This window comes from Eublepharis macularius, chromosome 5 (genome assembly GCF_028583425.1).
Source record: "Eublepharis macularius isolate TG4126 chromosome 5, MPM_Emac_v1.0, whole genome shotgun sequence".
Taxonomy (NCBI): Eukaryota; Metazoa; Chordata; class Lepidosauria; order Squamata; family Eublepharidae; genus Eublepharis; species Eublepharis macularius.
The window spans coordinates 37,547,291-37,619,379 of record NC_072794.1 but is presented as its reverse complement, the minus strand read 5'-3'; the positions used below and the strand labels follow the sequence as shown (position 1 = coordinate 37,619,379).

At 45.0% G+C, this 72,089-nt stretch overlaps 1 protein-coding gene across 1 annotated transcript; it reads right to left on the bottom strand.

The window, feature by feature from the left end:
* Positions 1-23,301: 23,301 nt before the first annotated feature.
* Positions 23,302-57,317, bottom strand: RGS18 (regulator of G protein signaling 18). The gene is made up of 5 exons (XM_054981904.1): positions 57,040-57,317; positions 55,682-55,786; positions 50,483-50,544; positions 47,650-47,816; positions 23,302-26,539 (listed from the first exon to the last, which is right to left on the bottom strand). The coding sequence occupies exons 1-5, from the start codon at positions 57,255-57,257 to the stop codon at positions 26,282-26,284; spliced, it is 810 nt and encodes a 269-aa protein (XP_054837879.1). The 5' UTR covers positions 57,258-57,317; the 3' UTR covers positions 23,302-26,281.
* Positions 57,318-72,089: the final 14,772 nt, after the last annotated feature.

The following is a 72,089-nucleotide window of genomic DNA, read 5'->3' as shown; positions in this document are numbered from 1 at the left end:
TGAACCACGAACTGCATGGTTCGTTTTTTCCCCGGTTTGTGCCCATCTCTATTGAGCACCTAGGACAAAATCAGTTGAAATTCAGATCAGTTCCAGTTTATGGTGGCCGTACAAAAGAGCCTCAGAAGCATCTGGAAGCTGATGTTAAGCTTGTTCAAAGGCACCACTTGGAATATCTTCTGCTTGTGTTTGTTACACATATTTGCTACATAACTGCCCCTCCTCCAATTCTAGTCCTGTGACAAGAGTGAGCATGGTCTCTCTCCTCTGCTGTGCACATAACACAAAGCTGAGCTCAGCTTTTCCCTTTTTTTGAGGGGGAGGAATTGTGTGGGTCATTTTCCACATGGAATATCTGCCTCCCATATTAAATTATATCCTTGGTGAAGAGGGGTTCACTCAGTTCTCCAAAAATGTACATGAAAAATGTTGGATTTGAACCAGTCTCTTTTTGCTGCAACTATACCCTCAGGAATAGTATGTATGTCTTGAAAATGTACCCCTTTGGATTTCAAGTAAGGAATCAAATATTTAGCTCTTTCATGTTAAGATATCCTTTCCTGCAGAATCTAAGGAGAAGGCCAAGTTTTCTGCATGGTGCACTTGCTTCCACAGACAATTGTGGAAACAATTAGTCATTTGATACCCGATATGAAGTTGAAGAGGCACCAGAGCTTACATACAGACCTTCATTGGTTGCTGAATAGTTACTGGGTTCAATTCAAGGTTCAAGTTATCACTTACAAAGCTATTAATGACTTTAAATCCATATACCTTCAGGATCCCCTCTCCTGCTATGCTCTGCCATGACAGCTCTCCTCATTTGCTCATACTTTCTGTGTCAGCTTTCATCTTGTGGATCAGCTAGCCTGAGTATGTAAGGAAGAACCCTGTGCTTCTATCATTCCACATAATGTGCAAAACAGAAAGGATCAGGAGGGCGTTTTTATAAAGTGATTGCAACTGTAGAATAATAGAACACAAGATGTACTTTACAGGGATCGGTTTATAGTTTATTGCAATGTTGTTGTTTTTTGTATGTATCATTATCCTTTTACCTTTTGCTGTCTCCTGGCTTTGTAATCCACTCCCTGTATTATGCATTGTTTTCCAGTTCTGTAACTCCAGTCCTATTGTATTGTTTACTGGAGGTCTTCAATGCTTGTTTTTTATATTTGATCATCTGCCTTGAGCGTCAGTGGGAAAGGTGTGCTATAAATGAAGTAATGTGTTTAAAGTAAATAAACTGGTGGTATGGGAGGATACCTGGGAGCATGACAACACGTGAACTTTGCAGTGGGGGGGAGGTAGTTTAAATTGTTCCAGTTTGAATTCCAGATTGAGCCACGGATTGCCCCGTACCATTTTTTTTAAAAAACCAGGTAAAGGTCTGATTAGATGATAGGTTAAACATGAGGTAGGTTAGGGGAAATCCCAGCCAGCATTTAATGTGTGACCCAGGACTCACCACAAAAATAGTGTGTGTGGGGTGGGGGGAGAGGTCAAATCATCTCCTGAACATGTTGCAGCAGCAAGAAGGACTTCATCATTCTTACCCTTCCACCTAGCACATTTTTGCAAGCACAAAAGAGTCATGTGCAGTTGCACATGGAACGGGCAGTGAGATAAACAACATCCCCCATGGGCATTTTTTTCTATCAAAAGTGTGCCAGGTGGAAGGGAGGGAAAGATGGAGCTCCTCTTGCCACCAACCTACGTTCAGGAGATGTTTTGCCCATACCTCCACACACTATTTTTAAGGCAATTCCTGGGTCACACATTAAATACAAGTTGGGTTGGGGATTTCCCAGCTTGCACTTAACATATCATCTGTTCAGACCCTTAGGGAAGCTAGGAAAGGGTTTGAGTACATCTGCCCTAAAGCAATACATTTTTATTAGTGAGCTCTGCAAACTGCATGGGTCATTTGGGTAATTTACTAATTCCAACACAGTGTGTATACATTATGCAGTTCAAATGTTAATGGCGGATATTCATTAAAATTTCTTTCTCTCTTCTGTTGTTGCAGAATTTTTGTTCCACCAATACATTTTTTTTATTGTAAATGAGATTTTCTTTCCCTTGCCTTGTTTAATTCCAAAGACGAACAAGTGAGGCTGGCTGACTGCATTCTGTGAACCTGTGGCCTTTGCCCATAGGAAATTTTATGCCACAGGGGTTTTCAATGGCCCTTCTGGCACTATAGTTGCATCATCTTGAAAAGTACATAAAGATGACATCCCACAAATTATTAACCTTTGGTCTTGTAATTAACAGTTATTGTGTTGACAGTTGCAGACATGGAAAATGTAATTTGTACAGAATGTCTAGTAATTGCTTTGCATCTTAGGAATATATTTATAGATATTTTCTTCTCTACATTTCCAGCCCACCCTTCCTTTCATAAGCTTATAGTGATGTCTTTGCCTCATTGTGACCTGGTCCAAACAGTTACTGGATATTGGAAGAGGAGGCCTTGTATCCTCTGGAAGAGTTTTGCATGTGCTAGGGTCCTTGTGCAAATGAAAAGGTGAAAAAACCTTCACGCTAGCCTTTTGTGCTAAGTTAAACATAACTAATCTCCAACTGTTTTTCTGTTTGTGCAATATATTGTGTAAACAGTTTTGGGGCACTCTGATATATTCTGGAGGAAATCACTAGGTGTTGCACAAGATGTTGTGCAAGCAGAAATGCACTTATGCATCACTGGATCCAACCCAAGGGTTCGACCGCCCTCCCCAATGTCACATGTGATAATGGTGCTCCAAGGGGAGACCAATGCACATAGAGGGCCAATTTGTGCAATTCTATCCCCTACTTCTAAAGTCACATTGTGAAGATTTCACATTGGAAGATTTCTCTTCTATTTTGTTTTGTGACAAAAAGTTGCAGTATATGCTTTATGCAGTGTATGTAGTATATGCATTCTAGGGACAAGAGAGAAAGTTCTGGAAGGTTAGGGACCTCTGTATGTGTATGAGGGGGTTATTCTGGAGACAGAACCAGAAAAAGAACAGTTCTACATTTATATTTTAGATGTATACACTGGGGGTTGGAATTCGTAAATTATTTAAATGGCTCAGAGTTTGCAGAGCTCATTAATAAATATTCATTGTTTGAGGGCAGTTCTCAAATATTTTTCTTGGAAGCCTCCCTAAATCATCAAAAAATTATGTTGTCCAAGGCCGGGTTTAATTTGGAATGCATTCAGGAAAAATATGATTTATTTTCAAAACAATTTAAAATATTTTTCCAAAACTCACTTCATCTGTATAGTTTGATGTACCGTCAGCTTCACTTTGGGTATAATATGACTTCCATATCCAAAAACTCCCTGCCAGTGAAAAGTTGGTTGCAACTAAAGGTTTTGTTGTTATCACAACCAAGGCACTATTGACTGCATTCGGACATCATTATAAAGCACAGTTTACAAACCATGGTTTGATTAGACTGTGGTTTAGTATAATGTTAGACTGCAGGCTGCAGGTGAACTGTGGCTCACTGGTGAATGTTAAACTGGAATTCATGGTTTGTACTTGTGGTTGCCAACTGCCTGGAGGAAAAAAAAGTCCTTTTAATAGAGTCTTAATCTTATATAATAATAGCCAAGCAGCCCTAATCTGTGGATACTTAACTCTGGAAACTGGAGCCATGAACGAATAAGAGCCAAGCTACAAGTGACACCTTACACAGGTTGGACACTTGTCAGCTTCCCTCAAGTTTTGATGGGAAATGTAGGCATCCTGGTCTTGCAGCTGTAATTGAGAGCCAAGCTGTAAAACCAGGACGCCTACATTTCCTATCAAAACTTGAGGGAAGCTGACAAGTGTCCAACCTGTGTAAGGTGTCACTTGTAGCTTGGCCCTTAGACAGGCATGCTTGAAAAATGCTTCAGTTTTGCAGAAAATTCTGAAATCTAAATTTGGGAGAGGGGGTTAAATTTGGGAGAGGAAGTTAAAATCTTAAAATGATTAAAGGACTGCCTGCAGCTTTAACCAGATGCTTCCAGTGGCTGTTGCTGGGCAACCATAACAGTATTACAGGCTTGGTTTTTGTCAGTAAAAGGCAGAGGGAGGGGGCAGGGTCCTTTCCAGGGCTGTTTTGGCCTTTGAGGGAGGACTCATTGAGGCCAGCCCTGGAAACAACTGCCAGAAGACTTGATACCACATGAATTGCATAACTCAGCCAGGCCTGGCTGCTTTCTACTGTTCAACAGCAGCCTCTTCCCACCCACCGCCAGCCAGTGCAGTGTGGTGGTTAGAGTTTCAGAATAGGATATGAGAGGCCCAGGTTCAAATAACCACTCAGCTATGGAATCTCTCTGGGTGACTTTGATCCAATCAGGCACTCGCACACTTCAGAATTAGGTCTATACACTAAAATAAATCCAGGGCTTTGAGCAGGGGAGGGGGGAGTGTTTTGTTTAACATGTGGCCTAATTCATGTTGGATGTTTAGCCCTGCCTGGAAAGGAGGATTCACACAGGAATGCATATTGTTGCTGCAGAAAAAGAAAAGAAGTTACTCACTTGATTTGAGGTGGAAATTATTGTCCTTCATCCCTTTTCCTGGCTCTGTGAAATTGAAGAATTATGGAAAGTAAGATCTTCAGTAACTCAATTTATTTGGATATTTCTATGCTACCTCTTCAGAGTCCTATTTGAGGTGGCTTACAATAAAACACCATAACAATATATATACCTTTAATTTGGTTTGGGCTGGTTGTATATAGTTGATTACCTATTTGTGAGGGAATGTCTTTTGCATGTGGCCAAGCAGCCTCTTGCTTTGTGCTACTTTACAACACAGAAAATGAATTCTTGAGCTGGGGATTTGGAGAATTGGTCATATTGAGGCCTGCAGTGATCATACCCTTCTTTGTCTCATAGGGAGACGTAGCAAGATATGTCTCCAGCACTGGATATGCCTACTGTTATTGTAAACATAGTTACCAATGGAGAGGTTTCATTAGGATCAGTGTTTCCCTGGAGAAATGTTTCTAGAATGTGTCCTAAATGCAATTGTCTCCTTCTGCAGTGTTGCAAGGGAACAAAACCAGAATTACTTGGCTCTGCCTCTTTATCACTGTTTTCTGCTAGCACGTGAAGACCTTTTCGTTTCACTTGGTGTTCCCTTGCTGACCCTCCTTTCTGTTTATATTTTAATTGATTTGTATGTGTTTTTAAATTGTTTGCCCCTTTGAGGGCGCTAACTGGTTGGAAAGGCAAGATGAAAGTGTTTCAAATAAATAAATAAATTAATAAATACAGTTGATTCTGTCTCCACCTACTTCTGATTGCCGTCTCCTCTGCCCCACTAACCTTACTGGTTACCATCTGCCACTGGAACATGGACATGGTCTCATTGCCTAGGTATGGCAGCTTGGGTGGTAAAGGCAGTTCTTTGGGAGAGAAGGTGACTTGGATCTTGATGTTCATTGTCTCCAAAATACATGGTACCTGGGGCTATGTGATACTAGTAGAGGAGTAGAAATTACCATCTTGAGAACTGCTCTGGGGCTATGTTAATTGAAACAGGAGATGGAACAATCTGCTGATCGGCTCAGGAAGATACCTTGACTGCTTTATCTGATGGTTTGGTATTGAGTGTGTGTGTGTGGGGGGGTGCGCGATTTGTAAAGTATACTGAAATTCTTGCCAAATTGCTCGTAAGTTTTTGTCATTCTCGTCACTTGTAACAATGCTCCAAGCATTACACAGTCTTCTGATTACCAAATTGTGAGAAAGCCTTTTGCTTCACTTTGTTTTCCCCAAGGTCAAATAACAGTGCAATCCTGTTGAAGCAACAGTGCAAGCCTATTGAAGGCTTATATGGGAGTAACTCTGCATAGGATTGTACTGTAAAATTCTTTGGCTATGAAGCTGGAATGACAATCCAGGCAGTTCATCTACCTTGGTCATCCACAAATGTCATGTCAGATAGCCATAAAGGACACAGAGGTACCACTCATCTATTAGCCACTGTAAAAAAAAACCCAATGTAAATGTTTCAAGATTTTAAAAACTTATGTACATGGTGAAGTGCAGGTAGGGTGATGGCAGCAGTGTGTGAAAAACTTCAGGAAAATAGTTTGAGGTTTAGCACAATCAAACATATTTGAACCACCAGCAAATAGTTTGTCAAACATTCAGTATGCTGAGTGTACCTGAAGAAGAGACCGTGATTGAACCACTGGGGCTCAGAGCAACCCAGGGTTTAATTGGATCTTTCCCTCCCCCCATTCTCTCCCTAACATGCACATGAAAAGGAGCCTCAGGTGCACGCTTTTCATAGATCAAGATGGGTAGCTGTGTTTGTCTATCTGTAGCAGTAGAAAAGAGCAAGAGTCCAGTATAAGACTATAAGACTAACAAAATTTGTGGTAGGGTGTGAGCTTTTGTGAGTCAGAGCTCATGTCTTCAAATGTGAAGAAGTGAGCTCTGACTCACGAAAGCTCACACCCTACCACTTTCCATAGACACATCCAGCAATTTCAACTGACATCTCTGGGAAGATTTTGGGGGCTGGGCAGGCCAACTAGCATCATACTGGTACGGGACAGCATTTCCAGTGAAACCTGAAAGTGACGTCATGATGATATCGGGGTGGAGGGATGCTTACCAAAACTCTATGGGTTTTGGTAAACTGTAGAACACTCCCTGATATCAGTTTTCACTAAAAGTAACATCGCACACTGATGCAACACTGGTGTGCCCATTCTACTTCTCCTAATTTTCCTGCCTGCTGGCAATTGGGTAGATTTCTGGGAAATCTCCTGCCATAGTGGGTGACCTGGCAAGCCTAGCTTCTCCTCATGGATGCATGTGCAGGCCTCTCATGTGCAGGGCAGGGCAGCTGAAAATCCCTAATGCACATGTAAAGGCCTTCCAGTGAAGAACATGGCTGGATCACTAACTGGGTATCCAGCACTACAAGAAGGGGGATAGAAGAAGGGCAATATTGAGCTTGATTTTATGTAAGCACCTTTCTTTTCTGAGAGCACAGCCGGTGCCCTAAATTGTACGTAAGTTGCTTAAGGTGCATCTTAAATGTCTCAAGAACTCAGATGTGCAGAACTGTCTGTTCATGCAGATTTTTGTCTCTTGTGCTCATAGCAGCTGCTCCTAAAAGGGGGTGGGGGGAACTATCAGGAAGATAGTTTAGAATGGACCCTGTTCAATCCCTGAATGGTTCCATGGCTTTTCACTGCCATGGGCCAAGACTGAATAAATCTAGATTATAAGGTCTCCACACAGTACTGGGATGAGATTTGCATAAGAATGTGCCTCAGAGGCTTGAGAAATGCTTTGCATTGTGTTGTGACCTGTCAGTGGTTCAGCAGAATGTAACTCTAGAGAGTCAGTAGCGAGAGATAGCTGTACAAACAGTCTCTGCATTGCAAATGCGCCACCATCAGCAACAGAACAGATTTCTTTTTGTAGGAGCAGCCAAAAGGCAGAACACAGGCACAACTTAATGAAGCTGCAAATTTATTGGTGGGTTCCAATGGAAACAAGGAGCCAGGACAGGAAAGAAGAATCTTAACACCACTGGAAGCATATTCCCCAGACTTCACATCTAAGCACAATGAAGACTCGATCAGGACTTTACATCATGTTGTCTTTCTTTATTTTTGATTTTTTTATAACGCCCAGCCAGAAGAGATCTGGAGAACTTGAAAGCTTGCACACTATTGTATGACATTTGGTTGGTCCTAATAAAAAGTATTATGTGGATTGTGTCTCCAGTCTTCAGACTATCTAGAAATGGTAGACTTACTGGCTCAGTTGAGTTCAGCCTCCACACTGGTATGGAAGATTTGTGGACTGAATAGCATGGCACATGCCAGTTAAATGTGGAATCACAATGGATGTGATATGCAGCAGATTGAGGTGGTTGAATCTTGAGGTGGTAGAATTGGTTGAACCACTTTACACTGTAGAGTGGAGAGTCACATTTTAATGCTCCCTCTTGTCAAAACTCCATAAAAATAAAAGAGCTCATCAGCGACAAAGACTCTAGCCTAGCCTTTCAAATACTACTCTTCACTTACTGAGAATTATTGATGTAGGGGGACATCGAACAAAGCAATCCCTCACCTGCGGTCTGAAATGGTCAAGTCCAGGCCACCATTTCACCAGCCCATTGTTGGAAGAGGAGGATTCAGTGCTGTCCCTTTCCTTAGGTTTCAGAGGGGAGCAAACCAAAGAGTTGTTGTTGTTGTTGTTATTATTTCAATTTATAAACCGCCTATCCTCAGGGGCTCTGAGGTCAGAGATAGAGAGGTCAGGGCACTCTGTTTACTGCTCTGACTGTCCCTTTGATATGTAGATTGCTATTCTCAGGATTTCCTCCTCCTGATTTCCTCCCTCTCATCTCTTCTCTTCCAGGCATTGTTCCCGGCAACATTTCTCTCCTTCTCATCCCTCCATCTTGGAAACATGGATGCAGAACTTGTCCTAGCATCCCTGTCCATCCTTAGACTAGATAGGTAGTTAGGATCTGTCTCTCCTTCTTTCCTATCAGAGTATTGAGTTCCTACAATAAATAACTCTTATTTCCTTTCTAAGTATAAACAAGTATATGCTTTGTTATTTTCTCTCCTGCATACACACTAGCCAGCAGAACCAGCTCACAACCACCAATAATCACACTTCCTCTGCTAAACGATATACTCTGCTAATGGCCCAAACATGGAATCCTTTAATTGGGTTTCTGGGGCCTACATATGCACCATCTCCTTAGTGGTATATATTTAGACCTGACTTAAGACCCAGTCCAGATATATGGTGGCCCTCTATGACACGCCTCAGCAATGAAGCAACACTCATAGGAAGGCAGTGTTTATGAAAGTAGTGGTGGCACTAGAAGCAGAAAAAAAGATGCCCTTATTACACAAACAAATTATCAGGGCTATCATTACACATGAATGGGACAGAAGTATTGAATGCCTAGATATCCAGTTTCTAAATGGAGTAAGATCCAAGCAGGGAAATGTTTTTATGTTTGCTTTCTCAGCCTTCCCATGATTTTTCTGTTATAAGTTCCCTGTGAATTGGATCTGTTCTGGGGATTATGTTTTTGGGTTTTTTGGCTATACTACACTCATGTATCTATTCCAACCTTGTCAAGTGGGAATATGTTCTTTCCTGCTTCAGTTCAGTGATCATTATGAAAAACCCTCTCTTCTATTCAGAAGTGACATCAAAAACAATGTGGCTGATTTCCATCTCACATGCAAAAATACCATAAGAAATTAGTTCCTTTAGATATAGTGACTCTACATAATTATATAAGAAAAGCAACATCTTCCTGTTTTACAATAACATCCCATTTGGTGATAAACCATTAAACATGCCTGCACGCTACTTCTTAATATATTTTAATCTTATGCAAGATTTTTAATACTATGTCTCTGCTTAGGTTAATCTAGGTATCCCCAATCAAGTGAAACAATAAATATAATTATGGATTCAAAATTAAAATGAGTTGGAATTAATTATATTCATGTATTCCTACCTACCACTCTATGGCAAGTAATTAACAACATGCATTACCCTTCATACTAAGCTTAAGAAAGAAAAGATGAGTACAGGTTCAACATGAATATTAAATACAGGACACTGACTTGGACTTTTTAATATTCATGGATAGCAGGTCAGAAACTTAAAACTCTGGAAACCATACCCAAGTGTCTTAGTTTCTAGTACCACCAAGACATTTTGCCAGAAGAGGTACTCAATGGTTAGCTGTGCTTTGTTTCAGAAAGGTTTCATTTCTGTGCTCAGTTTATGCTTGTTTTCAAATTTTCTGTTACCATATATCTGCTCATGGAATGTCCTAACTGTTGAGCGCTATTGCATTTTTCTCAGTGTATGTCCTAGCTGTTGATTATATTTATTTCACTTATAATGTGTAACCCACCTTTGGTTTCAGCAAGAAAGGAGGACTGTAAATAAATAAGTAGTAAAGAGTCCAGTAGCACCGTTAAGACTAACCAACTTTACTGTAGCATAAGCTTTCGAGAACCACAGTTCTCTTCGTCAGATGCATGGAGGGTAAGAAGAAACTGGCCAGATATATAATTATATAAGAAAAGTGAGGGGAGGGGGGAGTAGATGTAAATCAGTTTGCTTCTGATAATGAGATCAGTTTGTCTGTAGGCAAGGAGGGGTCTTCCTCACAAGCCCTGGGTGGAAAATCTCTCCTTGCCTACAGACAGCCCCCCAACCTTAAACAACTTCTCACTAACAATCATGAATCAGCTAACAGAGTCACCAACACAGGTGCCAGACCCTGCAACAGACCCAGATACCAACTCTGCCCTCATATCTACTCAGGAAATGTGATTACAGGACCCAATTTCATCAACTACACTATCTCTGGCTCTTACAGCTGCTCATCCTCCAACGTGATACATGCCCTCATGTGCCAACAATGTCCATCTGCTCTGTACATTTGACAAACCAGCCAACCTCTGTGCAAAAGAATAAATGGACACAAATCTGACATTAAAAATGGCAACATCCAGAAACCAGTGGGAGAACACTTCAATCTATCAGGACATTCCAACAAAGATTTAAATGTCACCATAGTTCAACAGAAACCTTTCAAAAACAAAATCCAATGGAAAGCTACTGAATTGGAATTCATATGTAAATTTGACTCAGTCAGACTTGGATTGTCAATCAATCAATCAATTACCTTTATTGGCATTAGAAATAATAATAGTCTACAATCAGAGATAGGGACAATTAGAGACAGGAATAGGCAGAAGCATAAGCGTAAACAAGCAATTAGTAACAGTTAATAAAATTAATAAACATTAAGGATAACAGTACTTATAATTTAAAATCCTATTCTGCATACAGAGAAGTTTATTACACACTTGTCTCTATGAAAAAAAGCAGTTCTACAAACATAAATGGGACCATTTGCTAAATTTAGTTAAAACCAAAGACTGTAAGCTCTTCTGGCAAACGGTTTCCAGCTATATGAAGAATAATTCAGCTCCTGCCATAACCACACCTACCCCTCAAAAATGGGTCGACCACTATTTCAGACTTGGATTGAATAGAGACTATGAATGGTTATCTCATTATCAGAAGTAACTGATTTCATCATCAGAAGCAAACTGATCTCATTATCAGAAGTAAACTGATTTACATCTACTCCCCCCTCCCTTTACCACCTTATATATCTGACCAGTTTCTTCATACCCTCCATGCATCTGACAAAGAGAACTGTGGTTCTCAAAAGCTTATGCTACAGTAAAGGTGGTTAGTTTTAAAGGTGCTACTGGACACTTTACTATTTTGCTACTACAGACTAACACGGCCAACTCCTCTGGATCTAAGTAAATAAATAAATGTTTAAAAATTTGGTGCCACCAGTGTAGTGGACCTAAAAGAGGTACTGTAGATTTCTAATGATTGTCAGTGATTAGAAGGTGGGCAGGAGACAATGGCATCTGGGTTGCTTTCATTCCATGTTCACTGATTAAAGTACAAGTTCTTATTACATCTAGTGTCAATTTGGTCTTTTAGGGAACTAAGGATGGGCCTGTTGCCATGGAACTGGAGGTGAGCTTGCTTAGTGAAGATTGTATATAAATGATTGATCTCAAAAGAATGATTGATCTCAACAAAGCAAGAGAGTGGCTAATGGTCAAAAAGCTGTATATACGTGCTTGCAGTTGTATACATTTAAACATGCCAACTTTGGGCCCCAACGATGTATTGTCGAAGGCTTTCACGGCCGGAGAACGATGGTTGTTGTGGGTTTTCCGGGCTGTATTGCCGTGGTCTTGGCATTGTAGTTCCTGACGTTTCGCCAGCAGCTGTGGCTGGCATCTTCAGAGGTGTAGCACCAAAAGACAGAGATCTCTCAGTGTCACAGATCACTGTGACACTGAGAGATCTCTGTCTTTTGGTGCTACACCTCTGAAGATGCCAGCCACAGCTGCTGGCGAAACGTCAGGAACTACAATGCCAAGACCACGGCAATACAGCCCGGAAAACCCACAACAACCATTGGGCCCCAACCTTTTTTGCTGAAATAAGTATTCTATGTGTTGAAGAGCCAGTTTGTGTATTGGACTAGGATCAGAAAGAACCAGGTTTGAATCTGCTGTGGAAGCTTGCTGGATGACTTTGAGCCAGTCATGAATTTTTAGCCTACCCTCCCTCACAGGGTTGACATGGGGAAAAGAATGATGTAAACCGCATTAGGTTCCCATTGTAGAGACAGGTGGGTTATAAATGAAGTACAATTTTTAAAAATCCAAACTGAATGGTTCTCCTTCTGCTTGTGAACTTTACTACCAAGGAGATTTGGCTTCTTTTATACTGGGCCATTACTTCTGGCAATAAGCACTGCCTCAAAGGGGCCATATATGACAAGGGTCCAATGGAATTTCACTTGAAATCTTCTATACATCTTCTGACTGAGCCTGTTTCTGAGCAGCAGTCAGACTGGATCATTGGCTTGCTTGCCTGCCTGACTTCTCTTTGCCGTACTTCACTTTTCGTAGCTGACGTACTTGAATATATCCACCCCTCTCCTTTTCCATCCCTGTCTCGGCTGTGCGTCCAGACTGCCAGTCCTAGTGAAATTGTTCTAGAAATTTATTTTATTTAGAAACTTACAGATAACCTTTCTACAACAGAGGCAGCCAAACTGAAGTACACTGTGTAACATAAACATGAACAGAGAGGTGAACAAATGCCCTGCTCTGACCCTCACAAGTTCTGCTCAATATTGACTCAGTCCAAAGCATCCCCATCAAGTCTCACAGAACAGAAGGTTCGTATTGCGTAGTGAGAAAAGTGTGATGATGGATAGCTTTGTGGTTACCTATAAAATATTCATTCATTACAACAAAAAAGTTTTCTAAAATATCTAGCCAAAATATGGAAAAGAAAGACCTGCTTACCTACTACCTATCTTGATTTTGCATCTAGCTTTGCTACAGCCCCTCAATTGAATTTTAGCCAAACGGAAAGCAATGTGTGAGTTAAATCATAATGCTGCAAGCACTCGACCATGAAGCTGCTGTTGAAATGGCACCATGCCACAAACATAGTACCCTCCAAAAATGGAGATGCCCCTGAGGAAGTAGATGTGATACGAAACAAGCTGAATGATCAAACTGGCAGCTTGTAGGACCGGGGGGACCCTGGTTGGGTTCTCCTTCCATCCTTGAGACCCACCTGTTAAAAAGAGAGATACAAGATTAGTCAATATCAATTTTGCTACAATATCATCTTACTTACCTTCCTGCTTTGATGATAAGGGATATTTCCAGTTCCAGTTGGATATTTCCTTTCTACTAATTGTCCACAATAGACTGTACACTGCACATTCTTTTGTCATTCATCCAACAGTCTTCATAAGGGAGTCTCCAGTCTTCGAAGAAAATAATAAACATATATTTGAGGACGTTTTCACTGTGGGACTGCCTTAAAGGGATACGGTCGATATTTGTCTTCTGTAATTGAATTGTAAAAATCTTGTATAATAGTGTTTGCTAAGAAATTGAATGTTGTTGGTATCACATTTTGGCACTGAGCACTTTAAATAGATGAAATATTTTCTATAAAATTGGAGTAAGTGAATGATTATATTCATTGCAAGTGCTGTTGTTTTGAGACTGCTCCTAATACCAGCTGGGTTAAGGTTAGAAGTGGGCATTGCCATCTGTTCTGATCCTAATACCAGCTGAATTAAGACAGGGGAGGGCATTGCCACCTGCTCCACTCCTAATACCAGCTATATCAACACTTGTTGATATAGCCAGCGTACCGGGTTAATACCAGCTGGGTTAAGGTGGGGGATGGGAATTGCCACCTGCTCCACTCCTAATACCTGCTGGGTTAAGCCAGTGGGTGGGCAAAGCCACCTGCTTTGCTTCTGATCCCATCTGGGTGGAGGGGGGATGGGCATTGTGAAGTGCTCCGATCCTAATAACAGGTGGGTTAAGGGCAGAAGTGGCATTGCCACCTGCTCTGCTCCTAATAACAGGTGTGTTAAGATGGGAGGGGAAATTCCAGCTGCTCCACTCCCAATACCAGCTGGGTTAAGACGGGTGGTCGGCATCACCACCTGCTCTGCTCCTAATACCAGCTGGATTAAGGTGAGGAGTGGGCATTGCCATCTGTTCTGCTCCTAATACCAGCTGAATTAAGGCAGGGGAGGACATTGCCACATACTCTGCTCCTAATACCAGCTGGGTTAAGGTGGGGGGCATTGCTTAAGGTGGGGGTGGGCATTGCCACCTGCTCTGCTTCTAATACCAACTGGGTTAAGGCATGGAGGTGGACATTGCCACCTGTTCCATTCCTAATACCAGCTGGGTTAAGGTGTGGGGTAGGTGGGCATTGTCACCTGCTCCGCTCCTAATACCAGCTGGGTTAAGGCAGGGGAGGGCATTGCTACCTGCCTCACTCCCAATACCACCTGAGTGAAAGCAGGAGGTGGGCATTGCCACTTACTTCCATCCTGCTCCTGGCCTGGGCTTCCCACCATGGAATGTTTTCTGGAGGGACATGCTGCCTTGCCTACACTTCACTCCATGGCAGCACCCTCTGGTGGTGCATCAGGGTATAAAGTGAGTTGTCTGAAATACGCTTACTCAATTATATATTAAGATAAGGGCTGAATTTTTAAAAAAGATAAAAAATGAACATATGGTGAAGTCTTTGCGTGGGGAATCTAAAAGGAGAACAGCTCCACCACCCATAACTACTCCCCACCCACAGCAGTCCAAACCAGCAAGCCTAACCCAGGCTAACCAAGAGCTACAAGGTGGAGCTTGGTGCCAGTGGGGCAAACTGATCTCTGTTAGGAAGGAGTCCAGAGCAGCAGCGGCTATGTGCTTTTCAAACAATACTGCTTTTTCTCGCACCAGAAGTGGCCACCCCTCTCCCTTGGGCCCCCACAGAGTTTGCAATTTTTTTAAAAAATTGTCATTTTCATAGCATTATATTGACCTATATTTGTAACAATATATGCAGCATCTTCTCTGAAGTCCCAGCTTTGAAGTCTCTGAAGTCCCTACATTTTAAAATGTAAGTTTCTAGACCCTTCCCTTGCAGAGATATAAGGAAAAAGGCATATCTCCTCAATGGAAGGGGCTAGAGGATTACTTAAAAAAAAAAGAAAGCTGGGAATTAAGAGAATTTGCTGCCTGTGTTGTCACAACAGGTCAATGTAACACTACACAAATGACAATTTTAAAAAATAGAAAACGAAATCAGGAGGGAAAGGAAGGAAGGTAAGGGGGGGGTGAAATGATTCAATGATGATGATCTTCCAATCATCAAAGAGTGAATTGGAGATGGGTGAGAGTGGCCAGGACAAACAACTGGAAGAAACATTACACATGAGATAAAAATAGACTCAAAATCAGCCAGGAAAAGACAGGGGCAAAAGTGGTCTCATGAGAACTGGAAGAAAAGTGTGTGTGTGTCAAAAAACCAAAGCAAGACCTAAACACAAAAAAATGTGTGTGGAAATTAAGATGAAATGAAGCCTATGCAGCCAGTGCGAATGGGAAAACACCTCCCAGAAAACCCCTGTGTGTATGTTTGTATTGTATTTAGCATAGCCCCTCCCTTTTTTAGCATAGCCCTGTTACCCCCTAGAATAACTGGAATAGACCATTTCTCTGGCCACTGTGTGGCAATTGTTATTTTCACTCAGCTAATGATTAATAATATATTTGCATTGTTTTTAATTAGTTATGAGATACTTCTTGCTTCCTTTTTATTTTCATCGTTTTTCATTTCACACTCCATGGTGGAATCTCATGGGAACAAAAGCAAGTCTGGCTTACTTTTTTTAATCTTGTTTTCTCAAAATCATCCCACACGTACTGAAGTTCATACATTTTACATGATGATCTCTCAGTGCTTGTGTAGGAATTCAGTTGGCAGTGTAATTTCCACAGCCCAAAATTTAATCTAACTTCACCCTTACATCACATTTCTCACCTGAGTTTCTTCTGTCTCGGAGTTTCTTCTGTCTCCTACAGAAGCCAAGCAGATGCTAATAACTATTGATGAAGTTGTATAAGCAGTGTAATCTATTACTTATTTTATTGACTTCATTTATACCCCATCTTTCTCCTCAGTGGAAACCCAGAGCTGCTTATATTATCCTCGTTTCTTCTGGTTTATCCTTACAACAACCCTGTGATGTAGGTTAGGCAGAGTGTGACTGGCCCAAAGTTACCCAGCAACAGCTTACAGGCAGAGCTGGGATTTAAATCTAGGTCTCCTATACCATAGTTCAAAACTCCAACTACTACATCACGCTGGCTCTCTAAAGTAAATTAGTTCTTAACTATTTAGTTAAGTTCAATTAGTTTTAAACAAATCCTCCTAGATGATATATTGTACAAATGTTTATGTACTTAACATAAGTACACTGTCAATCTCCAACAACAAAAATTTCCACCACAAAAACCAACAAAGAGGAATCCACAAATATTACCAGCATCTCTACTAATTATGGGTTTGTGAACATTCATACACCTGTGTTTCTTTTTTTTCTTTCATCTTTGCAGGTGCTTGTGTCTAACAGTGCAATCCTCAGCAAAGTTACTCCAGTCTAAGACCATTGATTTCAATGGGCTTAGACCGGAGTAACTTTGCTGAGGATTGTGCTGTAAGTGAATTAAACCTTATGTAGTCTGGACTCAGAATTTATAAAACCTGAGTGAAATAAAATCAGATGAAGATACATTTTTCACTGAACATTTTTTTCAGTTTAAAATGTCTGGGGCTTGTTAATGTAAGAAGTCGTCATGAGGTCAGGAAAAACAAGGAATAAACTGTTGATTTTCCCTCTGTACCATATCAATAATAGACTCTTGTTGAGAAATGGCTTAAATAATAGATGTGTGTGTCAAAAGTATAAGCCTACACACATTAATATTTAGCATGCATCAATGTGCTTCCCTATATTGGCTGACAGTGTTTAGGCAGACTATAAATAATGTAAATAAATAAAAAATAAAAATAATAAATAGAGAAGTGTGAAAGATCATTCAAAACGGTAATCTGCATACCTGTCTTTCCTTACTTGTTATTATTAATATTTCATTTAACTATGTAACACCATACATGGACATGGCGCTTTGCAGTGTAACATAAGCAAAAACAAGAGGGTCTTGTCCTGAAGAACTCAATGCTGTACATTTCAAATCAAGACTGGCAAGACAACATGGGGAAGGGAATAGCATGGCTAACAATGAATGAATGTGAGTAGATGAGTTTCACGTTTGGAGTTAAGCTAAAAGCTTCATGGGAAAGGAAAACAGGATCTTGGGGAATCTTGAAGACTTAAGAATTTTATTCCAGCATGAGGTTTCATGGACTAGAGCCCACCTCTTCACATGTTATCAGTGGATCCTCGGTATGCATCTGTTTTATGCAGAAAGTGTGGAAAGAAAAGAAACAAACACTACGGGGCTTGAAATGCAGTAAGTAAAGATTGAAGAGCTATAGTGAAATAAAAATCCCAAATTTCAGTTCCACCATGAGGGGGAAATTCAGCCCCCAGGATTGAACTGGAACTTTGGGGATTTAGGAATGGTCTCTTGACCCTGCCCTCCCTTTTTTCTACATCTTCTACATAAACTGTCATCTCAGGAATTGGGCTTACTCCACAAACATTTGTTCTGAAACAAAATGTTGTTAGTCGAAGGTGCCGCAAACTAAGACTGCAACAGACTTAACAATTATCATGGGAAAGGTGGATTTTAATGAGACAGCTGAAGTAAGAGAGAGAGAGAGAGAGAGAGAGAGAGAGAGAGAGAGAGAGAGAGAGAGAGAGAGAGAGAGAGAGAGAGAGAGATGGCATCATTTAAGTTTGAGATCTTCATATACTCTGTGTTATTTATGCAATGTCAAGAAATGCTTAGGTCCTTGTATATAAAGTTCTTATGTTCAGCAACAGCAATATTGGACTTGGAGCTGGCAAAACATCTTTTTCCCACCATGAGGACCCATTCACCTACTAAAATTAGAAGACAAAGATTTCTGTGGGTCATATTTGTGCTTAGAAGATAGACTGGTCTCAAGGCAAAAGATGTATATTATGCTGGAGACCTTTGGCTAGATATCCTGATGTATAACTTATATTTAAAAAGCAGCAATGCAAGTGCTACATCATCATAATATCCCCCCCCCCAAAAAGCCCAGTTATTGTTCCTAGTTAGTGAAAGAGACTGGCATCTACACTGTATCTGATGGGTAGTCATTTTAGTCTGCTGAAATCAAAATGATAAAGACTGACAAACATATTGTGGCATCAGCTTCAGTGAATTGGATGAATCTGATGAAGTACACACTGTCTGACTCATGAAACCTTATGCTACAATAAATATGTTAGTCTCTAAAGTGCCAAAAGACTCTTTGCTATTCACATTTTCTTCTTCTTCTTCTTCTTCTACGACAAAGCTTTTTGGTGGAAGGAGGAATTTTTGGGGGGGAAATTAAGTGGGAGGGAACTTAAAATCCTACACTCTTAAGCTATCGTGTTGATCTAAACCACCCAGCTCCTTAAGGCTGTTCTTATGTAAATGGATTATTGGGAGATTGTCATGAATTCCCATTGTAATGTGTAGTTTAGACCTACCTGTTCTTTAATCAAACTATTATATATATAGTTACTAATTGTGTAAAATTCCTTAGACGATTTACAAACAATTCAGTAGGCAAGTGTGCTCTAGTTAAAGGAATACTGGATAATAGAACACTTTATTTAAAGGAAATATTATATTGGGGGGACCCTTTCTCATCTCAGCAACCTTCCTTAGGATGCATTTTGTTCTGTACCTGAGCATCTGCTCAGTGCCAGCAATTTACACCCCTCCCCTTCCAGGTTCATTAAGACTTGCCCAAGTCAGTTTTTATTTGTGACATTAACATTCTGTGAATGTTCATTTACACTAAGGTTAATAGAGCAACTCAAGCTCATAGTAGGCACAGGTGTTATTTGATTCTGTTTTAAGAAAAGGTTCTGCACTCCCCACTAGACATGGGCACGAATTCAAATACGAATAAAATTTCATGACGAATTGAGCCTATTCATGCATCGCAAAACTGCGTTTCATAGGGCCGCATTTTTCATAAAATGCATGACTTTGGGGCCGATTTGTTAGATCCGTGAATGCTTTGAGATGCCAAACAGGCTGGCATTGATCCATTGATTCCCTAAGCAACATAGGCCTGGAATGTCTGCAGACCTTTTGTTGCCTTGGAAACCCCAATCTTAGCCCACATAACCTTGATAGGCAGCTCTCCCTGCCAACCTGAGAGCTGAGCAGTGTGGGTCTGTGCAAGTTTACCTGGGAACTGTAGTCAGAGACTACTTCCCCTTCCCCTTTCTGTTTCCATTTTCCATTTTTAAGAATAGGATGGTGGAGTAGCAGTGGCAGTGGCGGCAGCGGCAGCCTCAGCAGCTCCTTCTGCTGCTGCTTGCTGCTTGCCAGCTTCAGGAACCCTTCCCTGACTCTCTACTTCCCATCCTCCTGCTGCTCTGACATGCCTTCCACCCCCCACCCACAAGCTCCCTGGAGCGGATCCTGAGCAGATCCACTCTGCTCAGCTTTTCCTTCGAGAACTTGGAGGCGGGGAGGATGGCATGTCAGAGCAGCAGGAGGACAGGAAGGAAAAGTCAGCAAAGAGAACCTGAAGAGAGGAAAAGCCAAGCAGATCTGCTCCGCTTGACTTTTCTTCCAGCAGTGGCAAAAAGCAGGAGTCCAGGAGGATAGGAGGGAAAAGTCAGCAAAGAGAGCCTGAAGAGAACTACTTGGAGGGTGGCTGGAGGAGAGCCTGCTGAAGTCTCTTTGCGACGGTGGCATCTCTGGGTATGAAGGGGGCCGTTGAAGTGCCCCAGCTTCTGACAAATCATGAAACTAACAAAAACTGGACAATTTCATGGAAGTTCGTGTTACGTGATTCGTGGAATGTGATGAAATGTGAAACTCTCATTTTATTCCCCCCCCCATTTTGTGCCCATCTCTACTTCCCATCCTGGATGGTTCCTTTAAAAAGAAGCCACAGCAGCAAGTCTTCTTCTTGAGCAGCTTCTATGTAGCTCAAGTCTTCTTGAGCAGCTTCTATGTAGCAGTATTGTTATAGGAATTTAAAGAAATTTCCAGTAATGAAACTCTTCTAAAATCAGTGAGCAATTTGGTGTGAATTTATGTTACAATGACTTTGCAAAATTCTTTTCCCAAAATGATAACAGTTTATATTTTATCTTTTAAAAATCCCCAGAAATTTCTTTACCAAAGTTTGTTCAATACAGGTGAGAATCAGAAGGAAGAGACTCGAGTCATTGGCTCTATGTGTTTGCCCCCTCAGTTGGAAGAATGAGACAGACACAATTTCTTGGAATAAATGGCCGCTTTATTAAACATAACATCAACACTAAACTGCGGCAAGGGCAAACTATGCGGTACAGGTCAGGCCATGGGGTCCCTCAGACCACCGCCCTGACCTGTTTGGGCGAGCCCCACTGCCCCGGGCGTAATCCATTCATGGAATGGCCTCGGCCCGGCCGGCCAGGCAAAGGGTTCCCCCTCAAGCTCCTAAAGCCTCAGCCATACAGCATGAGGGAAGGACTTGCACCTGGGGTTCCCTGGTGGCAGTCTGCACAGGTGGTGGCAGCCATGAAGCATTACCCTCCATCCTGAGAGACCCCATTTCCCCACCGTTGGGGAATTGCCAAAGGGGGTGCTCACCAGCCCGCTCCCTATTTCCCCACTTTCTCCTGCCAGGGGAAGCCTACTAGGCACCACCCTTACAATACCATCATCCTCTGCTGCAGTACAAGGTAGGCAAAAAACCTACCCCCCACCAAAGCCAATCAGGGGGAGCAGGAAAAAATTCCTACCTGGCTCAAATGCAACTGGCTAATCCTGCACTGCAACAGGGAGAGGAGGGTGGGCCGATCGCTTGGAGCAACTGTGTGCTGGGGAGGGCGGAGATAGCAACGGCTCTATCTCCGCCCGCCCACTAAAAGCCCCGGATGGGCGGGAAAGTCCCATCCTCCATCCGAGGCTGCAAACCCGGCCCCCCGGCCATAGCCACTTGTGGCTGCCGGGAGTGGCCGAATTGCTTCCAGATTACTAGAACACTGTAGTAACAAGACAAAGAAAGTAGCCATATTGTCTCTGTGGTAACGTACAAAGTATCCCTAGATAGGCACAAGCTAGATATATGATAAACACATTATTGCTGATGAAAATGAAAGGTGTGCCTAGTGCCCAATCCCACTCTGTAACTTCTAGTAATACTTACCCATGTCCTGATATCCTCTGTCCATCTGACCTCTCCTTGTTTGCTGGAGAAATGCAGAATGTTGTGACTCAGGTGTCAGGATTAGGGGATGCCAGCCCCCTGACAGAGGCAGGGGATGCCTTTTCCCAACTTTTGCCCCCCAGCCCACTCACTTAGCTGGTGGAGAGAAAAGGAGAGGGGAAGCATGCTTGGAGCCACCAGAGCACATGGCAAAATGGTGGGTGTGCATGAGCTCTGGAGTCTTCAGTGGTGCACTTCTGGTTGAAAACCAGAAATTACAGGGTCTCAGTGGGGCCAAATCAACCAAATCTCAGATTTTGTTCCCACTGAGACCCCATAACTTATGGAGGTGAGGGGGGAGGGACTAAACACTGTCATTTGGGGAAACAGTTTGGTGTAGTGTTTAAAAGTGGCAGGACTCTAATCTGGAGAACCAGGTTTGATTCCTCACTTTTCCATTTGAAGCCAGCTGTGTGACCTTCGGTCAGTCACAGCTTCTCAGAGCTCTTTCAGCCCCACCCTCCTCACAGGGTGATTGTCGTGAGGATAATAATAACACACTTTGTAAACTGCTCCAAGTGGGCATTAATTTGTCCTGAAAGGCAGTATATAAATCAAATGTTGTTGTTGTTATTCTAGCAGAGAATCAAACTTGATCCAAAGAGTTATAGCATGCTTAGCACAGGGTGTGACTTTTTTTTTCAACTTTAGGAGCAACTCCCAAAATTTAGGAGCCAGTTTTCATTTTCAGCCTTCCTGCTTTTCTTTCAATAACTACACTTTCTCATTATTGCTATCATAAAACCTAATCCTAAATTCTATACAGTTGTCATTTTTAAAGCTGTAATGGGAGCATTGTAGTGTATAAATAAATGTATAAATAAATTGTCACCACAATAAGCTAACCTCTACTCCTCACATAAACAGGCTCAGGGGTCATTCCATAGAAAAAGAGCTGGAGGAACACATTAGCGTAACCTATTAGCATAATTCATTAGCATATGCCACACCCCTTGCCATCACTGGAAGTGTGTCGTTAGCATAACTGATTTGCATATGCCACACCCCCTGACATCACCTATCCTGGATGTTTTGGACCCAATCCTGGCCATTCAGGGCCAAAATTGGACCCAAAATGGCAAAAGGGGGCTGAAAAAGGCCGAAAAGGGGCCCAAAATGATCAGGATTGGGCTGCTGCTGAGTGGGAGAGTGATCCACCACCCATCAGAGGTCCGATCTGGGCTGTTTTGGCCCCAATCCAGGCTGAAATGGTCCAAAATGGCCGAGAGTCAGGTGGGCAGGGCCACCTGACATGTGACCTCTTTGGGGAACTGCCAGAACTGCATTCCTGTGTGTTCCCCCTCAAAATGAGCCCTGAATAGGCTTTGTATTTGTCTGAGAATCACAGAGGCACTTACAATAAACAAAAATACTAGGCACCACAATGAAATTTCTACTCATCCTGGCACGTGGGATTTGTTGAACCCTGCCTTCTCGCAAAGTATGTCATGCACTGGAAAAACTGAAGAACATCGTGCTAACTTCTCCGATGATTTTTTTTTTAAAGAAAGGTTTTGTAGGTTGGCAATGTAACCTATTTACACACTTCCAGGATAATTCGGTATACAAATTAACATCCTTACACATTCTTTCTTTGATTGGTTTTTAAAGTGAGGAATAAGCAATTTATATGCTGTGTAGTTGATTATACCAGTCATACTTATTATTAAACCCTGTCATTGCTGAATTATTGAATGAAACCCATGTTTAATATTTTAAGAATTGCCATGCGTTACACGATATCCCTGCCATACTCCCTGCAGTAAAAAGGCTGAGTAATTGACATATGCTGACTCTGAGACTGGAAGCATGACTTGAATGGTAAATATTTAAAGAAAGGAAACTCTCCCGTCCTGCTGTCAATTGTCTGCAAACAGCTTAATTTGGAAAATGTAGTCTCCGTGTTTGAGTAATTCTCTTTCCTTTGCTTTTATTTCAACATTTGTACTTTATTTTCTAATATAATATTACTGTAGCCTATACAGGACATCCTCTTGATTCATATTGAAAGTGGTTTCCTACAATATGGTAACACAGAAAAATATGTCTAGGTTACTCAACTGTTCTTAACGCAACAAAAGAAGTATTAAGGGGACAAACCAGTGTCATGCATACCTCATCTTTTCCTCTGTCTTCTGTTTATGCTATAAGAGCCCCCCGCAGCCAAGCTCTCTCCCGCTTTTGTTTATTTTAGTGCATTTCATTATTCTCCATCTTATCCTCACAACAATCCTGTGAGGTAAGTCAACCATGTTAGCCAGCCTTTTGAATGCAAGTGCAGAATAAATATTAATTGTACCTTAAGATATTTTCCAGGCACTACCACCACAACAATAAATCATTCCTTAGGGCCAAACTAGACACACCTTCATCTACAGGTCTGACCTGTGGACGCTGACACCATTTTAAAAAATGCTAGAGAGCCCAATCCTGATTTTGGCACTTTAAAACATGGGGAAGGAAGAAATAAGAGCTCTGTGCTGCAAGTCCTCACAGCATTTTAAAATCCCTTTTAAAAAGTGTTGATATCCATGGGTCAGACTTGTGGATGCCCTCTTATCTAGTTTGGCCTCAGAGAAAATAAAATTAAACATTTGTTCAATTTGCAGCATTGAGTCCCTACTGTTCTTCACCCCCAACCTATTTACCTATTGAGGTAAGTAGGTTATCTAAGGGCCAAGCTAGAAAAGACGAATTACACTTGAATGGCAAGTGAACAAACATGTATTCCTCCCTGTTCACTTGCACTCTACTTGTGCTCCACTCAGTCGAATGGAGTGCAAGTGGAGCACAAGTGAACAGGAAGGAATACATGTTAGGGCCAAGCTACAAGTGACGAATGACACGTGAACGGCAAATGAAGAGACTCACAGAGCGCAAGTGAACAGGGAGGAATACACGTTAGTCTCTTCACTTGCCTTTCAAGTATCATTCATCACTTGTAGCTTGGCTCTGATTCTGTTCACTTGCCATTCAAGTGTAATTCGTCACTTCTAGCTTGGCCTATAGCTCCACCTTTATCCGTTCCTATTCAGAATTCAGAGCATGTAGCAGACTTTGTATCTGTTTAAACCTATATAGTTGGCTGCAATTCTACACATGCTTGGGAGTAAACGTCATACCCATTGGACTCAGAGGGACTTTCTTTTGAGTCAGGGTGCATAAATCAGGCAATATGTACACTCCAAACACTGTATAGTCCATTCAGAGATATGAAAGGCAAATGCTGGTTTCCATATCTTAGTGATACTCTCTGCTATCGCACTGTAGGGTGCCCAACAAAAGATCCTGAGTTACATTAGTTATACTTAACTAGATAAGCTCTCCAGAGCTCCCACTGGTTCATCAGCACAATGTGAGCAGGTTGCATTCTTGAGATAGGAGGAGAAAATTACTCCTTAACCCAGATGCTGTTGTCTACCAAAGACAAGAGGAAGCTCTGATCTCCAGTTCACTGGTAGACCAAAATGCACCCTTTTTACATTCTCCCATACAAGTTAGCGGGCAATAACTCATTTCTCTCAAGGACTATACTTGGAGAAAATTTTGAACGAAATGCCTTTCGGAGACTGACAGACTTAAACAGCATTTCAGGATCTTCTGTTCTGTCCCACCCAGATAATGTATATGTTTTTCTGAATGTCATTTTTTAAATTGTGTATTATTTCTCTCTTTTTATTGTATTCTTGTGTGGGAAGGAAATTTCAATACACTATTGATAAAAAGAGCACTTCAGCACCAGGGTGGCTTTTGTATTCTGATAACTTGTATGCTTGTGATGGAAAAAGGAGATAGGAAAATATACACCAGCGTATTAGCGTTCCTCAGCCTCTGCCCACTTTATGTTCTCCATCATTTGCAATCCAAAGTTTTGCTTCACTTATTCTCTTATTCTATAACAGAATGGCTTGTGCTGGCCTTATTCCATCTTTCTCCTCTGAATTAAACAGGTAAAGGTAGTCCCCTGTGCAAGTCACTGAGTCATTACTGACCCGGGGGGGGGGGGGGAGTCGCATCACGATGTTTTCTTGGCAGACTTTTTACAGTGTGGTTTGCCGTTGACTTCCTCAGTCACGTACACTTTACCCCCAGGAAACTGGGTACTCATTTTACTGTTCTCGGAAGGATGGAAGGCTGAGTCAACCTTGAGCCAGCTACCTGAACTTGGCTTCTGCCATGATCAAACTCAGGTCGTGAGCAGAGATTGGGTTGCAGTACTGCAGCTTACCACTCTGCTTCCCGGGGCTTTTCAGGGTTCAGATAGCTGGGTTCAGACCTTTACCTTTTTTACCTCTGAATTAGAAAGGACAACACTGAATATGAATATTTTTGCATACAGCACTTTCAAGAATATTAGTTGAATCACTTTACAATAAGTAAAGCATTGGTCTACTGTCAGCCCTCAGGACATATATAGTCCCAGAAGCTTTACTTTCATCTACACCCCAAAAATATTTTCAAATTGCAAGTACAGAATCCGTATATAATCTCCTGTCTCCAGTTTGGATTTTATATCTAATAAGTTGAGTTAATATGTTATGTTCAAGAGCACATGCTCCATAACAGTGAAGCCCTTATTGCTAGAGATTGCCTGTTCCTTCAGTATAGACATTTTGGTCTGTGAAGCTTCAAAGCTATTAAGATAATTATTTTGCAGCTGAGCACTAATGTCCTCAGACCATGATCTGGAGGGTGGAGAAGCTCCTAAGACAAAAAAAAAAAGTTGTTGATCATCACTGCCAAATAAAACTAGATACAAAAGGCTTGAGGATCAGATTGTTAACAGATAACAGTGGAGAAAATTCCATCAGAATCTGAAGGTACACTAGCATAAGTGACTTGAGACAATGACCTTCAGTCAGTATCACTGTAATCTGAAAGTCGTAGACTCCAACAGAGATTGATTCTTCACAGCCAGATGGCAAAATCTGGCTGGGCATCTTTAAATTCATTGAAAGTAAATGAGCGTGATCTCCTTCGAAGTGCAGAGTAGCCCAGAGGTCTGCCATTGAGCAAATCTAAGTAAAGGTTGGACCTCAAGAAGCGTGGGTAACTGTCTTGCTCCATTAGTGTGTAGATTTTGGTCTGTGCAGCATCAAAGCTGTTGATTGTAGGGCAACTGATGTTCTGGTTGGCACATTCTTTGGTGTTAAAGTCAAGGTTGACCTAGAGAACAAGAAGGAAAATCATCTTGCATGGTAACACAAAAATGATGGCCTATGGTTTTAAAAACAATTCATTCAGTTATGTCTTATTCATCAAGTTCTGTGGAGGTATATAAATTGGAACTTGATCAATATCCCTCACGTTGGTAGAAAGTGCCATCAAGTTGCAGATGACAAATGACAACCCTAATAGGGGCCGATTCCAGACGGCCCCCCGCTTTGTGAAACGTCGCACATCGTCACGCGTCGTCGCGCAGAAAACGCGAAATATCACGTTTTCTCGCGCGAGTTTTGCGCGATGTCGCGCAAAACTCGCGCAAGAAAACGTGATATTTCGCGTTTTCTGCGCGACGACGCGTGACGACGCGCGACGTTTCGCAAAGCGGGGGGCCGTCTGGAATCAGCCAGGGTTTTGCCTCCTTCTGCATTAATGACCCTGGTCTTCCTTGGAGTTCTTTCATCCAAGGATTAATCAGGACAGATTCTGCTTAGCCACAGTATATGATATGTCAAAATATTCTTTCTTTGAACCTTTAGGATGATGTATGAAAAAAAAATATGATCAGAGGATTTAAACAGACTCACCTGTAAGGTGGAACTATTCATTAAACTTATACCATTGTTTAAAAATATTTATCTTTAAAACAGTCCTGAGAAGGTACTTATAAATTTTATGTAGGGAACTTTTTAATGCCCTTTAATTCTTGCCATTTACAGCCCTCCCTTCTAAGTACTGGGTAAGAACCTTGACTGTGATTGCTGATTTTCAGGCAGGACATTACTGGTTCAGGATTCAAATCCATGCATTTTTGTAGTGTGTGTCTGTGTGTGTGTATGTGTTTGTGTGTGTGTGTGTGACAGATTGCATATTTTGAAGAAGCCTGCAAGGGCTGTTTACACACACATTTGCAGGACTGTTAAGAGTTAATTCCTCTTAGAGTCTGAGAGCTTTGAGTGGCAGGTTACTCCAAAACCATCTGATTAGGTAGTCTAAGGGCCAAGCTACACATGACGAATGACACTTGAACGGCAAGTGTATTTCTCCCTGTTCACTTGCCCTCCATTCAATCCACTTGCCATTCAAGTGTCATTCGTCATGTGTAGCTTGGCCCTAAGCTGAGAGAGGAAGGTTTTGAGTTCTGGAAGAGAGATTCTGTGAGGGGGGTTGAGAGACAAGAGTCCTGAAGGAAAGCAGTTTTCAACACTGGCAGGAGAACTGGGAAAATTGGTAGGAGGTTTGGGTAGTAAGTGCAAACTCCCAAACGGGCCAAAAAGAAAGGAGTAGATCTTCTAAAGGAGAAGAGATTGTCCTCCCCAGTTGAAACAAGGAGATAACTCTAGAGAGAGGAGAAATCCCTGGTAGGGTGTGGTGGATAACTGCCTGAGGAGACATCCAGATTCAGTTGAAGACTGAAGGAAAGCACTGGTGTGTGCAGAGAAGGGGCATGGGATACTAAAAAGACGGTACCAGCCTTCCTAACTCCAGAAGTGAAGGAGAATACTGAAAAGAAAATATACTCAAGTGCTTGGGGGAAAAAACAAGGGAAACAAAGCCTAGCAACAGAAGCTTTCAGTAACAGAGAAGAGCCTAAAAACTGAAGTCTGTGCATGTTAGGAATGTTACCTCAGTGACCTAGATGTATATATGGTGAATTTTACATCAAAAAGCATCAGCTCCTGACTTCACCTAACCTATCCCCATTAATGTGAATAAACTCCTTGTTTTTTTTTTTTTTAGTTTAAAAAATGCCTCTGGTGCCATTTCTGTGGTTTAAGGACAACAGAACATCTTAGGGGGTCTGAACATTTGGAGCCATTATTTTCAGTGGGAAGCTAATAAGAGGGACTAGAGTGGCTGTTTTTAAAGATAATAGCTCTAAATTTGCACAGAACATTGTCTTCCTTCTAATCTAAAAATGCTCACCCCCTAAGTTTCAAGCAGAATGGACAAAAGGATTTGATTTTACAGATCCCTGAAGTAGGTCTCAGTGTGGGCACACTTGTCTCCACTGATTCCGAGAGCCCAGCTGGAGAGTTCCACCAGCCAGCAGCATTTTTTAAAAAAATCCTGTCTGTATCCGTTTTTTAACTTAATATTACAGTGACTGACAACATTATTTTACCTTTCTGCTGCAAATTCTGCATGTGCTATCCCTCCTTCTTGTTATCCATTGTTTCCTTTCCCAAAGTAAGGAAGGCTTCCTTTGCAGAAGACCTCCCCCCTGCTCCATCGTTGCAATCTTTGAAAATAGTTTTTCCCCCCCAAAACACTAGAGCATATGTGAGTATGTGATCGCATGTGATAAATCAAGACACATGTCTTCACACTGGGCATACACTGTAGGGGTACCAATTAGTACTACTACTATTTAAGGAATTCCAGAGAGAATAGGAGGCAGTGGCGGAAAAGGGCTGGGCATGGTAGTTAAGGGTTAAGCTACATGATATGCTTGTTTATCAGTTGTCTGTGAGTTCACTGCTTTGATCAGAATCACATGACAACTCCAAAAACTTCACTCAAAAGCCATAGAACCTGATTTTGCTTGATAACAGCAGGACCTTCCACAAAGCAGGGGGAGAAAATGACAGCTCTACAGGGGCTTGTGAGACCCTACAGGTGGGGCTTGGCAATTCACTTGACAATTTAAACTCAGGAGCTGAAGGTGTTCTGTATTGTGAGAAGGATTGTAGCAACATGATTTGCTCAACCTTACTGGCTTTTGACCATGGCATCTATCTGGATCACCTGTGTAGGCTTGGGGTTGGAGGTACTGTGTGTTATCAAGGTTCTGCTTCTTTCTCTGTAAGGTACCCAGAGAGTAGTATTGTGAAACTACTAGTGAGAGAATGTGATACACAAACATCCAGAAACCCCTCCATCCATTAATCCAGGAGTACATCTTCAGCTGAGGACCTCTCTCCAGCAGCTGTGATTGCTAGGTCAGGGAAGAAAAGGCAGGAAACAGCCAGGCACTGTTTCTTCTTGCATGGAACCATAACAGCAAGAACTGCACTTATATACCACTCTTCTAGACAGATTAGTGCCCCACTCAGAGTGGTGAACAAATCCGGCACTCCAGGCAGCAGCTTGCTGCGTTCAGCCTGGGGCCGTAATTTGCAGGCTTGTGGGAGGGAGACAGACCCCCTCCCTCCATCCGGGCATTCTGGCCGGGGGCGGAGCCAGACGCCTTAGAGGCTGCTCTGCCGTCCCGGCCAGCAGTCGCGTTCTTCGCTCGAAGGGAAAGCAACGTGCTCTCCCTGAGCGAGCGACTGGGCCACCATCCCGAGCGCGGGAGTGGGCGACGGACAGACGGTCTGGTCGGGCGGCTGCGCGGCCGCGAGCTCTGAGCCGCACCCAGCGTGAGGAGGCCCGCGGCACCGCGGCGGAGGACAAGCGGCTGGTTCAGCGTGCGCACCGCGCCGCAGCCGCTGTGCAGCCAGAGGCTTCTGGCGGCAGGTTGTGTCCCCGGGTCGGGGGTGGGTGCGTTTGCCCCCGTTGTTCTGGGCTGCCGTGTGGCGTAGTTTTTCTTACACGCACCTAGCGTGAGGAGGCCCGCGGCGTCGCGGCGGAGGACGAGCGACTGGTTCAGCGTGCGCACCGCGCCGCAGCCGCTGTGCAGCCAGAGGCTTCTGGCGGCAGGTTGTGCCCCCGGGTCGGGGGTGGGTGCGTTTGCCCCCGTTGTTCTGGGCTGCCGTGTTGCGCAGTTTTTCTTACAATGGCGCAGTGGGACGGCTCTCCTACGGGGCTTCCCCGGGACACCCTTCTATCTCCGCCCCCCCCCCTGGCCTCGGCCTTTAGTAGCCCGGCTGGCCTGTTAGGGGTTTTTTAGCCTTCCTTAGGCTATTTGCCCCTCGTTGGGCTTCAGCTTTGCTGTATTTGCCTGGGGGCGGTGGCCGTTTGGCGGCCATTTTGGAGCTTGGGGTGGAGCGGCCATTTTGTGGTCTCGAGTAAGGCAGTTGGTACGTTTGTGCCTGTGCCATTAGCCACTGCTGTCCTTGTAAGGGCAATTTGCGGGGCTTTTAGCCCTCACGGAGTGCACTGTGTCTTGTTGGTTGGATAATAATAACATATTTCCTTTTGTTTGGAGTAGGTCGGTGGAGGAATGCCGCCTAAGAAAGGAAGTGGCCCATCTAAGGGCAAGCAGCCTGCTAAGCGGGCTGCTTCCAAACGGCCTCATCCCCCGGCTCTGTCTTCTTCTGAGGATGAAGACGGTGGTCCTAGCCGGCAGGAGATTTTGGCCCGGCTGGCTGCTCTGGAACACGCACGTGGGGGTGCGCTGTCTGGTGGATCGGGGGCCAGGGTTCGGCGGCCCACTGAGAAGGCTTCTACTGCCGCCTTTCAGAGGGAAGTTATGATGCGTCTTTCTGCTTTGGAGTCCACAGCTATTCCAGAGGGCGGTATGACCAGCGACACTCCCGCAGAACCCAGGACTTCTGAGGAGGTTCCCCCAGAGGAAGTGTGCGAAGCTGTAGAACCAGGACCTGTTGCCATTGCTGTGGACCCAACCACTCAGGAGGGTAAGTCTTCCTTGCCTGCGCAAGGGTGCACCTGGCCTTGGGGGCCCTGGGGTCAGTTGGCTGCCTCCGGGCCTCCAGGCTCTACACCGACACCAGCTTTGCATACACCACAGGTCTGGGTACCTCCTGTCGGGGCCAGTTGGCAGGGCTATGCTGGTCCTTCAGCTGGTCAGCAGCAGTCCCCTGTGGCTGATCCATTTGGGAGCCTTCAGGCGGCAGGTTGGCCTTATGGTCACGGCCAACAGTGGGCTTTCCCCCCCTATGGCTCCTCTCCTTACGGCTTTGTCCCATATAGAGCCTTGCCATTTGGTGACACCGCTCTCCCCTTGGGTGATCACCTGACACAGGCCACTAGGGATAAGATTATAAAGGGGGAGTATGTCGATGTCTTCACCCTTCTCTTCAGGGAACTGGAGAAGAAGGACAAGGAAGACTTAGACGAACAGGATAAGGAAAAGATCAGGCGTAGGCGCGTTGATAGGAGTTGGTCCAATTGGTTGCCTGGATTCCTCATATACGCGGGCGTGTTGGCAAGGGCGCACCCTTGGAGGGCAGCGCCACTTTTCCAATACCTGAATATTATTTATCGGGGTTACTCGGACTTTGTGGGGCCAGCTTGGCTCCAATACGACGAGGAATTTAGAATGCGGGCCGCATTGAACCCCAGTTTGCCGTGGGACCAAATTCAGCAGCAGCTTTGGCTGCAAGTGATGTCCCCTGCCAAGCCAAATGCTGGGGACCGTTCGGATAGCGGCCATTTGATTCAGCGCCCCCAGGCTACGCCCAGCACCCGCGGTTCCACGGGGCAGCAGGTTCAATTCCGGCTGCTCTGCTGGGATTTCACTTCTAAGGGTGTGTGCAGTAGGAAGGCCTGCAAGTACAGGCATGAGTGCCCCGCCTGCGGGGGACCTCATTCATACGCAGCCTGTCCTAAGGCCAGGCAAGGGGGCGGTGGTAAGCGCTTCGGGGGTGGCAACACCCAGCATACTGTTGGAAAAGGGCCCCAGCCCGGTAAACCTGAAAATTCTTGAGCGCTTGTTGCGGCTTTACCCCAGGCGTCAGGACGCTGAATATTTGGTTTCTGGTTTCCGTTTTGGTTTTCGTATTCCTTTTCAGGGCGAAAGGGCACCTTTCATGTCTGCCAATTTACGTTCTGTGGCTGGCATGGAAGAGGTGGTCCGAGTTAAGATTGCCAAAGAATGCACGGAGGGACGGGTCCTTGGTCCATTTGATTCTCCCCCCGTTCCATGTTTGCAAGTTTCGCCATTAGGTGTTGTTCCCAAAAAGGCGGCTGGTGAGTTTCGCCTTATTCATCATTTGTCATTCCCCAGGGGTGGCTCGGTGAATGATGCCATCCCTGAGGGACTTTGTACCGTGCATTATACGTCCTTTGACCAGGCGGTCAAGGTGATTCGACGGTGCGGCGTTGGGGCGGAGCTCGCGAAGTGCGATATTAAATCGGCCTTTCGCTTGCTCCCTGTTCACCCTGAAGACTTCGAGCTTCTGGGGTTTTCTTTTGAGGGCAAGTACTATATGGACAGGGCCCTCCCCATGGGATGCTCGATTTCCTGTGCGGCATTTGAGCGCTTCAGTTCCTTTTTGGAATGGGAGTTGCGGCGCTGATTCTCTTGCCCGAACACCTGTCATTATTTAGATGATTTTTTATTCGTTGGGCCGGCTGGCACTGGGCAGTGTGCCCAGCTGTTGGAGGGCTTTGTTTCTCTTGCAGGGGAGCTGGGTGTTCCCCTGGCACATGAGAAGACGGAGGGCCCTTCTCAGGTGTTGACCTTTCTGGGCATTGAGTTGGATACCGTCCAGCAATCATTGAGGCTCCCCATGGATAAGGTTGAAGATTTGCGACGCAGGCTTGCAGACTTTCGTGGGAAGAGCAAGGTTTCCCTTCTCGAGTTACAGCAGTTGCTGGGACACTTGAACTTTGCCTGCAAGGCGGTCGCCCCTGGTAGGGCGTTTTTGCGCCGCCTATGTGCTGCTATGGGTTCCTTGCGGTTACCCCATCACAAAATGAGGGTTAGTAAGGGTTTGCGGGATGACCTTGCGGTATGGCAGGCGTTTTTGGCCTCCTTTAATGGAGTGTCCTTTTGGAGGGAAGACCTCTTATTGGAAGCAGAACTTCAGGTTGCTTCAGATGCTGCTGGAACCTTGGGCTTTGGTGTATATTTTCGTGGACATTGGTGCGCTGAACAATGGCCGGCTGACTGGTTAGATCGAGGTTTGTCTAAGGACTTAACATTTCTGGAGTTTTTCCCTTTATTGGTGGCCATGTGGATCTGGGGTAAGGAGTTAGCAAACCGCACAGTCCACTTTTGGTGCGACAACCTGGCGGTGGTACATGTGGTAAACTCCTTGTCATCAAGGTCTCCAAGGGTCATGGGGCTGGTGCGCCCCTTCACTTTGAAATGCTTACAGTTGAATATTTTATTTTGGGCTAAGCACGTTCCGGGAATTTTGAATGGGGTGGCAGACGCTCTGTCTCGCCAACAGATGGGGCGTTTCTGGCACCTCGCTCCGGAAGCAGATCGGTTACCTGTGCAGATGCCCAAGGAGCTCTGGGAGCTTGGAAGGCTGAAGCGGAACGGGCGATCCAGCTAGCCATTGCCCCTAGCACTCGGCGGGCATATCAACGTGCGGTAGGGCAGTTTACTGATTTTCGGCAGGCGGCCGGTCTGCAGGAGCTCTGGCCTGTTCCCGTGGATCATTTGATGCACTTTTGTGTGGTGCAACGGGGCAGGGGCCTTTCCGTTAAGTCCATTAGGGGTCAGCTGTCGGCTTTGGCATTTATCTGCAAGGCCCGTGGTTTGCCGGAAGTCACTAGTGATTTCCGCATACGCAAAATGTTGGAAGGTTGGTCGAGGGAGACCAGTGGGCCCAGGGACCTGCGCCAGCCCATTTCCCCATCTGTGTTGAAGGGACTTGGGGCAGCTTGGGAGGCGGTGTGCTCCTCCGATTATGAGCGGCTGCTTTTCCATGCGGCTGCACTGGTGGCCTTCTTCGGGGCCCTGAGGGTCAGTGAGTTGGTAGCCCAATCTCGTAAGGACTTGTCCAGTAGGGCATTGTTGGCGTCTGACGTTGCTTTTGTTGGGGATAAAGTATCCATCAGGATACGGAGGTCTAAGACTGATCAGCGGCAGAAAGGGACTTCGCTGTTGTTGGGTCCTTGTGATGATTCTGACCTTTGCCCAGTCCAGGCACTCAGGAACTATGTTGGAGTACGTGGCGCATGTGAGGGTTTTCTTTTTAGGCATGCTGATCAGTCCCCGTTGACGCGGTATCAATTTTGGGCTGTCACTGAGCGGGCCCTTGGACAGATAGGGCTTTCTGGGGTTAAATTCGGAACCCATTCATTTAGAATTGGGGCGGCCTCTACGGCAGCTGCGATGGGTTACTCCTCAGGTGCTATTCGTAGGGTTGGCAGGTGGCGGTCCAGGGCTTTTAAGAGTTATATCCGGCCCCTCATGCAATTTTGACCGGTTACTAACTGTTCTTTCCGTAGGTGCGGCACCGGGCACTGGAAAGCGCAGGATCCTGATATGCGGGCACAGCATGATTTTCTGGGCTGCCCATCAAGCCAGGAGAACTGAAATCGGATCTCAGCTGGGGCTCAGTGCTGTGGCCATTGTTGAGTGGCGGGGTCGGCGCGGCCTTCGTTGGCCTGGCCTACTACCACTCTTGTTTGGGGGCAGGACGGGTCCTCCTCCGGATATTTTGGTAATCCACCTCGGTGGAAACGACCTGGGGTTCGTGCAGGGGAAAGCCCTGTCTCTGCAGGCGACCGATGACCTCCGGCTGATAGCTAGCCGTTGGCCTGGTGTCCTGATTTTTTGGTCGGAAATTCTTCAACGTCGGGTCTGGAGGGAAGCTTTAGACCCCCGGGCCATTGAGGGGGCGCGTCGCAAGGCGAATAGGGCCATGAAAAAGCCTCTGGGGACTGGCTTGGGGATTTATTTGCCACATCCACGTATTAAGGCCGAATTTGCCCATCTTTACAGAGATGATGGAGTTCATTTGTCTCCTGAAGGCAATGAAATTTTCTTAGATGACTTCCGGCAAGGGCTTAGGTTGGCCTTAAGCCACCTGTGGGGTGCGAGGGTCTAAGCAGAGGCTTGACCCTTGCAGTGGCAGGAGTTTTGGGTAATAGGGAGCGGGCCGGTGAGCACCCAGAGGCATTTCCCCGTAGGGGAAACAGGGTCTGCCAACAGTGTGGTATGCTTGTGACGGCTACCATTGCACAGGCAGACGCCTGCGGGGATCCCCAGGCACAAGTCCTTCCCTCATGCTGTATGGCTGGGGCGTTAGGAGCTTGATGGGGGGATCCAGTAGCCTAGCTGGCCGGGAGGCAGCCATTCCTTGAATGGCCTAATCCCGGGGCCGTGGGGCTCGCCCAGGCAGGTCAAGGCGGAGGTCCAGAGTGGACCCCGTGGCTTGACCTGTACCGCTTAGTTTGCCCTTGCCGTTGTTTATGTTATGTTATTCAATAAACAGCCATTTAGTTCCAAGCCTGTGTCTGTCTCTTCATTCCCACTAAGTTTGCAATCCAGCACTCCAGGCAGCAGCTTGCTGCGTTCAGCCTGGGGCCGTAATTTGCAGGCTTGTGGGAGGGAGACAGACCCCCTCCCTCCATCCGGGCATTCTGGCCGGGGGCGGAGCCAGACGCCTTAGAGGCTGCTCTGCCGTCCCGGCCAGCAGTCGCGTTCTTCGCTCGGCCCACCCGCCTCACCCTGTTGCAGGGCAGGATTAGCCGGCTGCCATTTCCGGAGCCAGGTAGGAATTTTTTGCCCCTTGCCTGAATTGGCAATTGTGCGGGGGGGTTTTTCGCCTACCTTGCACTGCTGGCAGTGGTATGAGGCTTTGGCCGGGGTGGGCTGTTTGGGTTGCCCCTGGCAGGAGTTTTGGGTAATAGGGAGCGGGCCGGTGAGCACCCAGAGGCATTTCCCCGTAGGGGAAACAGGGTCTGCCAATAGTGCGGTATGCTTGTGACGGCTACCATTGCACAGGCAGACGCCTGCGGGGATCCCCAGACACAAGTCCTTCCCTCATGCTGTACGGCTGGGGCGTTAGGAGCTTGATGGGGGGATCCAGTAGCCTAGCTGGCCGGGAGGCAGCCATTCCTTGAATGGCCTAATCCCGGGGCTGTGGGGCTCGCCCAGGCAGGTCAAGGCGGAGGTCCAGAGTGGACCCCGTGGCTTGACCTGTACCGCTTAGTTTGCCCTTGACGTTGTTTATGTTATGTTATTCAATAAACGGCCATTTAGTTCCAAGCCTGTGTCTGTCTCTTCATTCCCACTAAGTTTGCAAATCAGTGTTGTTATTATCCCCACAAAACAGCTGGGGTGCTGTGGCTGAGAGGAGTGGCTTATCCAAGGCCATCTGCTGAACTCATGGATGTAGTGAGAGTTGAACCAACAGGGTGCTGATTCACAGCCCAACCACTTAACCACTATGCTACAGAGACAGAAGGAAATTGGATCATTTGTACCTCCCGATGGGTCTGGTTGAATTATGAGACAATAATGTAGGATGAAGTTGAAAGGAAGCAAAACATCTTCCATTGGGATTATTGGGGGGCTGGGGAAGGCTTATCCTGTACCTCAGTGGTTTCCCCCTATGAACCTCATTTATTTTGAGCAAGAGAACTGATTCTCTGCCATTTGCTTATGCAAGGAAAACCAACTAATTTACTAAGCGCAGCATCCAGAGAGTGGAAGGTAAAGGTAAAGGGTTAATGGTAAAGGGTTAAAAATGCCTAAAGGGTGAATGATTGGCAGATTGCCACCCCTCTCTGTGACTGACCAGTGAGAAGGTAACATTTGGTGCTGACAGAATTGTTGGGGGAGTTGAAGTTTGGAGTCTGACAAAGAAGGTCAGATTAGTAATCCCCTGTGTTAGGAAAAAGGGAAAGTTTGCCCAAACTGGGACAAGCTTTAGGTTGAAAGAAGACTTTTAGTTAAAGGACGTAAGTGTGAATACCAGAACTAATTTTACACAGACAAGATAGAAGTGGGAGTGTGTTGTTGGCAGAGGAAGTGGGTAGTGAAAGGAGACTCCCCTTCAGCCAAGTGATTAGGATTATGTCTTTTGGAGAAGAATAATTCCTGCCCAGTGTCTAAAAAGGGTTTTTTGACTGTTAGGGGACCCAGAGTCTGGTGTAAAGGGAAAAGAGTGCTGTGTTGAAGTCATAGATGCAGAGGAGTTAGCCGTGTTAGTCTGTAGTAGCAAAAACAAAAAGAGTCCAGTAGCACCTTTAAGACTAACCAACTTTATTGTAGCATAAGCTTTCGAGAATCACAGTTCTCTTCGTTCAGTGTTGAAGTCAGAATACCTAAGTTGAAATCTATGAAGAATCCTTGTTAATGTAAGTTAAGTCTGAAACTACAAGTCTCTCACTATTAGGAACTGTAAATATTTCAAACTAAGCTACAAGAAGATGATTGTGCTTAATACCTTTGAAGTATTCTGTTCTACAATCAAAATTTACCTAAGCTTTTCTTTCATTGCCTACCTATATACCAACCCCGCCTGTTTAATAAACCTGCTGTTTCATTTGGAACTTTACTCAGCCTCTAATGCCATTTCATTTTAAAATAGATGTGGGGTCCTGCTTCTCCCCTTCCAAGCATTTGGACTGGGATATAAGCCAAAGATATATGTGTGTTAAGTGTGGAACAAATAGAACTTTAAAGTATTCACAAAGACATGCTTCCAGAGGCTGCCCACCCACAGCAAGCAATCTTGACAGTTTTGGAGGGAAAATCTACCTCTCAGTGGGGGAGTGAGCGAGGCCTGTATGCCATACCATTCAAAGCCACTTTGAAGAAAAAACATCTGACACTGAGTGCACACTCTTGATTAGTACAGAGAAAGAGAATGTCAGTGAATGTGTACTCAACATGCACCTGATAGATGCATAGATGGTGCTTTGGACATACCTGGTTAATTATATATATAGACTAATAGCAACAAAGCCTGCTGTGAGGAAAAAATACAACGGGCTCTAGAAAGTGGAGAGTGGACAGGCAGACATTCGTCCTCCTCCATCACTGATTCCAGCTGGTGAAGGAGGGGGGTGGGCATTGTCATCTGCTCCACACCTGATCTGTCTGATCTTGGCCATGTGAAGGGGTGGTGGGCTTTGCTACCTGCTCCATATGTGATACATGCTGGGTACGGGGGGGGGGGGCATTGCCTCCTGTTCTGCACCTGACTATGGCTGGGTAAAGGGGGGCAGGCATTGCTGCTTGCTCTGAGACTGATCCCAGCTGGGTGAAGTGGAGTGAGCATTGCCACCTCCTCCCCGCTGAATGAAGGGAGGAACAGGCATTGCTTCCAGCTCCACGCCTGATCCTGACAGGTGAAAGTGGGCAGTGGGCTTTACTACCTGCTCTGGTCCTGATCCCAGCTGGGTGAAGGAGATGTGGGCATTGCCACCTGCTCTGCACCTGATTCTGTCAGGCTGAAGGGGGAGGCAGCCCTTGCTACATGCTTGGCTCCTGACTCCGGCAGGGTGAAGACAGGGTGGACATTGCCACCTGCTCAGTGGCTTATTCCCATAGGTTGAAGAGGATGGGCATTGCCACCTGCTTTGCTCCTTATCCCAACTGGGTGAAGGGAAGAAGGGCATTGCCTCCTGCTCTGCGCCTGATACAGGCCAGATGAAGGCACGAGGTGGGCATTGCCACCTGCTCCACTCCTGATCCCAAATGGGTGATGGCAGGGGGTGGGCATTGCCACCTGCTCCGCCACTAATAACAGCTGGATTAAGGCAGGAGAGGGCATTGCCACCTGCTCCACTCCTGATCCCAAATGGGTGATGGCAGGGGGTGGGCATTGCCACCTTCTCCGCCACTAATAACAGCTGGATTAAGGCAGGAGAGGGCATTGCCACCTGCACCACTGCTAGTACCAGCTGGGTTAAGGTGGGGGATGGGCATTGCCATATTCTCCGCTCCTAATACCAGCTGGGTTAAGGCAGGGGGCAGGCATTCCCACTTGCTCCACTCTTGAAACCAGCTGGCTGAAGGGGGAGTTGGACATTGCCACCTGCTCCACTCCTTATACCAGCTGGGTTAAGGTGGAGAGAGGGCATTGCCACTTGCTCTGCTCTTAATATCAACTGAGTTAAGGTGGGCAGTGGGCATTGCCACCTGCTCCGCTCCTAATATCAGCTGGGTTAAGGCGGAGAGAGGGCATTGCCACCTTCTCCGCTCCTAATACCAGCTGAGTTAAGTTGGGGAGGGGGCATTGCCACCTGCTCTGCTCTTAATATCAACTGAGTTAAGGTGGGCAGTGGGCATTGCCACCTGCTCAGCTCCTAATACCAACTGCGTTAAGTCAGGGAGGTGGGCATTGTCACCTGCTTCACTCCTAATACCAGCTGTGTTAAGGTGGGGGTGGGCATCGTCACTTGCTCCATTCCTTATACCAGCTGGATGAAGACAGGGGGTGGGCATTGTCACCTGCTTCATTCCTAATATCAGCTGGGTTAAGTTGGGTGGTAGGCATTGCCACCTGTCTCACTCCTAATACCAATTGGTTGAAAGCAGGAGGCGGGCATTGCCATCTGCTCCCATCCTGCTCCTGGCCTGGGCTTCATGGCTCATTTTCTGAAGGGACATGGTGCCTTGCCTAGGCTTCCCTCTATGGCAGCACCCTCTGGTGGTGCACCAGGGTATAAAGTGAGTTGTCTGAAATACACTTACTCAATTATATAGTAAGATGCTGAAAGGAGTCTCGTGGCACAGAGTGGTAAGCTGTAGTACTGCAGCCCAAGCTCTGCTCCCTAGCTGAGTTCGATCTTGGCAGAAGCTGGGTTCAGGTAGCCGGCTCAAAGTTGACTCAGCCTTCTATCCTTCCAAGGTTGGTAAAATCAGTACAAATGTACTCATTTGACTGGGCATTGTCACTTGCCTGGGAAATGTACTCCTTTGACTGGGGAAGGCAATGGCAAACCACCCCGTAACAAAAGTCTGCCAAGAAAACGTTGGGATGTGACATCCCCCATGGGTCAGTAATGACTTGGTGCTTGCCCAGGAGCAAGCACTTTTACCTTTTTTACTATGCTGAAACACAGAGGTGGATGCAGGTTCTGAGAAATGCTAAGATGTATTAATATACAAACCCTCCTTCTGCAACCATTCACATGTATATGTTGCCCATCATCGTGACAGACACTTAGCTAGCTAAATATAAACAAGTATTTGAACTGATATATCACCTGTGAGTATATTTGTTTATATGTGATATGTCACAGGTATGTCACTGTTAATACTGTTTTCTGGAACAAACCTGCAATCCATCTCTTTTTCTGCTTGGTGGGGTATGACTATTACTCTGAAAGCTGTGTTTAAATTGGTGATTTATTTTATTCATTTGGCTTATTTGTCAGGGCTTGCCACCGCTGCCACTGGGCGTGGCACTGGGCGGTCTGCTCCTGACATCATAGGGGGGCCAGGGATTCTGCAGGACCCTGCTCTGTGGAAGGAGGGGCGGTATACCTCACCCAGACTCCCTCTCAGTCCACTCGCTGGCCTGCTCAACCTGGCCTGCTTACCCTCTGCGTCCTCTTTCACTTCTTCCTCCCAGAGCTCTCCTCCAAACCTCCACGCTTGCATCGCACCGCTCTCACTCCACATCATCACTCCCTACTCACACCCACCACCACAGGGCTCTTCCCAGCCAGCTTTTATAGGGCTTCCTTCTACTGTCCCACCCCTCTTCCAGCCTGGTCTTGGGCTGCACCAAGCAGTCGCAGCTGGGGTAGCTGATCTGGCCCCACTGACCAGCACCAGCTGTGCCTTGTTCCCTGGCTGCCCAGCCTCCCTGCCTTGGCTGATTGCTGCAGGCCTGTCCAGCTGCAGTCCCCTGGCTAGCAGCCCGGCCTGCCTGGCTGAGCTGATGGCTGAAGGTGGGTCCAGCTGCGGCTCCTTGGCTGGTTGCCCAGGGCTTCCTGCAGAGTGCCTCCAATAGCCCCACCTGGAGTGGCTTGGCTTTTGGCAACTCCTGGGCCAGGCTACTATTTTCTAGCTGGGGCGTGGCTTTGGGTTGTTGGGGCTGCTGCTGCTTCTCCTCCTCAGGTAAGGTTTTTGGGTGGGTGACTGCTGGGCCCCCAACCCCTCTGCCCTTGCCCCCTTCTGCCTTGCTTAGTCCCCTTTCCTTCCCCAGGGGAGTGGGACTCGCTGACCTCCTTCTGTCTCCCCCTGCCTCCTGAGGCTCTGGGCCTTTGCCCCTTGCCCCTGGCACAGGAAGGTTCTGGCTCCATTTGCCCATGGGAGGGGTTGACCTGCTGTCCCCCGGCTGCCCCCTCTGCTTGCCAGTCAGACCGGTTGACCTATTGTCTGCTGGCTGACCAGTTGACCTGCTGTTCCCTCTTGTCAAGTCTGGGGGCTGGGGCTCAGACCCCGGACACACCCCCCCACTTGGCTTTGAGTTGTGGGGGTCCGGTTCAGCCTCGAACATGCGGGACATGAAGTCCGCGTCCACATGCCGTGCCCCCTGGCGGTATTTGATGGTGAATTGGAAGGGTAGGAGGGAGAGGTACCACCGCAGCACCCTGGGGTTGTGCGCCTTCATGCGATGGAGCCACTGCAGGGGTGCATGGTCTGTCAGCAGTACAAAGGGGTTGTTGGCCAGGTAGTACTGCAGGGCCCCCACCGCCCACTTGACCGCTAGGGCCTCCCGCTCCACTGTGGCATAGCGCTTCTCGGCGGGCTGGAGCTTCCGGCTTAGGAACAGAATTGGGACATCCACGCCATCCCGCTCCTGGGTCAGCACAGCCCCGAGGCCGGTGTCCGAGGCGTCTGTGGCCAGTGTGAAGGGCTGGTCAAAGTCCGGGTTCCATAGGGCCGTGGCATTGGAAAGGGCTAACCGCAGGTCCTTAAAAGCTGCCTCTAGTTCTGGGGTCCACCGGACTTGGTTGGGCAGCCCCTTCCTTAAGCTGTCCGTCAGGGGCGCCGCTCGGGAGGCAAAGTGGGGGATGAACCGCCCGTAATACCCCAGCAGTCCTAGGAATCGCCGAACCTGCTTCTTGGTCTTGGGCTGTGGGGCGTCGGCTATTGAGGCCACCTTGTCCGGTGGTGGCCTGACTCGTCCTCCCCCGACCACAAAGCCCAGGTATTGGAGTTCCTGGAACCCCAGGTGGCTCTTTTTTGGGTTCGCCCTTAGTCCAGCTCGTTGGAGGGCCCTTAAGACGGCTTCCAGGTGTTGGAGGTGGGTGGGCCAGTCGGGGCTGAAGATAATAATATCATCAATGTACGCCATGGCATACGCCCGGCACTCTCCCAGCACCTGGTCCACCAGCCGCTGAAAGGTGGCTGCTGCCCCATGCAGGCCAAACGGCATCTTCTTGAATTGGAAGAGGCCTTGGGGGGTGGCAAAGGCCGTCTTCTCCCGGTCCTCCGGCCGTACGGGCACCTGCCAGTAGCCCTTTGTTAAGTCCAGGGCCGACAGGTAGCGGGCGGACCCCAGGTGGTCCACCAGCACGTCTGCTCGGGGCATGGGGTAGGCGTCGAACTGGGCCACCTTATTCAGTTCACGATAGTCAATGCAAAACCGGGTGGTCCCATCTGGCTTGGGCACCAGGACTATCGGGCTCCTCCAGGCACTTCGTGAGGGTTCGATTACACCCAGCTGGAGCATCTCGTTTGTCTCCTTCTCCACTGCCTCCCACCGCTTCCTGGGGATGGGGCGCCAGGTAGCCCGGGCTGTCTGCCCCGGGCTGGTCGGGATGGCATGTTGAATAAGGCTGGTGCTGCCCGGCCTGCGGGAGAAGACCCCGGTAACCCGTGCACAGAGGTCTCGTAGCTGGGCCTGTTGAGCTGGATCGAGCTGGGGGTCTACCTTGGGCTCCTCGAACTCTGGGGCTTCGGAAGTCCATGGCAGCTCACTGTCAGGAAGCTCCAACGGGTCCTCAGCCACGCCACACTCCTCTTCTGGGCGCTCATGCCACCGCTTCAGGAGATTCACATGCAGGGTCCTCCGCCGACGCCGGCCAACCCCGCACTGGACTTCGTAAGTAGTGGGGCCCAGCACCCTCCGAATCGGGTAGGGGCCCCTCCATGGGTCCCCTTCCTCTCTGGGGAATACCGAGTGGTGCACCAGGACCTTCTCTCCCGCCTGGAAGGCCCTCATCCGTGCACCCCGGTCGTAGGTGGCTTTCTGCTTCGCCTGGGTGCGAGTCAGTCTGCGGTTCGCCTCGGCTTGGGACTGTTGCACCCGGTTACGGAGTTGGCTTATGTACTCCCGTGTGGTGGGCGCAGGGCTGCTGGCCTGGGGCGCCCAGCGTTCTGTCAGCCGGGAGAGCATCCCTCTTGGCTTGCGCCCATACAGCAGCTCGAATGGGCTGAAGCCAGTGGAGGCCTGCGGGGTCTCCCTGAGGGCAAACATGAGTGGGTCGATGTACAGGTCCCACTGATGAGGCTTCTCCCGTGTCATCTTCTTCAGGGCCTCTTTGATGGTCTGGTTCAGCCGCTCTGCCAAACCGTCTGTCTGAGGGTGATAAGCCGAGGTGAACATCTGCCGGATCCCCAAACTCTGGCAGAGTTGGCGCATGGCGGTGGCACGGAACGGGCCTCCTCGATCTGTCAAGATTTCATCCGGCAGCCCCACCATCGCGAAGAACTTGGACAGTGCCCGGACCACCCCCGGGGTCTGCATGGTCCTCAGCGGGATGACCTCAGGGAACCGTGTGGCGTAGTCCACAATCACCAGGGCAAAGCGGTGGCCCCGGGGTGTGCGTGGCAGCGGTCCGATGAAGTCCATCGCGATGCGTTGGAAGGGCGTCCCCATGACGGGTAGTGGGGAGAGGGGGGCCTTCGGTGGGCGGCGGGCTGCCACCCGCTGGCAGGTGGGACACGAGCGGCAGTGGGCCTTCACGTCGGCATTCACGGAGGGCCAGTAGAACTGCTCAAGGATCTTCTTCAGGGTCTTGTGGTGCCCCAGATGCCCGGCCCACGCATGCTCATGGGCCGTGCGGAGGACTTCGGCCCGGTAGGCAGTCGGCACCAATAGCTGGCGGACCTCCCCCTGGCCACTTGGGGCGCGAGCTATGCGAACCCAAACCCCTCCTTGCTTCTCGATGCGCGGGAGCCGTTGGGACCTCCGCTCATCCCGCACTAGCTCCTCCTCACGAGCTGCCGTCTCTCGTAAGCGCTGCAAGGACTCATCTGCCCCTTGGGCGTCACAGAATGGGCGATCGGCCGGGGGCCCAGCTGGGTCTCCAGTCCGTGGTTCTGCTCCTGGTCTGGTGGAGGGACCCTCTCCCGGGTCGTCGGCCTCCTCCACTTGCAGAGCGGTGGCAACTTGGGGGTCTGTCAATTCCCCTGCCGCCTTCAGCCGAGACCCGGCGATCCCTGGGGTGTCTCCTCCCAATTTCTTCGCTGCCTGCTGGAGGAGCCTGAAGAACCCCGGGGCATCTCTTCCCAGCAGCATTGGCACGGGTAGGTGAGCCAACTGGGCAACTTCCATTTGGTGGCAGACCCCTAGGTACTCTATCGTGATTAGGGCCGTAGGGTACGGCTGGGTGCGGCCCATCACATCCGTCACCGGTATCCAGCGGTGCACTGGGGTAGCAGCTGGGAGGAGCTGGGGCCGAATTGCTGAGACTGCACTCCCAGAGTCTAACAGGGCTTGTAGGATCAGCCGGCCTATCTTCACGGTGGCGCATAGACTCTGCACCTGCTTGCCAGGCGGTGGGTTATTTTCCCAAACAAGGGCACAAACCCTTGGCAAGGCCTCTGTGAGCGCGCCGGCTTGCAACCACAGCTCCGCTGTCTGTGCTAGTTCCACTGGAGCGGCTGGGTAGGCTGCCTCCAGCTTTCCCCACATCCTATCCTGGCGTTCCTCCAGCCACAGTCCAAGCTCCGCTGTGGCGGCGGCCTTGGGAGGCCGCCCCTTGACTGGCGCCTGCGTCGGAATGTCTCTCCCCGTACGGGCCATCAACTTGTCAGGGCTTGCCACCGCTGCCACTGGGCGTGGCACTGGGCGGTCTGCTCCTGACGTCATAGGGGGGCCAGGGATTCTGCAGGACCCTGCTCTGTGGAAGGAGGGGCGGTATACCTCACCCAGACTCCCTCTCAGTCCACTCGCTGGCCTGCTCAACCTGGCCTGCTTACCCTCTGCGTCCTCTTTCACTTCTTCCTCCCAGAGCTCTCCTCCAAACCTCCACGCTTGCATCGCACCGCTCTCACTCCACATCATCACTCCCTACTCACACCCACCACCACAGGGCTCTTCCCAGCCAGCTTTTATAGGGCTTCCTTCTACTGTCCCACCCCTCTTCCAGCCTGGTCTTGGGCTGCACCAAGCAGTCGCAGCTGGGGTAGCTGATCTGGCCCCACTGACCAGCACCAGCTGTGCCTTGTTCCCTGGCTGCCCAGCCTCCCTGCCTTGGCTGATTGCTGCAGGCCTGTCCAGCTGCAGTCCCCTGGCTAGCAGCCCGGCCTGCCTGGCTGAGCTGATGGCTGAAGGTGGGTCCAGCTGCGGCTCCTTGGCTGGTTGCCCAGGGCTTCCTGCAGAGTGCCTCCAATAGCCCCACCTGGAGTGGCTTGGCTTTTGGCAACTCCTGGGCCAGGCTACTATTTTCTAGCTGGGGCGTGGCTTTGGGTTGTTGGGGCTGCTGCTGCTTCTCCTCCTCAGGTAAGGTTTTTGGGTGGGTGACTGCTGGGCCCCAACCCCTCTGCCCTTGCCCCCTTCTGCCTTGCTTAGTCCCCTTTCCTTCCCCAGGGGAGTGGGACTCGCTGACCTCCTTCTGTCTCCCCCTGCCTCCTGAGGCTCTGGGCCTTTGCCCCTTGCCCCTGGCACAGGAAGGTTCTGGCTCCATTTGCCCATGGGAGGGGTTGACCTGCTGTCCCCCGGCTGCCCCCTCTGCTTGCCAGTCAGACCGGTTGACCTATTGTCTGCTGGCTGACCAGTTGACCTGCTGTTCCCTCTTGTCAAGTCTGGGGGCTGGGGCTCAGACCCCGGACATTATTATCTGAAATCTTGGCAATATAATAGTTACAGTTTGTACTAGTAATTGGATCTGTAATTGCTGGTTTAGCAGACTGGTGAAGAATAATTCTAATATCTTCCCATCAGATATAAGTAGATACAAATTTTTAGACAGATACATATTTGTACTGCACAACAATATTGTTCTGGTATGCACTATGATTTCAATGACATGTTTTCAAAGTGTGACTACGATCCAGGCAAAGATAAGAACTTTACATTCTCATTGATTTCTGTGAAAGTTCAAAATGTGCTTAATGCTCCATATAGATTAATGGGACTTAATTGTCCTTCCTTAACTTGGCTGGCTCATACTCTATGACTGCTCTACCGCTAAGGAGTTTTATAGATTAGGCATAATTAGTCTGATGTAAAAAGTCAAAAATTCTAAAACCTGTGGATTTCAGTGAAACAGATTTCAGCATACTAAAATAACAGGACAATGCCTGCTACTTTCATCCTTGTTTTTTTTTTTTTAAAAGAGCTAAATATGTGACCCTGTCATGAAAATCCCATCAAGAGTCACTATAACTCAACTATGACTTGAGGGCAAAGTTTCATTTTTCACTAGGGGTATACTCTTCCATATTCATTGAAGTCAAAGTAACTCTGTTTAAGATTATACTGTTACCCTCCCCCCCCCCCCAAAAACCCCTGTGAAATCTTGATCTGGGAAAGATTCTCTGATCTGGCTCATACAGATTAAAGAATCCTAGATTTATTTGGCTATTATTCCCTATGGGAAAAACTCTCTTGGGGACTGGAGGGGCTTAATTCAAGCAAACTCCACCAAATTTTCAAGGCACCCACTTGTGACCATCCTCTAAAGATCCCCCAAGTTTCAGGAAGATTGGACACCAGGGTCCAACTCTTTGGGCCCCTGAAGAAGGTGTCCTTAGCCACTCTCTATTGTTTCCTATGGAGGAAAAATTTCCAAGCAGGCTCTCAGGCAGAAAGGCTGCCAGTGGCTAAAGGCACACTCCCAAATGCAAGAGAAAGCCCAACAGAACCAAACTAAAGCAAGGGAGTGGATGGAATCCTCCCAGAACCAAAGTGAAGCAAGGGGACCAACGACCAACATCAATCCAGAGAATCATGTCAAAGCAGCCAATTCCACCCAAACCCACTGTAGCAAGGGGCACTGTTGCAACTTAGCCCAACTGAAGCAGTGTAACTCACAGCAGACAAGAAGAGCTCCTGTACAGTTTGGCCACTCACTCCCCCTCCCTTTCTTCCTCTTCTCCCTCTGGCCTCTGCCTCCCCCTCCTCTCTCCTCCCCCTCTCCTTTCGGGAAAAAAACCTGTATTAACTCAGATTTATCCAGTGATCTACATCTGGGTTCCTGGATTGGATCCAGGATTTACTGATTTGATGCAGGAAAGCCGGATATAACTGGATTGGCAAAAATCTGGGTTCCCCCCCTCCCCTAAATCCAGGACCTGGACTGCACACCTCTAGCTGGTACATTCTGCTACTACAGCACACCAAGAACTCTGGGGTTCAACCAAGTGATGTTTATGTGCAAATATTCATGAAAAAACACTTGAATCAACAACAATGTGCTGAACCTCATCAAGACCATTTTCACTATACCTCTTTTGGAGCATTTTTTTCAATAAATGTCTTGTATATTTCCTTTGCTTTGTGTGAAAGTTGACCAGGGTCTTTAGTCTTCTTGAAATCTTCACATGCCAACCAAAACTCAATGTTCTCTTCACTAAACTCAGATTTTAGGAACCTCGTGAATGTATCCATCCCAGCTACAAAAGAGACAGGTTGATTGCCAAATACATTGAAAACAAGTTGATGAAATTCAAATACTTTTAATTTTACAATGCTAAGAGAGTCAGTTTGGTGTAGTGGTTAAGAATGCAGGACTCTAATCTGGAGAACTGGGTTTGTTTCCTCACTCCTCCACTTGAAGCCAGCTGGGTGACCTTGGGTCAGACATAGCTTCTTGGAGCTTTCTCAGCCCCATCCACTTCACACAGTGATTGTTGTGGAGATAATAATAATATACTTTGTAAACAGCTCTGAGTGGGCATTAAGTTGACTTGAAGGGCAGTATACAAATTGAATGTTGTTGTTACTGTTATTAATGAAACATCTATTTTGGGACTTCTTTCAGCAGCATTAAGTAGCTAAAGAGTCACAAAAACAATGCTAGTTTTGATGAAAGGTTAATTTTTAATTTCAAGAGACAATTTGGTCACAATTTTGATTGTAATTCTTTATCTAGAATAGCCATCTTGAAACAACTGGAAAACACATTGTTGGTTTAATGAAGGATATAATGTGTACTCAATGTCAGTGGCTGCCCTCAGCAGACAGCTTTCTAAAGAAAAATAGTTTATTCTGAGTTCTGTTCTGAAATTCAAACACAATCTCACTTGTGATAACATAATTGGGGGCACAATGGAGTCCAAACACCATTACAGTGTTCCAGAGGAAACTGAGGAGAATATGTATCAGGGCCGTGATGATCCATCTGAACATTGTAAGAATTCATATACTGGGCTCGCTAATTACCTCTTTGGGAAATCACTACTTGACATCCTTCCAAATGTAGCCTAGAACTTGTTAAAGTGGTAAATCCAAATCTGGGCTTTACTATATGAGACTGCAAATGGGATCACACAGGGCACCTCTTTGGGGAACTAGGCATGGGCTGCCAAAGCGGTGAACATCATGAGTACTGGCACCTCTTTTTTTCTTTCTTTCAGAAAAAAGGCACTGGGATCACATATTATGGAATGCTCTCCAAAGGGGAGGGGGAAAAAACGCCATTTGTACAGTTATAGTAGACTCCTTTTTCCTGTGTGCTGAGATGTATTTATTTGGGGGGAGGTGGTATGGAGCCCCCCTCTGACAGTCTGAATTGGTATAGCCCAGACACAGGCCTAGTCTACACATGAAGCAGAATGAGATAGTAGAAATGTAAGCTGGTTGAACAGGCTATGCAAGTTTGATTTGTAGGTGGGAAGAATCACGTTTTTAATTCTCCTGCTCTATAAAAGCTCCTTACAAATAATTTTTTAAAAAGCTCATTTAAGTGAAAGGCACTGGGACTGGTCTGGATGCTGTGTTAGTTTACCATTCACATGGAATTACTAAATAGGGAAACGGTGGAAAACATAATTGTTCACTTACAGTCTGATTATGGTTACCAGCCTCCAGGTGGCCCTGGAGTTATCCCAGAATTACAACTTATCTCCAGATTACAGAGATGAGTTCCCCTGGAGAAAATGGCTGCTTCAGAAGGCAGAATACATAGCATCACATCCCCACTGAATTCTCTCCCCTCTCCATACTCCACCATCCCCAAGTACCTTCCCCAAATTTCCAGGAATTTTCCTAGCTGTTGTTGGCAACCCTGAGTCTGATGCACTACCCAGTAGCACATCCTACCACCTCAGCACTCTGCAGCCACACTGTTGCCTCGTTCTGCTGGATGTGTGGACCAGGTAACAGCTCTATCACTCTTGTAAGAACTTCGCCAACAATTATACATGTGACCATCCAAAGGAAGGGGGATCATTTGGAAACAGATAGTTTTTTTAAAAAATTAATTGGGGCCAGATATGGCAAAAAATTGAAATTTTGGGGGGAGGAGCAAATCATTTTTAAAAATCCTTATGATCCCCCCTTTCTTAATAATCAGAGAAACTGCTGATTGCATTATAGAGATGATTATTTCTGACTTGCTCTTAGAAACATGTACTTGTTTTGTTTCTGCAGGTTAATATTGACTCCAGTCCTGTTGTATGTATGTACAGCAGTAGGCATTAATTTATTGATCTGCTGTGTAAATCATTAGTTAATTAAGCTACTAATTAAACTAAATGAATTAGATCTCATGACAATGTTCGCAATCCAATCATGAGACAAACATGTACATTTTTTAGGATGATGTTTAGTAACCCGTATGCCAATGCAACACATCATCATGGCTTTCCAAAGTGCACACCTGGAGTCTCTTGAGTCTATAAAAATCCTGTGTGACCTGTTGCTACTGCTTTTGTGATTCTAATAGGGCCCAGGATCTTTACCATATACAACATATAATGTATCATTTACTTAATGCTAAATTGTGTGCAAGATCTCCACTTATACTAAGTGGAGCTTTTGAGCGATCTGGCATCTTGAACAGATCTGTCCTCTGGAGAAGTTCAGTCATTCTGAGTTTTCTCAGGTCTGTTTTCCGATCAGAATTCAAGATCATTCCCCAGAGCAATCCATTTGTCGTTGGAAGTCAGACTTAATAGACTTCCACACTTTACACACAGTTTGTTCTCCAGTATAGAAGGATAATCATAATGAGACATTTTGGCATGAAAAATGGCTCTGAGGCTGCTTGTGAAGAGAAAGAAGCGATATAGGGCTTTTATAGAGTATAATTCCAGATGAAAACACTAGCAGTACTAACCTTTCTGTGAAATAAGTTTGTCAAAAGATTCACCCCATTTCTTTATTTCTTCAGGGGACTCGCTGTACAAGACAAAAAAAAAAGTCATGTGTGGTGTGCATTTTTGAGGCTTTTCCTAACATATGTTGCCTCCTATTGTGGCCAGTTTGTCATATTTCACAGGGTCTTGAATTAGATTACTTTACAAAAGAGCACTCTTTCCCTTGAGCTTTCAAAAACAGCCGGTTTAATGTTGCTGACATTTTTCCTGTTGAATTATAGAATTCCCCCACCCCTTGGACCTCAAACACACACGCACACGCACACACACACCTAACGTCAAAGGATTGAAAGGAGCTCTTGTCCCTTGAGTGTTTTGTTGTGTCTCTGGTCTTCCAAGAAAAAAATTAAACCATTCTGAATGGTAAAGATCATAAGACAATAGGGTCAGCTGTCTTTTTGAAACGGTGCAAACAGGCGAGCCTGGGAGTTCTAGTGAACTGCTTGTGCAGAGATCTAGTTTCAAATGCAGCTCGTGGACGGCTCTGTGACCACAGGCTATTTTTAACTGTGTGCAGGAAGCGCAATGGTATATGGAAACAAAGACGCAAAAGCAGTGGCCCCATAACAGCATTAACACATGTAGCCTGTCGTTTTGTTTACCACAAAAAGAACATTTTTAAATGTCATGCTATTTTTGAAGCAGTGGATTTTCTTTTCTTTTTTATATAAAAAAGAATGGTGTATTTTTTTATCAAATATGTCAAACTGTGAATACTGTATATTGATCTTTAGCTTTGTGTTTTCACCAAAAGGTAGTAGAAATCTCGATTGCGCTTCAAGCTCAAAAGTTTGTGAATTTTTTTTTTTTTTTTAGAATATTTGCTGGATTTCTGTTCAGGGTTTGGTCGAACTAGGTTTAAGATAAATTATTATAATTACATATCACTTCACAGCAAAAAATAAATCATTGCACTCAGAAACCTGCAGAATTTAGACTCTTGTGTTTATGTTTGTTTGTGGAGGGAGTAAGAAAGTGGAAAGCTGGCATAAGAAAAATATAGAAAGACTAGAGAAATAGAACAAGCCATGGGGTGAGGCCATATACATCCAGGGGGTGGAGGGTGAAACCCCCATAAAATCATGTGATTGGCTACAGTTTCAATCACCCTGCCACTGAGTAATAATGTTGATACATGATATTCAGCCATACTAATACAATACATACTACAGCAGCATCAAAAGCACAAAACAAGAATCATATCTGTATACAGAGTAGACACCATGTATCTATGAAGATACATAACTCCATGTGAGCTCAATCACATACTACATTCCTAATCACATGAGGCATACATGCACATCAAAGATTTACAATGCAATCCTAAGAAGAGTTACCCTAGTCTAATCCCACTGAAATCAATGGGCTTAGATTGGAGTAACTCTGTTTAGGATTGCACTGTTAAGCATTTGGAAGGCATTCTAGAAAACAGCCATTTTACAAATAATATGACATTCACTGAATCAGTGGCAGAAGACTAGGGTGGGGGGAGCCCATCCAATTCAGAGCAGAAAACCCACGAAAGCAAGCCAAGTCATGGACTGCAAGTCAAGTCAGTTGTGGCCTGACTCTCGGTGCTGAGCATCCCTGCCTGAATCTGCCTCCTGACTTGCATAGTGGGATGTGTGGAGGCAGCAGAAAGAGGTAGTCTATGAAGATGCGTAACTACTTGTTCATGCACACTTGATCTGTGCATTGCTGTATGTATTACTGGCAGGGGTGGGTTGTAGGTTCGTTATCCAAGGGTGATGTTTTAATGGTAAATGTTGTGATTTTATTGTAAATGATATATTTTTATTGCTGTAACCCGCCCTGAGCCTGCTCGCAGGATACAAGCCTAATAAATAAGTAAAATAAATCTGTAATTCTGTGAATAACTATATGAAAATAAACTCTTTTACAACCTGATATCTGAAGAAGTGAGCTGTGGCTCATGAAAGCTTATACCCTACCACTAATTTTGTTAATCTTATAGGTGCTACTAGACTCTTGCTCTTCTCCTCTTTTACTACCTGTGGGACTGGCAGTGCAATCCTAAACAAGCAACAATTTTTAAGGCCATTTACTTCAGTGGATGGAGAAGAGTATAACCCTAACTATGAATTCATAGGATCATAGAGTAGGAAGGGGCCTTTCAGGCTATCTACTCTAACTTCCTGCTCAATGCAGGAATAGCCTAAAGCATCCCTGACAAGTATTGCATTGTTAGAGTAAAAGTTTCAGGGTTGAAGGGACTATTTTATTCGATTAAAGCTGAAAACCATAATAATTATGTTGGGTGACTTCTATTGACTGCGATGGACCCTGTCACACCACTTCCCTCATGGTAGGTGTAAGGAGAATTGGCATGCTGATTGGCAGACATGTCGGTGACCAGGAGCTGTCTGCAAACCGTGCAGCGATGATCTGCTATCTAGCTATACCTCCCCATTCCCTTCAATTTATAATTCGCTTGTAGTTGTTGTGTGCTTTAATGCAGCTCCAGTATTTCCACATTAAAAAGGCTTCCATGTGGGGCAAAAAAATAAGAAAATGTGGGGATCCTAGAAGTACAAAATACAGCTAAGCAGACAACAGTGCAAAATGGTTTATTAATTACTAAGGTTGCACTGAATGTTTGTCTATAAACATTTTCAGGTTGAACAGTGCCTTTGTAGGTCCTGTACCCTGGAAAACCACGCTTTCTTTCCTTGTTCACAGCTCTTTTGCTGACTGGCTGCCACCTGAATGTTTGTTGCAATAGTATGTTCTGTTTTGTGTCTTTATCCTGAGACCACTGATAACATGCAGCCAATTAGATTTGGCTTTGTAAACATATCACTAAGGGCAAGCAAAGCCAATTCAGAAGAAGGGGTATGTTTCTTCTCTGAGCTAGCCAGAGATCACACATTGAGCATCATCATGACACCATAAAGCCATGTAGCCAATTAGATTTGGCTATGCGATGAAATTGCCAAAGGCAAAGAAGCCAATTCACAACAAAATCAATACTTCTTGCATTATATTACTTTGAATGTGAGAATACTTTCACACACTTTTCAGGTGCGCCCTCCAAACTGCAGTCTGGGAGAGCATTTCAGAAAGGATGCACGTGTTTTAAAAAAGGAAAGCCCCAATCTCAACTTCAATCTAGTCCTCTCAGTCAGTTAGGCCAATGAATACCAGCTACAGATGACACATGGGAAAGGGCTGTATCCCAAGTCTCTTTACATGAGACCTCTTACACAAGGATGCTCAAGTGAAGGAAGACGTAATGTTAGCCAGGAAGCATAGTTTAAAAAGATAGAGCTAAAGGCTTTGTCAGTTTCCCCTCTCTAGAGCCTACACTTCTCAGAGGGTTTGTTTACTTCTTCTTCACCTCCCTGAAGGCTCTATCAATTTCACCTACTGGCTAAAATTGCATCTCCCTTCATTTGAACATCCTTGAGTAAGAGGTCTTGTGTAGAGAGACTCTGTGTAGCAGGTTCAATCTTGGGTATCTCCAGATTAGAGATAGGCATGATCGGCATTACGATAGAAAAATACCCACGATAATGGCGTTCACGTGATCGGGACCCGGTGGATCGGTGCCGTCCACGGTGGCCGATCCAGCATTCGGGGGGTGGGGAGGGCTTCGTCGGGGCTTGATCGGAGCGATCGGTATCTGATCGGAGATCCAGTCACTCCAGCGCCAGTAATCTATTCCCCTGGCAATGGAGCCAGGGGAATGCCTGAGCTGAGTTTGCCCTCCTTCTGTCACCCTGGAAACCCAAATGTAAGCCCAGCTTGCCTTGATCAGCAGGGCTTCCTTCCAACCATGGAGCAGCAATGCACTCAACAGTTGGGAGAAGACAGCCAGGGGAGGGAGGGGGAAGGGGGTGTTCTGTAGCTATGGGCACTCCAAACGTTTTTTGCTTTTTTAAAAAAACGGGGCTTTGTAGGAGGAATGGCTGTTTTTCTGTCTGTCACTCTCTGTTTTTAACCTGCTTTTAAAACACTGTATTTTGTGGGGAAACCTCATTCATGGCTCCATGTGTGTGTTTAAAATATGCTTTTGGAAGACTGGCTGCTTGCTTTTAAAATCGGGTGGGGAGGAATGGAGGATTTTGTCCCTACTTTTTTTAAAAAGCTGGCTGAAACATGTTGACGGGGAGTCTCTCTCTATTTGGAGAGGCAGGGACGGGTTAAAAACTCACCCCCTCTGTTCTAAGTGTGTGTGTGTGTGTGTGTGTGTGTGTGAGAGAGAGAGAGAGAGAGAGAGAGAGAGAGAACATCCCCTCCCTGAGGGGAGGCTGCTCGTCGCCGGGTTAAAAACTCCCCCCTGCTCTGAGTGTGTGTATGTGTGTGTGAATGTCCCCCCCCTGAGGGGAGGCAGCTTGTCACCACCTCCCCGTGCCCACCAGACCTAGCGGTTGCCGCCACCACCCACCTTCCCACATAGCTGGGAACAGTGGGGCACCCCTCCGCTTTGGCCTCCCCGATCTCCGATCCATGGATCGGAAACGGGAGATGACCGGTGTGGATCGGTGATTTGGGGTTGTCGCCAGCGCCAATCCCTGATTAGCTTGATCGGTAATTTTTTTTGGATCATGCCCACCTCTACTCCAGATAAACAAATCAGGTAACAGGTGGTGTGTGAGACGTCTCCCTGAGACCCTGGAGAACTGCCATCAGTCTGATTATACAATACAGACTTTGATGGACCAAGAGTGATTCAATATAAAGCGGCTTCATATGTTCACCGATCTAGCTAGGTGGGTGAGTGGTGAAACTGATCTGAGGGGAATAACACAGCAGTTTTAAAAGAAGGGTGTCAAAAAGGAGAAAGAGCTTTAGGGCTGCCTTGCAAGAAGTGTCTCTGAAGATGAGCTCGCTACAGTGTTGTACTGCTTTGGGAGTGGAGAGGTGGTGATGAATATTTAGGACCAGCTTGTCTATATAGCTGCTAGCTGCCCAGGTGCAGAAATGATACATTTGTAAATGAACAGATATTCCACAAATACCAAGAGTTACTTGTACTGTCTTCTTAGGAAGCTGAGCCTGTAAAGCTACTCTCGTACTTCTTATCATATCTGGTAGGTAAGGAATGAAAAACAACATATAACACAAAGATATTAGGGTAGAGAAGTTCTGATGGCTACTTCGTGGGAACAATTCACATTTTCTTAAATTGGCCTCACCTTGAATCATTTGTCAGTTTGTCAAAAGTGTCAAGATGGGTGGGATTTGGATGCAATTCAGACTTCTTCAACAGAAGACTCAACCGGTTCTTCTTTTCCTGTGCCCTGTGAGAGAGCCACTTCAAATCACCAACGAAAATTATTTTTAAAGACTTCCCTTTTGCAAATGCACAACAGTTCTGAAAAGCTGATCATTTCCCTTTACATGCAGTTGTGCTAATGTTGATGTTATTTCTCCCACGTTTGCTGTAGAGAATAATGAATTTCTCACTTACACCTTTGCATACATTTACATACTGAATCATCTGCAAAGGGTAAATGAAAGTCTTCTCATTTCTACTCTCTTTTGCATTTAGTTTAAAAGCAAGAAGAAAAAAGTTAATCTTACTGAGCCCAGAGAGAGGGTCAAAGTCTTTTGGTGGTATTTAAAAAAATAAATAAAGGAAAGTCTACTATGAATTTCAGTCATTGAACTTGCTGAAAGGAAACTTTCTGGACTCTGAATTAGGGCAGGTCTAGGTGCTATTGCAGATTTAAAGTCCTAGGAAAACTCCAGCGCCATTAAAGAAATTCATGTGAATTCAAGTTTTGAAACACTGATTGAGACTTGAGTTGCTTTTGGTTTAGTTTGTAACTGAACACATTGGGATTCTCTGATTGTGTGATAGGTGGATTTGTATCTAGATAACCACATTTGGTGATTTTTAAATGCAGTGAGTACACAAGTCTGGAACTGAGTGTTTGCATATGTGTGCCTATACACACACCCATGCATGCATATCAAAGTTTCCAAACTGCTGGATGCCTTTGACAAAATGAATATCAGCCTTGAAGGTATTGCAGGATTATTTGACATTTTTGGAACTACAACATAGCAAAGAAACTATTTTGGGGGTTTTCTAGGTGTTCAAATAAAGATCATGTCCAAAAAAAACCCAACAACACATATGCAGCTGCAGGAGTTGGAGAAGGAAGTCTACAGGCATAGGGGTCAATTGACCCTCCTTTCCCAGCTGGCTTCAGCCATAACTTGTAATATATCCCCTAACCTACTTCATTGGGTTGTTGTGAGGATAAAATAGAAATGGAAAATGCATATACACCACCCTCAGCATCTTAGAAAAAGGGCAGAAAACGAATAACAATAACGATGGTGATAGTGATGCATTCTAGCCATCTATGTCCTCCCCAAAGCAAGTCAAAAGGTGAGCACAAACAGGTGGATTAGGTATCAGTCAGCTGGGTGAAGGAGGGATCCTATTTAAGAAGCCAGTGGGTTTTTAGAAAAACGCTCACAAGCAAGCCCCACAGTTTCACCCGCTCTTCTCCTCTGTTCCGCCTTGCTCAGCAATGCTTACCTGTTTTTTGCTTCTGTCTTTGCTGCATCTTTATTGGAGGGCTTCATGCTTTTACATAGCAGTTTCATCCTTGAAGAAGCACTGAGCTGGGGAGATAAAAGCAGAGGATTCTCCATCTTTCTCTCTGCAGCTTTGTCTGTGGGTAGCTCACTCGTCTCTTCCACTGTTGATGTTTTGGCTTCCTCAATGTCGTTCCTCACATGCTTTGACTTTTGCATTGGTATTGGTTAGAGGCCTGTACAAGCTTGTGAAAAGTGGTTTCCCCCCTTTCCTCCCATGGCTCAGCAAGAACTGCAAGGGCATCAAAATTTTCAAAGCCGTCTTCTCTCAACCTTTTTTTTTAAAGGGGAATTACATTTTTGCAAGTCATTAAGATAACGGTAGCCCTTCCTGTAAGTGTCACTTGTGGTTAGCATATGTGGAACATGATCTTTGGAAGACACCTGATGGCATTCAGTAGAATGTGTTTTTTTAAAAAAAGAAAAAAAAAAACTACAGCGTCACAGAACTGGAAGGAAGAAGAGTGGTATTCTTTCATATTTATTTATATTCAGTTTGTGCTTTGCAAAATTCAGTGTCTTCCCTGGCCTCCCAGTGAGGCACTGAGTAGACAATACTTTCTTCGCTTCAGAAAGGTTGCTGCCTCAGGTGTTCCCTGACTATTCATTGTATTGATATCCAAGGATGGATATCCAAGGATATCTCAAGAGGTGGATATCCGAGGATGGATCAAGAAATGATACGAGGTCACAACAACAAATCTGCCATAATCCACAGCGCCACAGGCTCAAAACAAGAACTTTTGATTTTCTTTTTCAAAACCTGAAATTTATTTTTCTGAATATTTCCATTGTGTTCTGTTAAGCTCGTGCAGGCGGCAGGTCAAATACTGAGAAACTACCACTAGTTAAACATGACAGTGAGATAATAGTAGCTATGTAGGCTCACTGAGCCCACCATTTAAAATAACTAGGTAAGCTGGACCTGCCCATGCATAGCCTGAATTCCACCTCTGTTTCTTAGGTTTGCCAGTTATGGCTTGAGAAATTCCTGGAAATTTGGTGTGTTACTTGGGGAGGGGCAGAGTTCGGGAAGGAGAAGAAGGGTATGATGCCGTTGACTCTGCCCTCCTAAGCTGTCATTTCCTCTAGGGGAACTGGTTTCTGTGGTCTGGAGATCAGCTATAATTCAGGGAGAACTCCAGCTCCTATCTGGAGGTTTTTAAAGTGCCAATGCTATATAATTTATACATATTTATATAACTCTCTCAGGAACAAGAATAAATATATAATACAAAAAGTGCATTCATGAGTATTACAACATGTCCGGGTGTAATAAAGTCAGTAATAAAGTCAAACTTTTCCATGCACATATGCTTAAAGATTTTCACATTACATCAACCGGATTGGGTGGCTGTCTGTTGGAATAGACAGCCGCCCAATCTGGTTGATGTAATGTGAAAATCTTTAAGCATATGTAACCAGAGGCAGTGCTCCTGTAGAAGAGGACGTGAAATCTGCGGTTCTTAGCCAGCCCCAGATCGGGCCTGAGGAGGATTTCTACATCCATCCTACCTCTGTGTTCACTTTGTGCATGGAAAAGTTTTGAGAAAGAAAGAAAGAGACCAACACAAGGATTTGACTTTATTACTGACTTTATTACACCCGGACATGTTGTAATACTCATGAATGCACTTTTTGTATTATATATTTATTCTTGTTCCTGAGAGAGTTATATAAATATGTATGAATGTATGAATTATATAGCACTGGCACTTTAAAAACTTAACACTTTGTAAAGTATTGTTTCACTGTATTCCCCGTGGGCTTGTCCTTTCTCCTCTACCAGGTTTTGACGGGGTTTGCCACACACACCCTCCCTTCCTATCTGGAGGTTAGCAAGACTAGTTTCAGTCCAAGCTTTCCCCTAGGCTGTTCAGGACAGGGTACATGACTACATTTCATTTTATGCTTACAACAACTCCGAGAGTCTCTCTATACAAGACATCTTACACAGGGATACTCAAGTGTAGGGAGATGCAATGTTAGCCAGGAAGTGTCATTTAAAAAGAGACAGTGGAGATCACTCCTCAGAGGGTTTGTTAATTTCATCTTTGCCTCCCTGAAGACTTTGTCAATTTCACCTCTCTACAGGAGGGTAGTTTAAAAAGACAGCATTGGCAGTGATCACACCTCAGAGGGTTTCTTTTAATCATTGCTTCATCAAAGGGGAGGTGAAATTGACAGCCTCTGGGGAGCGATCTCTGCTGGCTCCCAGCTAACATTATGTCTCCCTAGACTTGAGCATCCCTGTGTAAGATGTCTTGTGTAGAAAGACTCTGAGAGATTAGGCTGAGAGAGAATGTTTAGCTGCATGCAAGCAAGCATCATAGCTGATTAGGTATCAGAACCCCCATATCTAGGGGTTTCCTATCACAGAAGGGGAAATTCCTAGCAATTTTTAGGAGAATTCTGGGTAAGGTGGGGTGTGTGGAGGGGATGAATCTCAGCTGGGTATAAGACCATAAAGCCTATCCTCTCCAGGGGAACTGATCTCAATAATCTGGAGATCAGTTGTAATTCTGGGAGATCTGCAGGTCGCATCTGGAGGTTGGCAACCCTATGCATCTCTGTAGCAGGGGTGCTGAGAGGGAAGGACTAGGTGGGGTCTTCTATTCACCAAGGGGGTGCAGGGAGTCAGGCAAATCGTGTGATTTTTTTTAATGAGAGGGCTATGTTGATCTGAGATATGGCAGGGGGCAGGGAGGGAACCTTAGTCTGGGACCTGTGGTGGCTCTCCACAGCTTTGCTTCCAAATCCAGGGCCCATGCTTTATAGTGCAATCCTAAAAATAGTTACAGCTTTCTAAGTCAACTGAAGTCATTGCTTAGGATTGAATTGTTAGTCACTGCAGCACACCAGTTCTCTTCAACATTCACTGTAATACCTTGCTTTAAAACAGGAATATTTCATCCACCAGACAGTTCCACCAGCAACACCCCACAAGATAACAGTCCATACCAGTTTGGAGGTTATGGTTGCCAGGACTGGCTTTGCAACCAGTGGGAGATTGGGTAGGGTTGGGACATGGCGGGTGGCTCTCAGCAATGGTGTGATGCTAGGGAAAACCTAGAATTGATGTTACAATTCCGTAAGTATTGCTGGAAACTCTGTGGTAAAACCATAGAATTTTCAGAGATTTCTAGAGCATACTGACAACAACACTTCCAGGTTTTTCCTGGAAGTGACATCACACTGTTGCTGATGGCTTCTTAAAAAAAAAAATCTTTCTCCCACCATCCACTAGGATGCTGGAGGGTACATGGCAACTCTAGTTTGGATTCCATAGATAATTAATATTATGAATATAGTAATTGTAAAATCAGATTGGCTGGAACATACCCAGTATAAAGTACATTTTTGAGATGTACGTGCTTGAGAAACAGCATTGAGTGTTTTCAGGCTTCATGTTGATTTCTGTTTCACATCCTGCCCCTCCAGTCTAACCACAGAGTACTTAGCAATCACTTCAACATTTCACATTCCTCATTTTACTTTCTCACTGTCTCACACATTTCTGGAGCGTCTTAAGAAATATAAAATGTATCAAGAAGGGCCTGTGTGTTCCAGTCTCTTAGCATCTTCTTTTTTAAAGTTTTGAATGGACCTTTTACATCCCAGACGAACCTTGGCCTCCACCTCTATTTTCAAGAATGAGTTGAGGCACTTGGCTCACTTCCAAAAATTCAGTTTTAAAAACTCAAGACGGATCTCCCTTTCTTTCAATAAAACTAGGAACTTGCTGGGATCTTCTCTCTGGCCAGAAGCAACAGTCGTGCTGGGGCCAATTCTTTAACCATCAGTCAATACTAATATAAAGTCTATCCTCCAAAGCAGGCATTTTCTCCAGGAGAACTGATCTCTGTAATCTGGAGATCAGTTATAATTCCAGGAGATCTGTAGGCCACACCTAGAGGGTGGCACCCTTATCCATCCCACATTATGTGACACTCAGGCAGCCAGCTAGATGATCTGGTACTGTCTGCCCTTCCTGTCTGCCTCATAACTTGGTATGCTGGAGACTGCTCCCATTTGCTGAGCCTCTAATTTCACCGAATGAAGCCAACCTAATTTCAATAACCTTTTCCGAGTAACTATGATCCTCAAATCATTATAGCAACTGCCCTCTGCTTGTATCCTCTTATATTGTTAGTAGACAAAGATGCCTTCTCGTCGTTTCACTTAATAAAAGCAATACCAGAGTTGACTGGGTAAAAAGGAAGAATATGTTAATCAATCCATTCTAAGATGTGTAGCCCTAATAGATTCAGGCAGCCTTGCCTGTTCACTTTGCTTCCTATCCATTTGAGGCTTTGAGTGAAGGAAAAGTTGGATTAGAGAAGGGTTTTAAAAACACTTGCCCAGGTGGTGATAGCTTTTTACCTACTCATTTGTCTCAATTCAGAAGTTATCTTACTGAGAAATGGCCCATAAGTTTTTAAAAAAGAGAAAAGAATCTTCTGTTTTCACATATGCAACATCAGTTATGTGATTCAACATTGATTTCTTGTCAGCGTTTTGAAGGTTAAGTGAGAAGTAAATGATGCCTTTTAAGGCTGGTGCTCAGGGAGAGTATATTGTGAAACGTGTGTATTATCTTAGAACTAATCTCACTCACAGAGGGAGGATGTAAAGAACACAATCACTAGGCTGGTGTGTACAACTCAAGACTGTGGAGGGAGACTGAGAGCCAAGCTACAAGTAACGAATGACACTTGAACGGCAAGTGAACAGACTCACATATATTCCTCCCTGTTCACTTGTGCAAGTGGAGTGCAAGTGAAGAGGGAGGAATACACGTGAGTCTGTTCACTTGCTGTGCAAGTGTCAGTCATCACTTGTAGCTCGGCCCTGAGGGTCTCCCTAGATGTGCAAGTCTATAAAAACTTGGACCTGACTTCCCTAGACCCAACTTGGGTTCTCCTCAGCCAAACAGCAGCTGTGGGGAATGGCTATTAAAAAAATAAAGGAGAGCCCAAATGGTCTCAGAATGACACTGTGGGATGGGGGAGGGCTCCTACTCCCCCCCAAAGCCATTTTTCCATGTCAAAATACCACGGAGGGGAGGGTATTTCCCAGTTTTTACTGTTCCACATGCACAGAATATTCCATATGGAGCAGCAAAAACAGAGATCCCCCTGCTCACTGTTTTGGAAAATAACTTGAGAGGAGGAGGTATATGCCCTTTCCGTCCGCCCCCCCCCCCCCGCCCCCTGTGTGGCATACTGAGGCCATTTGGGCTCTTTTAATTTTTTAACAGCAATCTCATGGGGTTTTTTTCCTGTTACCCACTGATTGCTGGCAAGCCCCCTGGAGATCTCCCACCACCAGCAGGCAACCCAGGAAAGATTGCACCAGGCATGATTCTGGTGGGGCACCATGATGTCACTTCCTGAAGTGATGTCACTGCACTGGCCACAGGCATGCTCTTGCACTTCACTAGGGCCAATTTTGGCCCCAAATGCGACAGAATTAGCCCTGTGTAAAGCACAGGTACACATTCATGGCTGGTGTGATGTTCCTGAAACTTCCTGAAACTGATGTCATCACATCCCACTGGGTGCACATGTGTGCTATCAAACACACAGAAGACAGGGTGACTTCCGGTTCGGGATCCATGAAGGTCTAACGCAGCTCTAATCGTGGAGCTGACCGGGCTGCCATTTAAGCGGCCAGCGGGGCAAAATCCAGCCTGCGGCCGACTGTTCTCAGGTGGAGAACAGGCATAGAACGCTCAAGCACCTCAGGGCTCGTCGATCTCGGGCGAGGGGGGTCCTACGCAACGGATCCTCTCCCGACCCTTGAGGTCCCACCCTAAGACAGGTCGGCTATAATCTCTGCAGCAGTCCTGGTGCCAATGTGGTTGGCATAAGACCTACATGCCCAAGCTTCAACAGGGGAAGGAAGAGTGGATGGGAATCTAAGATTGAAACAGCGATTACAACCCAAGGAAAGTGAATGAGAAGGTAAAGATCACTATCTCTCGAAACGGGACAGATTACTAAAAGTAAAGAAGAATTAAAGTAGACTTTTAAACTGCAACAGACTAAGTATAAGGAGGGGAGGACCCGGCAAGAATTATATTAGAAAAAGGACTAAGTTAAACGAAGTTATTAAAGAAATTGGACTATTGTTTTGAATACCTGTGGCTATAAGGAGATATCAGGCTGTGAGAAAGTTTCACCATCGCGAGAACTGCTGTGGGAAGTCGGGAAACAGGAAGTACGTAACAACAATAGAGTTGCTGGAGAGAGGCGGCCCTTGCCAGAGGGCAGGAAGTAGGGAATCGCCATTTTTGAAAGGGGAAGAGCCGCGGCTTCAGCGAAAGAGGAAGTAAGCCATATTGGATTATAAAAATCATAGAGGAACCATAGAGAAAAGACGCCCGACATTTTGGACTCTTTAAAAGTTTTTTTTTTTGAAAGACCGGGACATTTAAACTAAAAGGACATTAAATTAAATGCCATGGAGCTAAGGAAGAGAGCGGACTCGTGGGAGCGAGCCAAAGCACGCCCCACGATGTCGAAAAAAGAGTGGCAATCAGCGATAGAGAATTTGGATAAAAAACTTTTAGAAGTGATTAAAGAGCTCAAGGACATGAAACCGGAGTTGGTGAAAGAGGTTAAAGAGACAGTAAAAAATGAGCTGGCAGAAGTGAAGAAAGGTATGGAAACAATGCAAAATGGCCTGCAGGGAACACAGCAAAGAGTCAAGGTAGTGGAAAGCGCGGTGGAGAACTTAGCAGATACGCAACGAACAGAGATGAGGGTGATGAGGGGGAGAATGGCGGTTGCGGAAAGTAAACATATGGAGAAGCAGCTGAGGTTTCGCGGCTTGCCGGAAGTGGAAGGAAAGACAGCTCAAGAACAGATCACTGAGGTGTTAGCTGAATACCTGGGGAAGGAGGAGGAGGAAGTTGTGGCTATCCTAGATGTGGTATATCATGTAAATTCAAGAATCGCGACCCAGAGGAAACTACCAAGAGATGTGATTGTGCAATTCACGACCAGAAATATAAAAGAGAAGATTGTGACTAAACAGTTTCAAGATCCATTGGAGATTGATGGCAAGACGATTATTATCATGAAGGAATTACCCAGATCGGTATTGTTAGATCGAAAAAAAATATAAAGCTCTAATTCAGATTCTGAAGGACATGAAAATAAGGTACAGATGGGAACTACCAGAAGGAGTGTCCTTTGAATTTGGAGGAGCGAAAAAGCGCATTAGATCTGAATCAGAGATGGAGCAGTTTATAAGGGACAATGAAAAGGACTTACCAGCAACAAGATTATGAATATGGAGTGCAAAGTTTTATCTTGGAATGTAAATGGACTTAATTCACCGAATAAGAGAAAAAGTATTTTCCACTGGCTATTAAAACAAAAATGTGATATTGTATGTTTGCAAGAGACTCATATTAGAAAATAGGATGCAAAGTATCTAAAACTGAATAAATTGGGCAGTGATTTTGTAGCGGCCTCTAATAAGAAAAAAAGGGGAGTGGTATTGTATATAAAAGAGGAGCTACAGCCAAAGTTAGTGATGAAAGATGCGGAAGCCAGATTTTTAGCAGTGGAATGTATATGGAATTTAAAGAGAGTATTGGTGATTGGAATCTATGCACCTAACGGAGCAAAAGAAAGCTTCTTTGAGGACTTGAGGAAGCAATTAGATGAACTTTCTTATGACCAGATAATTCTTGCAGGAGACTTCAATGGAGTGACAAACTTGGAACTAGATAAAAAGTCAGTAACTGCACAAAAGAAAAGAGGACTATTACCAAAGACGTTTTTTGTATTGACGCAACAGGAAACTTTAGAAGATGTATGGAGAAGACAAAATCCCAAAGGCAGACAATATACGTTTTTCTCCGCGAGACACTCTACGCTATCAAGAATTGATATGATCTGGGCCTCAAAAGACTTAGCGCTTTGGACTAAGGATGTGGAAATAATGCCTATGGTAGGCTCAGATCATAATCCAATTATGTGGAAGTTGGGGAAAAGGAGCAAAAGGAGAGGATGGAGAATAAATGAGGATTTGCTGCAAGAGGGAGAAAATATGGAGATGTTGAGAAGAGAAACAAAGTTTTTCATACAATATAACTTGAATAGAGAAGTACCAACCAACAAGGTATGGGACACCTACAAGGCAGTAATTAGGGGCATTTTAATGGACTTAAATGGAAGAGCCAGAGAAAAAAAAGAGGAGAAGAGACAGGAGATCACGGAGAAAATAAAAGCCAAAGAAATACAGTTAAAGAAAAGACCAGGGAAAAAGAAAATCTACCAGGACATTAAAATTCTTCAAGAACAGCTGACAGCAATGAATAACAAAGAATTGGAATGGAATCTTAAGAGAATGAATCAAAAGGCGTTCGAAGGCGCAAATAAACCTGGGAAATATTTGGCATGGCAATTGAAGAAGAGAAAGGAGAAGAAAATAATAAATAAAATCTGTGAGGACAATAAAGTGTACCTGGAACAGACAGCTATTAGCAGAGCCTTTTATAAATTTTATGCCGAATTGTTTAATAAAAAAGAGGTGAATAAAGACTCAATAGCGACATATTTGGAGAAAATGAAGCTCCCAGTAATTTCGGAAGCTTGGAGAGACAAATTGAACAATGAAGTAATGGAGGAAGAAATAAGAAAGGCAATACAGTCAACAAACTTGGGAAAGGCGCCAGGACCGGATGGACTTACAGCCAAATTTTATAAGGTAATGGCTAATGAACTGGCACCATTCCTAAAAGATGTGATTAATGGTGTTTTAAAGGATCAACGGATCCCAGACACTTGGAGTGAAGCTAATATATCACTAATCCCCAAAGAGGGGCAAGATCTGACTAACGTGAAAAACTATAGACCTATATCGTTACTTAATAATGATTATAAAATTTTTGCGAAGATACTGGCGGAAAGAGTGAAGGGATGGCTTTCTGAAGTTATTGAGGAGGAGCAAGCTGGTTTTTTGCCAAATAGACAAATCAAAGACAATTTAAGGACAGTTATAAATGCTATTGAATACTATGACAAACGTTGTGACAAGGAGGTTGGTTTCTTCTTTGTGGACGCTGAAAAAGCGTTTGACAATTTGAACTGGGACTTTATGTTTGCCACCATGGAAAAGCTACAAATGGGAGAAAGATTCATAAGAGCAGTAAAGGAAATTTACAGAGACCAGAGTGCAGCAATTGTGGTGAATGACGAGGTGACCAAGAAATTGACTATAGGTAAAGGAACAAGACAAGGTTGCCCGTTGTCTCCACTGTTGTTTATTTTGGTTTTGGAAATACTGATGATACAGATACGAGAAGACAATGCAATCCGTGGAATAAAAATAAAGGACTTTTCCTATAAGGTCAGAGCATTTGCGGACGATATAATGTTAATTGTGGAAGATCCAATGGAGAATATGCCAAAAGTAATAGAGAAGATTAAGGAGTTTGGAGATTTGGCAGGATTTTATGTAAACAAAAAGAAGTCAAAGATACTATGTAAAAATATGACTAAACAAAAACAACAACTATTAATGGAAATAACAGACTGCGAAGTAACAAGTAAGGTGAAATATCTGGGAATTGAACTAACTGCAAAGAATATAGATTTATTTAAAAACAATTATGAGAAACTGTGGACTCAGATAGAGCAAGACTTGATTAAATGGAACAGACTGAACTTGTCATGGTTGGGAAGAATTGCAGTAATTAAGATGAATGTGTTGCCAAGAGTGATGTTTCTGTTACAGACAATACCAATTATCCGAGACTCTAAGCAGTTTGAAAAATGGCAGAGGAAAATATCAGATTTTGTTTGGGCAGGCAAAAAGCCTCGAGTGAAAATGAAAGTGTTACAAGATGCAAAAGAAAGAGGCGGAATGCAACTGCCCAACCTAAGACTTTATTATGACGCAATTTGTTTAGTGTGGTTGAAAGATTGGATGATGCTGAAAAACCGGAAATTACTGGCCTTAGAAGGATATAAAAAAATATTCGGATGGCATGCATATTTATGGTATGATAAAGTAAAAGCGGACTCTATGTTCTTACATCATTATATTCGGAGAAGCCTATTCACAACTTGGAAGAACTACAGAAATTACCTACAAGATGGAATCCCCTCATGGGTGGTTCCATATGAAGTAATAGATCCGAGAACTGTCGATAATGAACAACAGTGTTTAACATACAAGGAGATAACCCGAATGGAATTTTCTAAACCCAAAATAAAGACACAGGACGAGTTGTCTCCAAGTTACGATTGGTTTCAGTACAGACAGATCAGAGATCTTTATAATTCGGACTGTGTGAAGGGAGGGATAAGAATGGAGAATTCGGAATTAGAACAGGCACTTTTACAAGAGGATAAAAAGGAAATCTCTAAGGTATATAAAGTGCTGCTGAAATGGTATACTGAAGATGAAACAGTTAAAGTGCAAATGGTGAAGTGGGCTATAAACTTTAATAAGGAAATAACAATGGAGGCGTGGGAATACTTGTGGAAGAATACAGTGAAGATCACGACATGCACCAATATTAAAGAGAATGTCTACAAAATGATTTATCGTTGGTATATGACACCAAAGAAAATTGCGCTAGGGAATTTGAACACGTCTAATAAATGCTGGAAATGTAAAAAGCATGAGGGATCTTTGTATCATATGTGGTGGACTTGTGAGGTAGCTAGGCAGTACTGGGGGGAAATAATAAGAGTAATAAGCGAGATTTTACAATTTCAAATTAATAAGAACCCAGAACTCCTGCTACTGAACTTGGGAATGGAGGACATTCCAGCACAATATAGGACATTGCTATTTTACATGACAGCAGCAGCTAGACTTTTGTACGCACAAAAGTGGAAAGTGCAAGAAGTGCCAACTATTGAGGACTGGATATATAAATTGCTGTACATGGCGGAAATGGACAAAATGACAAGGGAACTGAGAGACCTTGATCCAGGACAGTTCAACACAGACTGGGAGAAGCTGAAACAATATTTAGTGAAGAAATGGGAGGTGGGAGGAGAACTGTGGCAGTTTGAAAATTACTGAAATACAATAAAAGTAGAGAGAGGTGACTTTACCGGGGGGTGGAGAGGTAAATGAGAATTTCTAAGCTACTACTTTATTAGACTATTATATACAGCATTAAGTATTATAGGTGTTATTACAAGAATTATAATGATAGAAATTAACTAATTATAAGGATAGAAACTAATTAATTTCATTTCTGGCAATAATTGTATAATGGAGATAACTTTATAATTGCAATGAAGGAATTTAAGTAAGGTGGGAAAATATATATTAATGTATTAAATTGATTGAATTGGTTTGGAGGTATATATGGGTCAAATTGGTTGACTATTTTTGGTGGATAGTTGCATAATGAAAGAATAATATAATTATATAATTAAAACAGTATGAAGATAAGATATGTAGAAAAAGTAATATATAGAGTATAAGTTAAATTGGTTGACTTATATTGAATGTACTGTTTATAGAAGTATCTAAAATTATGCTAAATGAGGGATAAATTGTTTGTCCCATATTGAAGATGAGATTATAAGATAGAGTATAGAGTACCAAAATTAGCTAAATGATTATTATCAAAAGAAAATATGCCAAGAATGTATTATTTAGTTATGTATTATTTAGTTGTTAAAGTAAGTAGGAAGACAGAAGGAGCACTGTGTTATATAGATAAGCTTAGAAGAAAGTGAAAGTCTACGTTTGACAGATAGAATAAATTTAAAATGAGTAAGGGAAAAGGGACAAGGGGTTGGAAAACTGTTGGAAGTCAACAAAAGGGGGGAAAGGGAGGGGGTTAGAATTGGAAAAATTAAAGGAAACTGATTGTAATGTACAATTTAATGGCATCTAATCCAATAAAAAAATTTATATAAAAAAAACACACACAGAAGACATGAGGTAAGTGCCAGATTTCACGCCCCCCCCCTCCGGCTCCCACCAGGAGGGAATAGGGACCTGGTAACCTTACAGATAAGACTAGTGTATCAGAAAGAAGAGATCTAGCCTAGAATGTGCAAAACATTTTCTACACAAGGAAACAATGAAACACTTATTAATAACATTCGATTTATATAATATTTTATTATTTATTTTTTTATTTTATCGTATTTATATTCCGTCCTCCCCGCAAGCAGGCTCAGGGCGGATAACAACATTAAAACATTTAAAACATTCCATTAAACATTAAACATAAAACATTAAAAACATTGTATAAAGATTAAAAATAGCAGCACTCTTTTCTTGGTGGCGGCAATATCATTGAGTACAGAAAGTTCAACAGTGCAATTGAACATGGCAGCAGCTTCAGAACAGTGGTGGGCAGCTCTCATAGGGAGGGGAGTAGATGTTATATCCTCCAGCCAGTGGAGGCCCAGCCTCAGCCATAGCCTGGCGGAACAACTCTGTCTTACAGGCCCGGCGGAAAGATAGTAGATCCTGCCGAGCCCTGGTCTCGGTAGACAGAGTGTTCCACCAGGTAGGAGCCAGGACTGAGAAAGCTCTTGCTCTAGTCAAGGCCAGGCGGGCCTCCTTGGAGCCAGGGACTGATAGCAATTTCTTTTCTCCTGATCGGAGAGTCCTCTGGGGAATATATGGGGAGAGATGGTCCCTCAGGTACACTGGCCCCAGTCTGCACAGGGCCTTATAGGTCAAGACCAAAACCTTGAACCTGATCCGATACTCCACTGGCAACCAATGCAGCTCACGCAATACTGGTGTAATATGCGCCCAATTTGGTGCTTTCATAATGATGCGCGCTGCTGCATTTTGCACCAGCTGTAATCTTCGGGTCAGGCACAAGGGTAGGCCCGCGTAGAGCGAGTTACAGTAATCCAACCTAGAGATGACCGCTGCCTGGATCACTGTAGTTAAGTCACAGGTAGACAGGTAAGGGACAAGTTGTCTGGTCTGCCGCAGGTGTAAAAAAGAAGACCTGACAACTGCTGTGACCTGTGCCTCCATTTTCAGGGAGGCATCTAGGATCACCCCCAAGCTCTTAACCCTTGGAACAGGCACAAGCTGTGCCCCATCGAGGGTCGGGAGCCGGAGTCCCGAATCCAGTCCCCCATGGCTCAAGTATAGGACCTCCGTCTTTGTTGGGTTCAGTTTCAGTCGGCTCTGTTTCAACCAATCAGTCACGGCTGCAAATGCATGTTCCAGGACATACTGGGGCTGAGCCGGACTGGCCGTCCATCACCAGATACAGCTGGGTGTCATCTGCATATTGATGGCACCCAAGCCCAAAACTTCGCACCAGCTGGGCAAGGGGGCGCATATAGATGTTAAACAGTAAAGGGGAGAGTATTGCCCCCTGTGGGACCCCACACACCAATGGGTGACGGGGTGACAATTTCTCCCCAAGCGCCACCCTCTGTCCCCGACTGTGGAGAAAAGAGACAAGCCACTGTAAGGCATTTGATTTATATATTGTCCTTCAAGATGACTTAACACCCACTCAGAGCAGTTTACAAAGTATGTCATATTATGCCCACAACAACAAACACCCTGTGAGGTGGGTGGGGCTGAGAGAACTCCTAGAAGCTGTGACTGACTCTCCAGATTAGTGTCCGTGCTCTTAACCACTCTTAACCACTACACCAAACTTCCCTCCCAGTCCAAAGCAATTCACTGCATGGTCATACTGACCTGGTGACACCAAATTATCAGTCTGAAATGCTCAAAGACTCACAATGCTCAAGTTTTCAGGAAGGAATCTTAAACCTGATCTTTTCCTGTGCCCCTCCCCTCTTTGACATGGCACTCCATAAGCCACTTCAACCCAGAAAGAAAGTCTGGAATTTGCACGATTTTTTGCTAACAGAGATGTTCTGTGACTTCTTGTACATATGAAAGGTCACATATAGAGACCCTCAATTTTTGTACAGCTATGACAATTTTCACATATCAGGCAACTCTGCATTTATAATCTTTTTCAGGTCTAAGGAGGAAATGGCAGCTGGGAGGAGAATTGCCAGTCCAGCTTTATGAGCATTGACTAGGCCTGCATACCAGCTGTTAGCTTTTATCACACCCTTCCCAATTTTATCCTCAACAATACTGTGAGGTATGTTATGAGATGGTGGCTGAAAATCACCAAGTGACCTTTAAGGCATAGTGGGGATTTTGAGATCCAATCTTCCAGGTCATGTCCACGGGGATCCCCAATGTGGTGTGGGCGCCATGGCAACTGCCTATACCTTTCCTGGTGCCCACCCAGTGTTTTTAGAAAGTGGGTGGGGCCAGATGGGGCTTTCATCCAGCAGGACTTTTAACTGGCCATTGAAGATATGATTGCCTTGGCAGAATTTGCTTTGGCAGTTGCTGCCACCACAGCACAAGGATTGTCACTGCCTGACTGAAGGTAAGCAGTGTGTATGCAAGAAAATATTTTAAAACAATATGTTCACTTTAAAAGGCATCCTGTTAAATCAAGCTGCTGCTTGAGAGGATGAAGACTTACTATTGGAGTTATATATAACCTTCACTTTCTGACATTTTTAGTGGGCTTCCACAGCAGCCATTTTGAGGTTGTACCTATCACCCCGTTTCAAAATTCTGAAGGAGCCTGCAGGCTCAAAAGGGTTAGAGACCCCACCCTAGTTTGACACTCCAGTCACTACACTATGCTGGCTCTCTCCAGGCCAATAGTGCTTCTTGTCATAAGCAAGTTGGTTGTCAGGTTCAAAAAATGCACCATGATCTGCTGTTTCCCTTTGAGAGTTACCACAGTCTAACTAGGCAGCAAATAAAGACTTCTATATGAATATATCTATTGACATTGGAAATTTACATACCACTCCCTGGGAACCCCAAATGTACACACACTTACTAGAATTTATTCATGTATGATGCATCAGATAATTGGTCTTATATATTCAGTAACTAATAGGGGCAACTAATTGCCACAAAAAACCATATTGCAAAAAACTATGTAAATTCAGAAAAGGTGCATTTGAAACT

Bases quoted from the DNA above. Each gene is read 5' to 3' on its own strand.
- RGS18 (XM_054981904.1), bottom strand. From the start codon at position 57,257: ATGCAAAAGTCAAAGCATGTGAGGAACGACATTGAGGAAGCCAAAACA. The intron at 47,817-50,482 runs GTTAGTACTGCT...TCTCTTTTGTAG, and splicing joins CAAACTTATTTCACAGAAAG to CTGGGATGGATACATTCACG. The intron at 26,540-47,649 runs GTATAGTGAAAA...CTTGTTCTCTAG, and splicing joins AAAAAAATGCTCCAAAAGAG to GTCAACCTTGACTTTAACAC.